This window comes from Girardinichthys multiradiatus, chromosome 20 (genome assembly GCF_021462225.1).
Source record: "Girardinichthys multiradiatus isolate DD_20200921_A chromosome 20, DD_fGirMul_XY1, whole genome shotgun sequence".
Lineage (NCBI taxonomy): Eukaryota > Metazoa > Chordata > Actinopteri > Cyprinodontiformes > Goodeidae > Girardinichthys > Girardinichthys multiradiatus.
Window position 1 is genome coordinate 49,219,702 of NC_061812.1, and position 69,536 is coordinate 49,289,237.

General features: G+C 41.1%; 1 protein-coding gene, 1 long non-coding RNA gene and 1 pseudogene across 4 annotated transcripts; 1 reads left to right on the top strand and 2 right to left on the bottom strand.

Annotated features, from left to right (window-relative positions):
* Nucleotides 1-28,998: 28,998 nt before the first annotated feature.
* LOC124856551 lies at nucleotides 28,999-35,425 on the bottom strand (annotated as a pseudogene).
* Nucleotides 35,426-41,100: 5,675 nt separating this feature from the next.
* LOC124856462 lies at nucleotides 41,101-50,724 on the top strand. Of its 3 annotated transcripts, XR_007035337.1 has the most exons (6): nucleotides 41,101-41,243; nucleotides 48,255-48,364; nucleotides 48,456-48,552; nucleotides 49,835-49,933; nucleotides 50,125-50,247; nucleotides 50,446-50,724. It is a non-coding gene; the product is annotated as an uncharacterized LOC124856462 (long non-coding RNA). The 3 variants fall into 3 exon arrangements; XR_007035336.1 differs by having other exon boundaries at nucleotides 41,101-41,293; nucleotides 48,456-49,933; XR_007035335.1 differs by having other exon boundaries at nucleotides 48,456-49,933.
* Nucleotides 50,725-53,763: 3,039 nt separating this feature from the next.
* barx1 (BARX homeobox 1) lies at nucleotides 53,764-57,679 on the bottom strand. Its single transcript, XM_047348263.1, has 4 exons — nucleotides 57,056-57,679; nucleotides 55,737-56,028; nucleotides 54,456-54,540; nucleotides 53,764-54,193 (listed from the first exon to the last, which is right to left on the bottom strand). The coding sequence occupies exons 1-4, from the start codon at nucleotides 57,255-57,257 to the stop codon at nucleotides 54,026-54,028; spliced, it is 747 nt and encodes a 248-aa protein (XP_047204219.1). The 5' UTR covers nucleotides 57,258-57,679; the 3' UTR covers nucleotides 53,764-54,025.
* Between the last annotated feature and the right edge of the window lie 11,857 nt (nucleotides 57,680-69,536).

Here is a 69,536-nt window from a genome sequence, read left to right on the forward strand (position 1 = left end):
AACATAAATCGTGAGATTTGGCTTGATTTGCATGAATATTGTCAAGAATTCAGTTTTAAAAGAATCTATTAAGAATGTTGCACAGGGTTAGGAATCAGTTAACAATATGCAAAATGTATTTAAGAATCAGGTACAATTAAAAGTTGAATTCATCACTAAAATTGATAATTGGTTGGATTTTCTATGCCTCATATCCTTACCTTACAAGCATGGAAGAATCTGCTTCTATACTTACGAGCCTTACCCAATACCACACAGAGTTACTGAAAGTATTCCAAGAACGACTTACGAGTTTTCTCAGGGTAGTATTACTTCTTAGGTTCCTTGTGTCTAAAGTTACGACTTGAAGCAGGCAAGAAGTCAAATTGTAGCAAAGATAAAAGACATGAAAGATAATAATAAAAAGACAGTTATTTAATGGTTTAACAAAGGGAGACTGTTGTATTTTCATATAAGGCCAGATTATTTTGGATAGCTTTTTTTCTCTAAATAAATGAAATAATAATTTCAAAACACCTTTCTGTATTTACCCGGGTTTTCTTTGTCAGATATTAAAATGAGTTTGATCTGAAACTAAGTAAATAAGTAGAAGTTTTTTAAAGGGACAGACAGTTGTTTGCAGCATTTTGGTCTGTGCTGTGAAAATTTTAAAAGAATGTCGTTGTGTATGAGGTTGCTTCTAAGTGCGCTAATAATAAAAAGAAGCAGCTAAACCTCACCATGAAAATGTCAAACTCAGGTCAGTTAAATCTGGGGTAGTTTTTAGAACATAACATCATAATTTTTCCATCTTCTCATTTCCTAAAATATTTGACATGTTAACATATTCATTATGTTGTGGGACCTCTGAAATGATTTGATGAGTGATCCTAATGATCAGTGTAATTATGGCGCTTCATAAAATTATTTCTGCCTGTAAATAAATCTCTGCCTGGATTTTAAAGCAAAGGTTACCACCACCTCTTCGCATCAAATAAATGTGTCCACGTTAGACTAGATAATACAATGGGAATCGGATACAAAGATGTTCCAGAACTTATTCTCAGTTTACAGATGCAGATGTTTACATAAACTCAGTATGAGAATGAATCTCAAATAGTGTATTTGATCTATTTTTCTAAAAAAAAAAAAGACCATTATTTTTAAAAGCCGTTATTGTTTCCAGTAACTTTATGCTCTCTCTGCATTTTCTATTCACTACGTTCGATTTTGTGTGCTCACCTTGCTTTTTTTCCCCATAGGTCTACTGTCTGTGATTCTCTCTTAAAGGCCATTAGCTGAGCTACTGCTGTAATTAAATCCATGTACTCAGATTTTGTTTTCCAAAGAAAGTACGCCTGGACCTGTGTTTTAATTTGTTTTTCTGTGTATGCTTTCTGTCTTCTCAAACCTTGCAGTTGATTGTTCATTCACACTGTGACTGATTATGTTGAAAGTTTCTTACTATTTTAAGTGAGTCATTCACTTCCACTGTCGCCTTATGCTTGCTCGGGATAATTAGGGTTATTGACTTCATGTAGTTGGCTGGTCCAAAAACTGAATTGGACTATTTTGTACTACAATGAGTATCGGATTGAACTGTGTCCTTAAATTTAATTGGTCCATATGATTGGATTGCATTGGTATGACTTTGATTTGTTTAATTGGGAATGAATTTGAGTCTTTTTTTCTGGCTTTTGTCCACAATGAGTGACTTGAGATATTTGTTGTGAACTTGCACTATATAAATCAACTAAATGGAAGTGAAGACCAGATAAGCAACAGTGTGATGAGGTATGAGGGACGTGTAACAACGATTTGAATAAAACTTTGACTTTTTAAGGTAGTAATCACAGAGAGAGCACAAGTTAGATGCTTATATGACCCCTAGTTCAATAACGATTCCAGGAGCAGATTTATGTGGGTTGCATACATAGGTGTGGTTTTACAAACAGATACACAAATAACACACAAATTACAAATCAATAATCACCATTTTGCATATCAGTAGGTTACATAATATAACACAGCCACATGCTGTCTTGTAAGCCTAACTGATAGGCCTGAAAGCCTTAACTGGTAGCCTAAACAATATTTAGTGACAAAAATAAAATATGCTGGTTTAGCATTCCTCCAGTCTTGTGTTTTAATCACTGATAATGTGAAGATTGAGTACAGTGAAAGGAACTGAATGTGATAAGAAAAAACATCAACTGAAGGGAAAACCACTTAGCTTGATTAGCTATCTCCTATCTAGCAAAAGGAGCTAACAGAAATGTCCAGGACTGCTAATCCACTAAACTAAGTATCCTTACTGAGCAGTATAATGGTGCATTCACACCAAACGCAGATTCTGCGAATATTTCGCCTAATTTGTGTGCTTTTTCCTGCTTGACATTCCGCGTGAACGTCGCGTTGGCATTTGGCAACAAGCGGCAACGCTTCGCCACGTCATCAAATAGGAGGAGCTTCCATCTGCTGCTTGCTGGTTTCAAATGAACATGCTGGACATGGATTTCATGTCAACGTCCCTGGGTTCACCAGATTCTTCAGGGATGGGAACAGTTCGGAGATTACCACCACCTACTCCAGGAGCTGCGTCTGGATGACAGTCGATTTCAGGGGTACTTCCATCTATCCAGGACCCAGTTCGAAGATCTGCTGCCCCGCGTTGGGAGACGAATCGGCCTCTGGGACACCAACTACCGGTGACCGCAGTGAAGCCAGCCCGAAGCCGGACACCGGACACTCAAGCTCCGTGGAGCCAGCGGCATCCAGCCCACGGCCGATCCGAGTCAGGCACCCAGATTTCGGCTAGCTGTTCTCTGTTGCTCCCTCTTCTGACGCGCGGTGGTTCACTAGGGACCGTCAATAAGTTTCCGAACCAAACAATCGTGGAAAATCTGAGTGCCTGAATCGGATCAACCGTGAGCTAGATGCCGCCAACTCCGCGGAGCTTGAACATCCAACTTCAAACTAACTTCACCGCGGTCTACCGGCGCTGTATCCCCGCTGCTGAACGCCTGTCCATCTGTCTTCGGTGAGTAAATAAATCTCAGCTCAATAAAAAAACAGCCGATTTTTAATGTCCACATCTCCTAAATATAAGATATTTGTGCTTAAACATAACCAGACCAGGTCCTTTCTGTACTTGTCTCGGTAAAAGTAATTAGTTCTGTGTCATACAACTCTGGCTTGCCGCACACCGCCACTATGATCTGGTCCTCCATCTTCACTGACAACCACTTCTTCTCCGCTTTGGTCCTTCACCAAACGTCACAGCCACATCCAGTCCCTGATTGGTTGACGCGATGCAAATTTAGGAAAAAGTTCAGATTTTTCAACTTGTCCATCGCTCTCGCTCCGCTCCCGCTTTGCTCCCACTTCGCTTGGCGCGCCTTCCACGCCACGCCCTCCGTGTCCTTCGCACCGCGCCGCTCTGCTCCTGAACACGCCTCTACATAGGGATAACATGTAAATTGGCCGCTCCATTCGCAGAGACCGCGTTCGGTGTGAACGCACCATTAAACTCACCAGTCTCATGGACGCACACTCTCAACAATAACACCACGTAAACCGCTTCAAAACTTAGCTTATGAGGTTTCTCAGTGCTTACAGAAACACCAGTTTTAACTCTTCTGAATATTACTTACAAAAAAAACGGTTGCGCCCCCAAGCGGTGAGTCCAGGAACTACACTACACTCCTGCCTTTAGAACAGGACGTCATACATGAAGAAGCTCAGAGAACTATAAACACTAAAAGAGTGTAGGATCTCTGCTCCTCCCCTTCTGGTTGGTTCTGGCAGCTCATTGTCTGCAGCTGCAACGCATTCTCCTAATGAGTTCATGGGCTTCTTAAGGTAGCTGCTGATACAGACCTTTGCTGGAACATAACCTCAGTTATGTGGACTCCTGTCTGTCTGCCTATCCGTCTGCCTGTCTGTCTGCCTGTCGACCTGCCTATCTGCCTACCTGCCTGCCAACATCTGGTAATACTCCCTCCTAAGGACTGCACTGTAAATATTCTCATCACCAGTACTCTCTCTCTCCTTGGATTCCTGAGTTTACCTCCTCCTCCTATGGCTTCTGGACAACTCCAACTCAAGATTCCTTAAACAAAGTCTACAGTAGAAATAAACCTCATTTACCGTCTTATCCTGTGTGCTGAGTCTGTTTCATCCTCTGGTTTTGTTCTAATTCGACTATCTAAGCAATTCATGATAGTATGTTCCAGCCATCTAACATGTCGAAGAACAATTCCGATGATGAACAGACTTCCTTAAAGGAACGCCTACAATCTACTGAAACCATGTTTCAACAGCTACTGCAACAACAAAGGACTACGGATTCTCATCTCACAGAACTTGGTGATATGGTTCATGCTTTAAGCGAAATCATAACCAAACTCTCACCTGCCTCTTCCAATCCTCCAGCTCGTTTAGAGAATCCTCAGCCACCCACAATTCTATCTTCTGGGATCCGAGGGCCTGACTTCCGTCCGTCTGAACTGTTTGATGGTAATCCTAATAACTTTGGTGGTTTTTCTCTCCAGTGTGAATTAGCATTTAGTCGTTCCCCCTCCCTTTTCCCTACTGCTGCCTCCAAGATTACTTATATTGTTACCTCGCTAAAGGGATCTGATCTGCGCTGGGTGCACGCCTATTTGGCATCTAACCCTGTTGAGTCTCTTAGTTATGCCATTTTTTTCAGTCACTTCAAGAGAGTCTTCGATCAACCACTCCAGCAGGAGGCAGCGGCTAAGAAGATACTTACCCTCAAACAGGGAAGGAGAGCGTTGGCTGATTTCACCATTGACTTCCGGGTGGCAGCGCAGGAGGTGGGTTGGGATGAAGCAGCACTCAAGGGTATTTTTGTTAATTCCCTTGCAGATCAAGTAAAGGACCAGTTGGTTTTGAGAGATGAACCCGAAAGACTGGATGAATTAATCAACCTATCGATCCGCATTGACAACCGTCTAAGAGAGAGACAAACAGAAAGGAACTACAATTCACAGTGGCAGCACTCTCTGGCGCCTCGAACCACTTTCCTCGATGCACCCACTTCCTCTTCAGAGGGATCTGCGGAACCGGAGCCGATGCAGATTGGTCACACTCGACTCTCCCCAGAGGAACGACAACGCTGCTTTGAGGGTGGTCTTTGCCTATATTGTGGACAAGGAGGACATTTTATCACAAGATGCCCCAAGAAGGGAAAAGAGAGGGCTCGTCAATAGGTCAGGGGACTTTGATGAGCATATCCCATTCTTCCCCTGTCTCTCGTCTGTGTTTTCCGGTCACTATTATTGTTGGCCAAGAGAAGTTACCTGTTGACGCTTTTATTGATTCTGGTGCTGAACAGAATGTTATTTCCTCGGATCTCTAAATATTCTCATCACCAGTACTCTCTCTCTCTCTCCTTGGATTCCTGGGTTTACCTCCTCCTCCTATGGCTTCTGGACAACTCCAACTCAAGATTCCTTAAACAAAGTCTACAGTAGAAATAAACCTCATTTACCGTTTTATCCTGTGTGCTGAGTCTGTTTCATCCTCTGGTTTTGTTCTAATTCGACTATCTAAGCAATTCATGATAAAGAGAATAGTGTGAACAAAAAAAAAACCGTCATCAATCCATCAAAAGTGGATGATTCTCTAAATTTCCCTACAATGTCTCTACAAACATTAACACCCTCCAACAGGCTTTCATGGTGGATAATTCTGTGGTTCAAACACAGAACTGTTCGTTTTTTTTTTTATCTTAAACTTGAACTTTATTTTGAGGACAGCATGCACAAGGGAATTTGATTTTGCATAATGGGTCATTGTTGTGCAATTAGGATGCTTTGTTATTTAATATTTAATTAAATAACTTTCGGCCTGTCAAATATTGTCCTGTGAATACTTGCCCAGTATGGCGGTGGTATAAGAACAATAGATGAAAGTGATTCAAGCACTGGCAATACTAAAAAGCAAACTCTGCACATTTATGGAATAAATTCACACTTCTCTCCAAAATATAAAAAAAAAATCAACTCCAAGATAAATTATTTTAATTGACAAACTCTTTACTAGACTAGAACAATTTAACTCAAGCAAAACGAAGGAATAAAGGAAACTAATAAACTATTTACAAATAAAAGAAGAAAAGAAACAATAAAAATTATGCAATATGACAGTTCAATGTAGATATTTATAATGAACCAAGGTTTGTCTTGAGAAATTTGAAAATGAGGTCAATTTAGTTTTAGAACTAATTACAAACAATAATTAATATATCTTCAAACAACCAAATGCACAATCAGAAGAATAAATAAAATATTATTTTCATGAAATAACATTTGATTTGCTGAATTAGAATTAAACCTTTTTGGGTCATTGATTATTACTCGTCGTCGTCTTCTTCCGCTTCATTAGAGCCCGGGTCGCAGGGGCGTCATACTCAGTAGAGACACCCTGATATCCGTCTCCCCAGACACCTCCTCCAGCTCCTCCGGGGGGAGCCCAAGGCGTTCCCAGGCCAGCTGTGAGACAGTCTCTGGACATAGTCTAGCATGTCCTTGGCTGTTCCCTGGGCCTCCTCCCTCTGGGACATGCCTGGAACACCTCCCAAGGAAGGTGTCCAGGAGGCTCCGGTGTAGATGCCCGAGCCACCTCAACTGGCTCCTCTCAATGTGGAGGGGCAGTGGCTCTACTTGGAGCCCCTCCTGGATGGCCGAATTCCTCACCCTCATCTCTAAGGGAGTGCCCGGTCAACCTACGGAAGAAGCTCATGTCAGCCGCTTGTATCCTGGATCTCGTTCTTTTGGTCATGACACAAAGTTCATGGCCATAGGTGAGGGTAGGAACGTAGAACGGTAAATCGAGAGCTTCGTTTTTCGGCTCAGCTCTCTCTTCACCACAACGGACCGGCACAGCGTCCTCTATTACTGTGGCAGCCGTACTGGTCTGTCGATCTCCTGCTCCATTCTTCTCTCACTTGTGAACAAGACCCCAAGATACTTGAACTCCTTCACTTGAGGCAGGAACTCCCCTCCAACCTGAAGAAGACAAGCCAACCTTTTCCGGTCGAGAACAAAGGCCTCGGATTTGAAGGAGCTAATTTTCATCCCAGCCGCTTTACACTCGGCCCACGTCATCTACAAAGAGAAGAAACAAAATCCACTGGTCCCCATACCAGAGCCCCTCCGGCCCTTGGCTATGCCTAGAAATCTTGTCCATAAAAGATTTGAACAGGACCAGTGACAAAGGGCAGCCCTGCCGTAGTCCAACATGCACCGGGAATAGCTCCAACTTAGTGCCGGCAATCCAAACCAAACTCTTGCTCCGCTTGTACAGAGACCAGATGGCCCCTAATAAAGGGCCCCCGACTCCATACTCCTGGAGCACCCCCCACAGGGCACCTAGAGAGACACAGTCAAATGCCTTCTCCAGGTCCACAAAACAAATGTGGACTGGTTGGGCAAACTCCCATGAACCCTCGAGTACCCTGCAGAGGGTGTAGAGCTGGTCCAGTGTTCCATGGCTGGGACGAAAACCACACTGCTCCTCCTGAAGCCGATGTTTGACTATCGGCCAGACTCTCCTCTCCAATATCCTGGCATAGGCCTTACCAGGGAGGCTGAGGAGTGCAATCCCCCTTTAGCTGGAACACACCCTCCAGTCAGGGGGGAGCACCACGCCAGTCTGCCAGTTCAGAGGCACTGTCCCCAACCGCCACGCAATGCTGAAGAGGCACATCAACCACGATAGCCCCACAACATCTTGAGACTTGAGGTAGTCGGGGCGGATCTCATCCATCCCCGAAGCCCTGCCAGTGTGGAGCTTTTTAACCACCTCAGTGACTTCAGCCTGGGTGACAACAAGTCCAACCCCGAGTCCCCAACCTCTGCTTCCACCAGGGAATGTGTGATGACAGGATTGAGGAGATCCTTGAAGTACTCCTTCCACCACCCGATAATGTCCCCAGTCGAGGCCAGCAGCTCCCCACCCACACTGTAAACAGTGTTGGCGAAGCACTGCTTCCCCCTCCTGAGGCGCCAGATGGTTTGCCAGAATTGCTTTGAGGACAACTGGTAGTCCTTCTCCGTGGCTTCACCGAACTCTTCCCAGGCCCGAGTTTTTGCCTCTGCCTCAGCCCGGGCCATGGCATGCTTGGCCTCACGGTACCTTTGAGCCGCCTAAGGAGTCCCACAAGCCAACCACAGTCGATAGGACTCCTTCTTCAGCTTGACAGCGTCCCTAACTGCCAGTGTCCACCACCGGGTATGGGGGTTGCCGCCGCGACAGGTACCACAGACCTTATTGCCACAGTTACGGGCAGCAGCATCGACAATGGATGAGAAGAACATGGTCCACTCAGACTATGTCTCCAACATCCCCCGGAATCTGGTCAAAGCTCTCCCAGAGGTGGGAGTTGAATACATCCCTGGCCGAGGGCTCTGCCAGACATTCACAGCACACTCTAACTATGTGCTTGGGCCTGCCAAGTCTGTCCGGCTTTCTCTTCTTCCAGTGGATCCAACTCACTACCAGGTGGTGATCAGTGGACAGCTCAGCCCCTCTCTTCACCTGAGTGTCCAAAACTTCCAGCCGAAGTTCTGACAACATGACAACAAAGTCGATCATCGACCTCCTGCCTAGGGTGTCCTGGTGCCAAATGCACTGATGAACACCCTTATGCTTGAACATGGTGTTCATTATGGACAATCCGTGACTAGCACAGAAGTCCAATAACAAATCAACGCTCGGATTCAGATCGGGGAGGCCATTCCTCCCGATCATGTCTCTCCAGGTGTCACTGTCGTTTCCCACGTAGGCTTTGAAGTCACCCAGCAGAATAATGGAGTCCCTGGGAGGGGCACTATCCAGCACCCCCAACAGGGAAGCCCGGGTACTCTGCACTATTGCTCGGCCTGTAGGCCCGGAACAACAGTCAGAGACTTGTGCCCAACCCGAAGGCGCAGGGATGCGACCCTCTCATCCACTGGAGTAAACCCCAACACGAGACGGCTGAGTTGGGGGGCAACAAGCAAACCCACCATAGCATCTCGTCTCTCCCCGTGGGCCACTCCAGAGTAGAAGAGACTCCAGCCTCTCTCAAGGAGATGGGTTCCAGAGCCCACGCTATGCGTGGAGGTGAGGCCAACTATTTCTAGTCAATATCTCTCGACCTCCCGCACAAGCTCAGGCTCTTTCCCCCCCAGCGAGGTGACATTCCACGTCCCTAGACCTAGCCTAAGCATCCGGAGATCAGACCGCCGAGGTCACCACCTTAATTTGCTGTCCAATCCTCTTTGCACCAGCCCCTCATGGTTCCCCAGGCAGGTGGTGGACCCACTGGGGGATGGCCTCGCGTCTCTCATTCAGGCTTGGCCCGGCCGGGTCCCGCAAGGAGCAACCCAGCCACCAGGCGCTCTTCGACAAGTCCTGACCCTGGGCCTGGCTCCAGGGTGGGAACCCCGGCTCCGCCGTACCGGGCTCTTTGTCTGACGCATCACCTAGGACCTGTTTGCCATTGGTGACACAACCAGGGGCATTTAAGCACCAGACAACATAGCCTCGAGAATCACTCGAGCACTCAAACCTCTCCACCACGTTAAGGTGGTGGTTCAAGGAGGAGTGGGATGGATATGATAATAATAAATGTAATCAAAATATTATTTTAGCATCAGTATCTGTTGCATTTCTGTTTATATTGTAAGTAATCCATTGGTATTTCTGTTTAAAATGTTTGTGTAAATCCTGGTATTTCTAATTATAGCTATACTTTAAGAATTTGAAGGTGCAGACACCACACCCAATGCCTTTGTGGCAAGACCTGGTGATTTAAATCATGCCTTACTCCTTCCAACGTTTTAACAGTTTTTCCTTGTCCTCGGTGGGTGCTGGGCTGGTGTGGGCACTGGCGGGACAAGAGGGGGCTAGTTGAGGACCTGGCCCCCAAAGGAGGATAGATGCTGGTGCCTGGGTGCCCACACCCTCTTCCTCCACATATGTAACACCACATAGCAGTGGGGTCTTGGGGTATGGGACAATGGGCCTTGTGGGCATGGGGGGAGCACCATGCAGCTTCTACTCTGCTATATTTGGCCCGGTTCTGCACCTCAATATTAACCAACTAGAGACAATTAGGACTTTGAGGTTGGGGTGGTGGAGACTCTGCTGTCAACAAGCAGTGGGGTCTAGTATACCCCAGCCACAACCCCAGTTTTAATGCACTTTAGACATACATATCTGCATTCATCACTTCACAACACTTCACATTGCCACAGATATAAACACACAAACACCCTCTGGCTCCCACCACGGCGTCTATGCTGGCTCAGCGGGGACCGGGGATGTGTGGATGGCCTGGGGGTCTCTGATGTTGTCACAGGAAAGCCGAGCAGTGGGCTTCCCACCTTGGTGGGGTGATGTCAGTGTGGGTGCTCGGGACACATTCCAAAGTGGTGGGCCACCGTCTGGGGGCCTATGGTTTCCGGAGATGTTAAGTTGAATGCTGCGGGGACTGGCTGGGTTCTGACTGGTGTCCCTCACTCTAGACCTCTTGGGGACTGGACCCACAAAATGAAATACAATGTGTCCCTCCTACCATGGTCCCTCCCTTCTGAATCCTGGTTTCAACTGCTGCAGTGAGCTGGTGGCTGCACGAGGTGTTTGGGACTCTGTGGGGCTCTTCCCTGCTTGTTGCTAGGCGGTCTTGCTGCCAAGGTTTGGTGTGGGCCCTGGGCAGCCAGGGGACCGGTTCCTGTGCTTGGCCTGCCAGGCTGGGGGTGGTGGTGGCGGTTGGGTGGGTGGGGAGTGGGGGGGGTGGATTGGTACTCTGCATCTCATGCTGTCCCTCTTTGACCTGGGGGCCGCTGCTCTTGTGGCTTGCTGGCAACCTACTGTGCTTGGCTTTCATACAAACACAGGTTACTATAACATCAATGTGACCTACCTACTCTGATGCTGAATTAAGAGAAATGTGAGAAGATGGACACAGGAATCTGAAGAGGCCCTACAATGTTGTTCTGGAGCTACAGACCGGTGTGCTGTGCCAGCCACAAGACAGAACTTAAAGGCCATGGCTGAGTGTGTGACCAACTACATAAACTCTTTTATGGATAACACCACCCTCACCAGAACAATGAGATGCTTCCCCAATAACAAACCCTGGATCACCAGTGACCTGAAAGAACTGCTTAACAAGAGAAACAGAGCCTTTAGGAAGGGAGATGGGGAATTATTGATTAATGTACAGAAGCAACTTAAAGTCAGGATTAGAGACAGCAAGGAGGCATACAGGAAGAAGCTGGAGAGCAAGCTGCAGCAGAACAATATAAAGAATATGTGGTCAGGGATGAAGTTCAAGTTTATTTATATACTGTAGCACATTTAAAAACAACTTCAACGTTGACCAAAGGAGATGATTGTCAATTTCAGAAGAATAAAACTTGCTCCTGGCTTTTCAAAGCTAGGAAGTGATTTTTAAACTCTTTTTATGAGACAAAATGAACCTTTGTAGCCACGCCTCTCTAAAACAAAAATGGACTACCATATATGGATGATCACTTCACATCTGGAGCTGCAGAGCACCACTGTCTGCTGTCCTGCTGTAAACCGAAAATTTATAATTTTCTTTCCAACAAATGCAGGCAGACCATTGGATGTTGTTTTTAAATAAAACGTTTGTAAGGTAAGAAAATCTCCTGTTTTACAATCTTTTTTTTTTACATTTTCCAACGTGTTTTTCCATAATATCTTTTAAAATATATTATATAATATTTGTTTTTTTTATTATTTATTATTATTTTTTTTTTTATCATTTTTTTTATCATTTTCTTTATCATTTAAAATTTTTATCTGTGAAAAATCCCATATAAAGAATTTACTTACAACTAAATTGTAAAGGTTTAAGGATGCACTTTTATTAAAGAGTTTTAAAATACCTTTGGGTGGGGCATCCAGGTTCCGGCCTCAACACTCCAAGTCCATACATAAAATCTCTTGAAGTGAGGAGTATCTCCACCCTATGAAAACCTCTAGTAGCATGCCAGAACATGTCAAGACAGTCTGTGGCCCAGGAACCCCTGGATGCATACTGAGTCGTGGATGGGCTGAAAAACAGCAGGCAGCAGTAGGTCACTGCATGCAATGACCTCAAATAGCTTGCAGGCGTTACCTCATAAATGAAAAACTGTGCTCATTAAATGTTGCTGCTGTGTTTGAATCTATGATATTTAGCTGAAGCAGAGGCTTATGTTTTATGTCTGAGAAAAATAATTGACTATGTCAGTATTTTAACTTCAGTTCCAAACACCAGATGTGTAGCATTAGCTTGAAGTGACTTTTTAGGGCCAAATATGTCGTTGTGAGAAACATAACTGTAGAATAACAACTTAACAGCAATATTTATTTTGTCCTGTAAAACAATGGACTGATTGGTAAAGGTTGTAAAGTACATAATCACAGGATGGCTCAATAATATAAATTTGGATTTTCTGATGACAGAAAAATGTGCTGGAATACAACCATGCACTTAAGGGGAATAATGCTGGGGCAAAAAGTATGATGCCAATCTCTATACTGTCAGAATGTTGGTGCTTTAAATTACAGTTTTTTTCCCAATTGTTTTTTACTAGTGGTGAATTACAGTAAAAGATGTTCACATGTCATTTTTCCAAGTCAAATCTCAAGTTAAGTCTGAAGTACTTTGTTTGTGACTTAAGTGCAACTATAGTCAGCATCTGATTACAGGCAGACTGTGCTCACCATGAGAGCTTTTACCAGTTTTAAATCTCCAACTTACTGCTCTTTGATATTTCTCCTGACCTTTATACTAGTTACTGAGCCATGTACATCTTCAACTAGCCATGTACATCCATGAACAAGGCCCGTTCAAGCTGGAGACTATGCCATCACTGCTTTCTGCTTGGGTGCACTTGACCATTTAAAATAGAGACTACTGAGAGCTGTAAATTGAAGAAGGGTTTATTGTCTTTACCAACTTTTCTTTTTTATTTGACATAATTACTACACAACGGATGGATGGAGTCAGTTGAATTATTTCTTATGACAAAAGGTTACACAGCTTGGCAATGGCAGCATAGAAGGGGAAGGTTGTAGTGATGGTCTAGAGGAAGTAAAATGGATAAAGTGTTTCTAAAGGAGAACGGCTGTTGTATTAGGACAGTTTATGGAACTGATTATTGAGCTTAAATCTAATTGAAGGTTTTTAAGCTCTCAGTTCAAGAGGAGTAGTTCAAGAGGAATCCAACAGGCTTTACATTCACAATTTATACATCCATTCAGATTTTTTTCCAGCTAATTGTCTCTAGTCACGGTTATATAATGACAACTATAACTGTCACTCCTCTCTACTCTCTGCATGGCTTTCATAGAATTACTTCCAGATCCTGTGCCAGGAGTTTCTGATTGTTTTTACTGAACTTCACATCAGGCCTAGGAGGAAACGTCTCGGTTAATTCCTGAGCCATGCAAGCTACATCTGGGAGATTTCTATGGTTGTGTGTTGCAGTCAACAACCTCCCAAGGGCCTCTGCTATTTAATCTATGTTGAATTATTCCAACTGGCTGCAAACAAATCTAATGGCAGTGGATTGGATCTACAACACAGGACTGAAAACCTCAAACAATTGCAGAAAATTTGGAAATATGAGTTGTCATGTTTAGTTTGAGAATGCTTCTAATGTTCAGCAATGGGTTCTTATGACATCTTGTAATGATGCTGTCTGAAACCTTTTAAAAATGATTACAGCCGCATCAGATCTATGTTTTCTTCCTAATGTTTTGTCTTTTATAACAAACAGTAGAGAAATTGATTGAAGTAATAGTACACAGCTGCTGTCAGGTTTTCATATGTTAAAAACATGAACAACTTTTCTTAGTTGTTCTAGGTGTTGGAAGAGTCAGCAGATGTGTTCTTCAGAGGTGTCCCTACTTACCACTATGCAAGACTGTACCCCAAGTAAGAATAGTTAGACCAACTGTCTCCTGTGCAGGACTGCACAGCCTCTCCAGTGGTTAGGACTGTTGCCCGACAGTTAGAAGGTCTCCATTTCCAATCTCCACCAGTGTAATCCTTCACATAGGATGCAAAATCCACGATGCTCCACAAAGGACTTACTCACAATAAAGATACCTATGCCAGAATTTTGTTAATTGTTTTTTGCTTGCTGTTTACCATAGTCAGTCTGCATTGGTCAAAACACCTCCAACTCCATCGCACTGAGCTCTGGCTCCCCTCAAGGTTGTGTTCTCAGTCCACTGCTGTTCACACAGCTAACTCACAGCAGTGGTCCATCAAAAAGGAAAAACTGATAAGATGATGCCACAGTTGTGGGACTCATTCAAATAAATGTTCAATTGATGTACAGGGAGAAAGTCAAACAGCTAAAGGGCTGATGCTGAGATAACAAACTGGTGCTAAATGTGGACAAATAAACAAGATGTTTGAATTTCAGAGGTTATGACCCAAATACACACTCCTTAGGATCAGCAACCATGTAGTAGAGAGCACGTCTGCTCTGAGAACCTCACCTGGTTTAGGAACAGGCTGGAATCATGAAATGGGCCCAGCAGAGACTGCACTTTTTCAGGAAACAAACCCTCCCTGCCCACCGTCATCCTAACAACAGTATGGAGCTGTGGTTCAGAAACTGTTGACATTCTGGATCTCTGTGTGGTACTCCAGCCGAACTTTGGCAGTCAAAACCTGTAAAGATAGTACAGGGGACTGAAAACATTTTCGGACAGGGTTCTGAACGTTGTCAAAAAGAACTCTGGCGGTAAGCTAGTAAGCAGTAAGGTGAAGACAAAGAAAATGGGGAATTTCACCATGAGGTTATTTTAACAGTCCAGTCTCACAGCGCACCTGCGCTTGCTCTCAGGTGTTCAATACCCCGCAAAACACACACAAAGCTGGGTAGCGCAGCGGCTTCCAGGCATCCAACACGGCACATCAAAGTTTCAATAAAAAGGTTACATGCACATATCATTCAGAACACATTAGATTAAATAGCGAATCTCATCGCACTAAAACCTCCTGTACCCTGCCCAGGCTTTCTAAGAAAGAAATAAAAATAAAGGATGGGTTTTACTTGTCGCTGTCTCCCTTCTGAGCAGGGTTGAGAGAGAGTGCGGTGGAAGTTGGAAGTTAATGTGCGTCCACAGTTAACTTCAGGAAAAGCGGCCAATCTTCGTCCTCTGGCCTCCTTGGCGAAAGGGAACATATGATCTGACCATCACAGTCGACTAGAACAAAATAAGGTGGCGATTCGTCTCCTTGAAATCCGTGGTTTTTTTAGTTACGTGTTAAACTCACGTCTTCGATCGGCAAAGTGAAATTTCTGGCCTTCTCATTCCAGAAACCTCTTTTATGAATTTTCGTTGGCCAACGAAGGAGAATAAATGAAATCCACTCGGGACTCTTCTCCAGGTGATGCTTCAGATGTTGGTAACCGTGTCACGGTCTCCAGCTGAAGGCAAATGGTGGGTCGTCTCATCCTCTGTTATATAGTTGACGGTGGCCTCAGGGCTGCGATGCCCCTGTCTTATCAGCCGCAGGGGCCGCTGGGTTTTGTAGGACAGACTATCCTGCAGTACAAAATGGCCGATGCCGTTGGAAAGGCATAGTGGCGCAAATGGTCCAATATTCAGCAAACAAGTGGTCCAACAAAATGCATAAACGTGGACGCCGCATTATGGCCAATCTCCTGTGTTTAAAATCACCATTTAAATAAAGTTTAAAAAACACAACACAAAGCACATCCTTAGCTGAGTGCTAGTCTAGTAGCACTTCCTGTAGCTGAGTATGTCCATAAACAAACATTATTTACATTATTTAACTCTAAACTAATGTTCTCTGCCCAAACACTACATCTTACGTGAACCGTGTTGAGTAGACGTTGTCCTGGGTGTTGAGGAAAACATCCACGTGTGGGTAAACAAAGGGTCAGCTTGCAGCTGACCTCCGTAGCTGTGGCGTCGGGCGGCTCTTGGCCAGCCGGGCTGAACTGCATGCAGAGGGCTTGGTGTGTTGTGGTAACCTTGTCCTTCCTTCAGACCGGGAAAACCGCTCCACTCAAAGCTGTAGAAACAGGGTCTCTGCTGGGAACTCTCTGGAACAAAGTTTGCTTCTGTAGACCTCAGAAAGAAAAGTCAAGCCATGCTTGCACCTTAATTACCCCCGTTCATGAATAAATACTGGATGCACAAGCAGCAATTCATTCCTACTTAACTTTGTGCATATGATCACTTGATCGTATGTCACTCTCGGATCTAGTTTGAAGAGTTATGTCTGCTTGCCAGCAAGGAGGCATATGTGCGTGTGCCTCTCCTATCTGGTTCCCATGGGTATCCGCATGGAAAGAGGTCTGTTTTTTGGAACGCAGGGTTTGTATTCAAACGGTGACGTTACGGGAAGTCCGCTCTTACTCCTTCTGTTCCTGGCAGAGCTGGAAGTAGGTTAATGTGATTTATTTAAAAGTTCCAGAAAAGTTCTTACTAAAGTTGTAACCCATGGCTGGGGTCCAGAATAGGTGGCAGGTAAGATGATCGAATATATATTGTGCAGAGACGAGGGAGGGATCCTTCTCCTGATGAAACTGTAATAAAGAGCCACTTACCCCCAGCTGAAGTCGGTCTTGTAAGATATCAACTGTGACGTGTAATGAGATGTCAATAAAAGTTTAGGAAACCAAGAAACTTTGGAAGTTGCCTTAACAAGATAAAAATTAAACTCTATTCCCCAACTTTGTCAGAGGAAGCAAAGTCACTGTTGTCACAGCCTTAATGTACAGTTGCCATAATGCTTACAAAGGATTTTGAAAGTCCCTGTTAAACTACCGTCACTTTTACCTCACAAACATGAAAATTAGGTCAGTTTCATTCTATGGGGACATCTTCCCCAGCGAAGAGTGTTGTGATTAATGCGACCTGGTAGTGCTTGTTGCATTTACCATTCAGAAAAAGATCTGATTTTTGAGTTTCTGACTGCCATCTTCAAAATTATAACATGACTTAATGTCTTCTCAATTTTATTGTGTCAGGAAATGAAAGTAATTAAAAAAAAATTTCTCTCTCACTTAAAAAAAAATCCTCGTCGGTGCATTCATCTGTTTCAGTCTATACCACTCTTTGCCAAATGTACATTTTAAAGGAACTTACTTATACACCAGTGTGCTTCAGTTTGCAATATGTGAGAATGCAAACACATCATTGGAACTAATGTGAAGAAAACACGTCCGCATCCCAAAACTTTAGTATTTTTATTGGAGAAGAAAGTTATGTAAAAGGATTCAGCAAGAAATTATCCATCAGTTAAGCTAGTTACTGCTGAAACATAATAAATGGCAAGTATACAAGGAAGAGAGGTTAAACATTTGGTCATGAAATCTATCTGAAAAGAAAGCTTTAAAACAGCAATCAAAATGCCTTAGTACTCTACTGTACACTTGTGAGTCCAAGTCTTTACCTAAGTTGTCAGGTCTTGATTGACTTCCAAAGTGGGATTGATTTTCAAAATAGATTTTGAGAAGGAAGCAGGAGTTTGTGCTGTAATTGTTATATAATGATCATTTCAATAACCTCCTGCCACATCTTGGCCATGTTTTTTTTATTTACCTGTCTCACTAAAGGCAATAACTTTTAAACAGATGGAGAAAAAAAAGGCCTCTCCAGCTCCCGCAGGGTTTTTGACTTTTTTCCAACAGCTGTCTCATTTTATACAAGCATGAAGTCAGAGAATTGCCCATTTTAAATCAATCAAACCAGCGTACATTTCCTGCAAACTGCTCACAGAACCAAGAGGGGGGAGACAGATATTTTACTGCAAGGAGAGCGTTATCATGGTGGAGGAGCTAACATGCTGACGTGCTCTTGTTTATGTCCTCTAATGGCTTCTCCCATTAGCTGCATTCAGACAGTTGTGATGGGAGCCACAGGAAATCACCTGCAGTAGGAAACTTACTTTAGCACAGCTCCATTACCTATGAAATTTACCGTGACTGCATGCGTTCATGTGGAGCAGTCCGAGTTTAAGCATGTTGTTCTTTAGGAGTAGATATCCTTGGTCACTTAACTACTTAATTTGATTGTGATGGGAAGCTAAGCTATGATGGTAAATCGACTATTGTCCCCTCCTTCCAAAAAACCCACCCATGGACACACGACCATAACCTTTTAGTTAGGCAAAAAACTGAAATTAAGGAACTCTCTGACAAAAAAATATATATGAACAGAAAACATTTAAGAAATTCATACCACCAGCTCTGAAAAAAAATGATTTTGACCTCTACACATTCCAAGCTAACCAACAACTGACCTCTTAAGTTTACTGTAACTAAAACTAACCCTTCCTACTGATCTTCAGTGCTCTCGATTGGTAAACCCAGCACATCAAGCCTCAGAAAATCCACAGTCATGGTGAGATAAGATGATGTGGTAACAGCTGAGCATGCATCACAGGTTAGACTTTGCTTGTGATGATGGCAGATCGTATGCAGTAACAGTTGTAATTAACTTTTGAATTAGATTTGGTTTACAGCAGCAGGTAAAATTAGCTGTTTTTCTTCCGTCTCTGAGTGGAACCATGTAATATGTTTCCTCATTTTTGTTGTGTTTTCAAACATTTCTATTTGGTTTAACACTGAGTTATTATGGTGTGGCACTTGTTCAAGTCATTTTCTCTTGGTTCAGAGGTTGCGGAATGCCGCGTGGCCTTCTGTGTTCACCATAAACTGTCCTGGTGCCAGTCTTTATCTCTTCAGAGTTCCATTATTGCATTCCTCAAAATTAGGTCAAAAATTGACATCAAGATAATCCAGTTTTAATGTTCGTTAACTGCAAAGCCCACCCAAGGCATAAGTGAACAAAGCCGATGCTTAGGATCCCCAAATCATCAGGGGACTTGCATAAATGCTTCAACACCTATAAGAGTGTCAAAATAGCTCTGGTGTTTGCCACAGCTGTTTGGTTGAGTTAAGAGGATGTTTATGCAAAGGTGTAGTAATTGTGATCTTGTCACACTGTTTTCTGTTTTGCGGGGTGTTCACTGCCAGGGTGTGCACCTTCTGATTATCAGGAATTAATAGCGAAGCAGCTCTCAGTCTCTGGCAGTTTGTTGAGAGCTGGTGGAGACAAACCCCTAAAGACCTGCAGCTGGAACTGCAGCCAACTTGGGTTCAACAGAATAATGACTAATTGGGCTGAATATAAATCCATAACACACTTTCAGATTTTTATTTACCGTGTATTAATTGTCCTCCACTTCCACACTGTATATTCTGTTCAGGACTTTTTGTAGTCTTTGCAAACTTTGAATCACAACTACATTGTGGACCTGCAGTATCACAGAACCATGTCTTTTTCCAAATGCATTGTGAGAATTGAGATTTGAAAGGAAATACCATAATGTACAAAAGTCTTAGGTCAGTCATTACACTAAGACACTTAGCTTTTACCTGGGAGTGACTTGGGGCTAAATAGGGTCCTGTACTCAAAAGAATACTCTTTTCATTATTGCTTGATTGCTGTTTTAAGGCCTGCTGTGTCTTTTGCCATTTCTGCTCAATTTTAGGGGTACTTTGCACACCATGGCATAATTGTCATGAACTGATCATAAGTAAATAAGCAGGTAAAGCTTGAAGGAAGCTTTTAAAAACTTTAGAAGATTTTGTTTTAGTAAAACGCAAAAAGAGAAGAAAGTAAAGGTGTCTCCAACACTATAAATAATGATCAATAAAGGTAAGAGTGTTTCCAATGGAGAGCTTCCTAATGAAACATGTTTGATCTCTTGAATGTAGCTGCTAAGATATCCCTGTTAGTGATTGTTAATTAGAAATTGTGACTCTGGCTACTGAGTGAATGTAAAAAATAGGATTTATTTGTCCTGCAACTGTGGCTCCGTCCTCTCAGACTGCTTGTTGTACAAAGTGGAACAGTAAGGACTTTATTCTCCTGTCACTTCAAACTGCTAACGCTGCCATGTGGTCTGCTTCAGCACCCCCACCTTCCTCAGAGCGCTGACAGCTCGGCCTTGTAATGAATTGGAGTCACACTGAACTTTTCTGTATAGCTGCGTGTCAGTGAACACATCATGTATTAATGTGAGCTGCAGCTCACTGCCAAAATTATAGATATGTGTTAAAGAGGAAATTAATCAACATTTTTGTGTTTTCTTTCTTATTTACAGCACATAAAACATTTACTACATGATTGATTAATCTGACTTGGTTGTGTTGCTGTGCAAAGTTGTATTAAATTGTACCTTCCTGTGACTTATGGGGAATTTAATTGGTTTCCCTCTAATCCACCATCTGAGAATCTTTCAGGATTTTCTGCTTGTTAGAATGAAAAGGCCCAATGTTCTCAAGCCATGTGAGGTTTTGATTTGGAGATCATTTTTTTTCATTGGAACAGCTTATGCTGACAACCTTATCCAGTTAATGTTCCTCCTGTGGGGTCAGTTTTTCCCAGAGGAAATGATGCTGTTTACATTTTTAAAGGAACAGTGTTTAGTTCCCAGCTTCCTCGTGGCTGGGGACTGTTGGGCTCCTTGCAGCATAACATCAGCATCTTTAATATTTGGAGCAAAATTATTCACAAAACTACAAACAAAAAATAAAACCTAAGCTACAGTGCATCGCAAAAATATTCATATCCCTTTAACCTTTTAAATGTTTTGTCATCTTACAATCTCAAACATTATAACATTTTACTGTTTTCTGTGATAAACCAACAAAAAGTAGTAAATGACTGTGAAGTAAATAAAAGGATACATGGTTTTTAACATTTTACAAACAGGAATCTAAGTGAGATGGCAGAGATGTCCAAAGCTTGGAATATAATTTCAGAACATAACCCTACTTTAAACTTTTCCACAACTTTCAGACCTGTCTGCTGTGCTCCTTGGTCTTCATGATGCTGTTTGTTCTTTGATGTTCACTAGCAAACCTCTGTGGCCAGAAATAGAACAACTGGATTTGGACTCAAATTAAAAATATCAGAGATGTGTGGTCGGGGCTGAAGAAGATCACAGGCTTCAAGCAGAACAACAATCGGACCGATGGATGTCTGGACAGAGCCAATGAACTAAACACATTCTTCAGTAGGTTCAGTTCAGAAACAACCTCAGCATCCTCCTCTCCTGCTCACAGCCAAACAGACATCCCACCCACCTGTGACCCACAGCTTTCCTTTCACACCTCAAATGTTTTACCTTCTACCTCAGCTATGGACCCTTCTGCTTCTACATCAGGGGTGCTCATTACGTCAATCCCGATCTACTGGTCGATCGCGGAGGCAGTACTGGTCGATTGCAGCGTGACGTTAAAAAAAATATTTGTCAGCCTATCAAACATCCCGTCACTTGATTGACATACAGAGCAACCATTCAGATGACAACTGAATTTTGACCTTTAGGTCACCGCTCATGTGTAAACGACGGCGCTATCGCAGCAAAACAAGCTAGTTAGAGAATTACCTTCAGATTTTAAGCCCTTGCTAAAACATATGCTGATCAAAATGAGTGAGAAAGCTGGACCAAGTAAGAAGGCAAAAACATATCACTTTCATACGGAATGGGAGGTCGACTTTTTTCACGATGTCATTTTTGAAGTGCGTTTGCCTCATCTGCCAGTCTACCATCGCAATACCAAAGAAGGGAAATGTGGAGCGGCATTTTCGGACTGTTCCGCCGACTTTTCCGCCGAACAGCCAGCTGAGAAAGAGAAAGGTGGAGGAACTAAAATCCCAGTTGTCCGGACAGCAGTCATTTTGCACTCAACAAACTTCAAAAGCGAAAGCCGCCACCGAAGCATCCTTCCGGGTGAGTCACGCCATCGTTAAAAACAATAAGTCCTTCCAAGACGGAGAGATGGTAAAAGAAGCATTCGTTGAAGCAGCTGACTCATTGTTCCGAGACTTTAAAAATAAGGCAGAGATATTATCTTCAATCAAAGCTCGTCAGCTGTCAAGACATACAGTTACACAGCGCTGTGAAGCCATGGCTGAGGATTTAACCCAGCAAATGTGGAAGGACATCAGAGATTGTGAGTTTTTCTCCCTGTAGTTGGACAAATCTACAGATGTGAGTGACACAGCCCAGATCTGCATTTTCATTTGAATGGTGTTTAGTGCAAAAGAGGAGCTATTGACAGCACTTCCCATGAAAGAACAGACGCGAGGAGAGGACATTTTTCAGATGTTTAAAAACTTTATAGAGGAAACTCAGCTCCCAGTGTACAAATTGGTGTCCATCACCACAGATGGAGCACCTGCAATGGTTGGACGTGTTAATGGATTTATTGCAAAGTGCAGGCAGGACGATGCGTTCCCAGACTTCTTGAATTACCATTGCATAATCCACCAACAAGCGTTATGCGCTAAAATGCTCAACATGAAAGAGATCATGGATGTGGCAACAAAGATCGCCTGTTCTATTCGAGCCAGATCTCTTCAAAGACGGTTATTCCGTGCACATCTGGAGAAGGCTGACTGCAACCACTCTGTGTTGTTGCTACATACTGATGTGAGATGGCTTAGCCGTGGGAAATTCCTCTAAAGATTTCGAGAACTCTGTCCGGAGATTAAAGAGTTTTTCCGTGTATCTGGACATGCAGGATACAAGCAACTAAATGATGGTCAATGGCTGGTGGACTTGGCATTTTTAACTGATCTGACAAACTTGTTGAATGACCTTAACCTTGAGCTGCAAGGAAAAGACAAAATGGTGACCAATATGATTTGCTCAGTTAACGCTTTCAAACAAAAGATGCAACATTTAGCCTCAAAGCTGCAGCGCCATGATTTGGAAAATTTCCAGAACCTGGCGTCAGAGCTGGAGACGCAAGGGAAGGCCCGTGAGCAGCTTGACAGTGCACGCTACTTGGAGCAGATGAACAATTGTCTGTCAGAGTTTGACAAACGCTTTCAAGACTTTTCTTTGCTCGAGCCAGTCGCTATATTCATGTGCTATCCTTTTCAGGGAAATGCTGAGGTTGATTCACTCGCATCAAACATTGCACCACTGTTTCACTTGAACTCTTTTGGAGTGGAAGATGAGATTTTGACTCTATAAACTGACATTGAACTGAAGTCGAGAGCTCATGGACAGTTCTGGAACTTACTCACAGAGGAAAAGTACCCCAACATGAGAAAATGTGCTACCTCCTTGACTGCATTATTTGGCTCCACTTATTTATGTGAGTCAGCCTTTTCCTACATGAAGATCATTAAGTCCAAATACCGTTCCACCATGACTGATGAACATTTGAAAATGTGCTTGAGGCTGGCTGTCAGCAGCTACTGTCCGGACTATGCATCCCTGGCTGATTCATTTCAGTGCAAGTCATCAAATAAACTCAGGTAATTACAAAATATTTTAATAATTATTTATCATGTGTGTTGTGCAATATTGGCTTATTCAGTAATGCAAGGTACATCAACATACATTGTACATACAAAGAATCCTTAATAAATTTGAAAATATTTATATGTTTTGCATTTTTGTGGTGGGTAGTTTGATCATTTTGACTTGGTTGTTTTATAAGTAGCTCGCATGCTGAAAAAGTGTGAGCACCCCTGTTCTACATGTTTGCCTTCAACCAAATCAGAAGATGCCTCCTCCTTCCACCTGTGTGTCTCAAGAAGTCAGGTGAAGAGACTACTGGAAAGACTGAACCAGAACAAGGTTTCAGGTCCAGATTGTGCCAGCCCTAACGTTCTGAAGGCCTGTGCAGAGCAGCTTTGTGGGATTCTGCAGTACCTCTTCAATCTTAGCCTGGCCCAGAAGAAGGTTCCGGTGTTGTGGAAGACCTCCTGTCTTGTTCCAGTACCAAAGAAAATTCACCCATCAGTCCTTAATGACTATAGACCTGTTGCCCTGACATTCTACATCATAAAGGTCCTAGAGAGACTCCTGTTGGCCCACCTGAGTAAGCAAACAATTTCCTGGATCAAAGACTACCTTACATACAGACCAAAGTTTGTGAGAGTGAAAGTTGTGTGTCTAACCAGGTAGTCAGCAGCACAGGAGCACCACAGGGGACTGTACTCTCAACATTTCTTTTCACTCTGTACACCTCAGACTTCCAGTACAAGACTGACTCCTGTCATCTGCAGAAATACTCAGACGATTTTGCAATTGTGGGGCGATCAGAGATGAGCAAGAAGCTGACTACATGGAGCTGGTGGACCGCTTTGTGGCATGGTGTAGAAATAATGATCTCATCTTGAACGTGAATAAAACAATGAACCCCCAATGAACCCTGCCATGAATCTCCCCGCAGGGCCACCCCCACAGCACACCCAAACGCCATGAATCACCCCCCCCCCCCCCCCCCCCCCCCCCCACAGCACATGGGCACACACCCATAGGTGGGCTTCATCTTTGAAAAGCTGACAAAGACCCACACCCACCCACCCACACAGCGCAAGCTCCACACACAGCCTCGCTCCAAGCATCCCTGTCGCGACCTGCCCCCACCGCACAGCACGCCGCAACAGCAAGGCAAGGGCCCCGTGCAATGCCACCCCAGCCCCCGCCCACAGGCACAACAGTGCAGACACAACAGTCGAAACACCGAGCTCACAACGGAACCATCGACTCCACACCAAGACACTACAGCCAGCAGAGCAGCAGACACTTATTTCCATCATGAGAGAAGAAGTGGTGGAGGACTATATAAATACCTCCATGTTCACCTGGACAACACTGTGTGGAGTGGAGATGCAACTGTGAAGCTGTCTACAAGAAGGGACAGAGCTGTTGGGACCCACAGCCATGGATTTCAACATTAAACTCCGGTACGAACTCTTCTGGAATTTTCAAAATAAAGAAATTAAGGTGTAAGAGTTGCTTACTTTTTCCTCTGAGGCCTGTGAAGCAAATTGTCCCAGAGAACTTCCCTAGAGAGACGCGCGGTCTCTATGAAGCCAAGCGGAGCGGTCTCCCAGTCTGGAAGGAAGACAACAGAGACTCCATCACCGTGCAGTGGCGTTGGCAGACAACGAGCCAGTCTTCATCCACAGCTGGAGGTTAGCGTGAAGCTAACCCTTTGTTCACTGTGGATACCTTCTTCAAACTTCATCGTCTTTTGGACAACATTTCTCACCACGGTTCATGAGGTTAGGTGTTTTGGGCAGAGACAGAATAAGAGTTAGGATGAAATTATCTAAACGTTTTTCATTTTATGAAGTTTTGTTTGTGTGAAACTCGGCTACCGTAGTGCTAGCAGGCTATCTGCAGCACACGTGCCGGTTTGTGTTCTTTGTATGTTTTTAAAGTTAAGACAAACTTTATTTAAAGGATGATTTTAAACAGAACATTGATCATAACGCGCCGTCCGCGCTTATGCATTTTAATCCTTATATTAACCGAGGTATTTTAAAGGTATGTGTTTGTTTCTGGTGCTAAGCTATCCGCTTCTTTGTTAGCTCAACTGCTAACCGGTAAGAACACGTGCTTGCTACTAAAGAGTATTTAACAGAAAGGTTGTTAGTTTTCAAGCTAGAGAATAATAGTCCCTGAACATCATTTACTAGATTTGATAACTAAGGAAACACCATTAAGCCCCATTTCTCCAGAAAGATTTGGCTCTTTTCCAAAATACTCCCTTAATAATATTTCTTTAAATAGTATTTCAATAAATAAAGGCAGCTAATTAGACACCGTTGAGAAATGGTCATCCAGAAGGTTGGTTTTATTCAGCATATCATTATTTAAACATTATTTTATTAAAATAATATCTTATCTGATCTTGCATTGTGAGCGGTTGTCTAAACGTTTGCTGATTATTGCTTAAGTTGGTTCCAAGACTAACTTAACTTCACTTCCAGATTCTTCAAGATAATCCTTGGTTCTCAAACATAAATATTACATGGTAATGTTGCATCACTCTTTTGGTCATGGTTTTCAATCATCTTTAATCAGCTTGTTTATATTGTACATAGCCCATTAATCTTCGTTATTCTTTAATTCTGCTTGGTGGTTTAGTTGGATTGTTTTAGCATAGTAAAGAGTTTGTTCATTGAAATATGTTTGACTTTGAGTTGACTTATTTTTGTTAATAAATTCTTGTATTTTAAGAAATTGTGTGAATTCATTCCACGTGTGTGCTGAGTTTATGCTGTTCAATAATGTCAGAGCTCGTCTCACACCTTTCTATTTTGTCCTAATACCATTGCCTTACTGGGCTGGTATACACAGGACATCCCTTAACAGACCGAAATATTATTTGATAAAATATTCAAATATTAAAATTAAATAATATTCTCAGATTAATAATCACAACAGAGCAGACTGTATTTCTTGAGGAAGCTTAGGAGCTTCGGTGATTGCAGCAAGATGCTGCATACGTTCTATAAGTCTGTTGTGGAGAGTGTGATCTATTCTGCCATCATCTGCTGGAGTAGCAGCATCATAGCCAGGGACTTAATAAAGCTCAACAAGCTAATAAAGAAGACTGGCTCTGTTCTGGGGACTCCTCTGGAGATCATTGTACAAAGAAGGATTCTTCATAAAATCAAGAACATTATGGAGAACCGTGAGCATCTTCTTCATGAGACTGTTGTACAACAACAGAGTGTCTTCAGTCAGAGGCTTCTTCAGATCTGCTGTAAGACAGACAGGAGATCCTTCCTCCCGACGGCCATTAGCATTTACAAGGCTGAACAATAATTGAACAATAAACGTTGTTTCTTAAACATAAATATGCACACTGAACTGTGATTCCAACCTAGAAAGACTCACATAATGGAGAAACAACAAGATGACGGTTGAAGTGTTTATTAATGAAAAATTATTTCTTTGGTGCTCGGACCCCGGACGAAGACGTAAACGCTGAGGATGAAGTGGCTTTGAATAATCATTTTAGGATTATGATTAGGTACGTCTTCCCCAAAAGGGTCGAGGCCAGGCTGAGGCTGAACTGAAGGAAAAGGAAATTAGTTATGAATGATCTGAGATGAGCGGGGAGTGAAAACTCAGACCAAAAATCTTTAATGTATTAGGCTTGAATGGGCTTACCTGAGTTATGTCTGAAGAGGCGTGGATGGGCGGTGACAGGTCAGACGAAGATGGGGCTGCACCTGACCGGGCGTCAAGGCGGCTAGATGAGTGGCTGACGAGACGTAGGATTGAGATGCCTGCCAAGGCATGTTCAGAAATGCCTGCCAATGGCGTGAATGAGCCTGACAAGGCTGAATGAAATGCTTGCCTAGGCATGTTTGTAAATGCCGGCCAATTGCGTGAGTGTGTCATGGAGTGACATTTTGGACTTGTTGGTTTATTTTGTAATTTTGATTCTCCTTATGGCTCTTTGTTTATTTCTTAAGTTATTGTTTCTATGTCCCCCTCTAGTTTCTCTGTTTACTTTAGTTCATAGTTATTCTAGTTCTTTATTTCCTCCTCTGATTTATTCTCTTGCTTAGTTTGTGTTTTCTGTTTCAGTCCTTTCACCCATCCTCAGCCTTTGTATTTTTCACCTGTTCCTTGTCACACCTGTTCCCTGTTTCTTTGATTACCTGCCTTTTGTACCCCTCCCTGTGCTCTGTGTATATTAGTTGTTCTGTTTGTTTAGTTCCTCGCTGGTTCCTTGTTTCTATGTCGGTGATGTCTATGCTTCGTTTATGCTACGTTTCTATGCTATGTTTCTATGTCTATGCTTTGTTCATGCTTCGTTTATGCTACGCTTTGGATACCTATGCTTTGTTTGGACTATGCTATGCCTTGCTATGAGTACCTGCAGGTTTGCGTAAGTTTTGATCTAGTCCTTGTTTCATCCCTGCAGTGTGTTTTGTTTCCTTTTGGACTTTTATGAATAAACAAGGAAGTAACTATGATGCGGCTACCGAGCTCTTGTCTGCGCTTTGGTCCGACCCACAGTCCTTCCCTGACAGAGTGAGCCTGACAAGGCAGAATAAAATGCCTGCCAATGGCGTGAGTGAGCTTGACGAGGCTGAATGAAGTGCCTGCCAATGGCGTAGATAGTGATGAGGGTGACGAGGCTGGATTGAGATGCCTGCCAAGGCATATTTCGATACGCTTGCCAATAGCGTAGATGGAGATGAGCCTGAAAAGGTTGAATGAGGAGCATGTCGAGGCTTGGTTGGATATGCCTGCCAGTGGCGAAGATCCAGCTGCGTCTGAAAGAAAGAAACCTGAGAAATGGAAACTGTCTAGAAAACCTGGTAATTAAATTGGAATGAGAGATTAAAACATTCAGGTTTAAGTGGTTAGATGTGAGAACCAGGAATAATGAAGAAAGGTTAATGATTAATCTAGATAGAGGAAAGGATTGGATATGGCCAACCACCACCAGTAAATTGAGTTGTTGGAGTGAAGCTGTCGAAACTCCTTGTGAGGCGGGGGTAGTGGCCGCCCCGATACAAAATGAGTGACCTGAGAACTGACTTGGGGGAAGATTGCATTGAACTAAAATTAGTTCTCAGATGGTTGAGGAACCAAGAAGCAGTCATGGGAACTCCTTCGGGAGTAAGGAAGAGGGGCAAGCAGGTTGGAAAGAGTTTGTGGCGGTTGATGGCGAATTTAAACATGGGCTGAAAAGGGCAGAATGGACCGTTTAAACGAGCAATGAAAATGAAGCAAGGACCTTTTACTTCGGAATGTTTAAGATAAATTTTAAAATGATCGGGATAGAACTTAAGATCAGAAATTGTTAAGTCTCTAGCAGGATCGAATGAGCTTGATGGGGTAGTAAATTCCCCTATTCTGAGGAAGCCATAAAAAGCTAAAAACCAGCCGATGGAGAGAATAAATTTTAGGTAGGATGAAAAGGGGCCTGAACAGAGCACTAAGAGGAAATCTTTTAAAATGGAAAGAGTAATAGGTCTCCTGGAATCTGGCTAAGGAATGCTATGATTTTTTAGATCTTTGAGTAAAAGTTTGATTGAATGATTTGAGAAAAGGCTTGGAGTGGGTTCAAAGAAATGGCCTTTTGAAAAGAAATGTATGCCGGCTAATAAACTCTTGATGCAAGGGAGTTTGAATTGCCAGACATCAAAGCAATAAGTAATACATGCTAAGACGGTAGGAATGCGGACGGGGTAAAGAGGAGTATTATGAGCGAGGCAAAATTTTGAAAAAGTTTGCCAAGAAAAGGAATAAGATCTGTTAGTGGAGGGAGCTAAGCCTGAATTACAAAAATAATTGGCTGACTGGAGTAAAGGAATGAGGGATGAGTTTAGTCGAGTATCAAGTCTTTGAGAGGTGGTATCTGTGTTGGATGAACATTGGCTGAAGGGCAGAGATGACGGAAGACCTGGAATTTTGAACGAGAAAGAGCATCAGTAAGTGAGTTATGATGACCGGGAATATGGCGGGCAGTAATGATAAAATTGTGAGTCATGGCTTGCCAGGTGATGCGGCGCATGAAGGGCATGATGGACTTAGAAAAGGAGCGGTCTATATTAATTACCTCGACTACGGCTGCATTGTCGCATAAAGCGGCTATGAGTTTTCTTTTCCATTGGTTGCCCCAGACGCAGCAAGCAATAGTGATGGGGATTATATCGTAAAAGGCTGATGATTCGGATTGGGTAAAATAAGGTGGCCAGATGCACCTTGAAGAAATCCCCCAAAACCCACGGACGGAGCTGCGTCTGTGAAAAACTGAATGGAATCTGCTGAGGTGACGACGTCATCGTAAAAGAAAGAGATACCGTTCCAGTTCTGCAGGAGAGAGGACCAGAAAGACAGGTCAGAGCGGCAACCTTCATCTAAAGAAACAGAGCAGAGAGGTGATGGAAGTAGCTAGATCCAGAAGGCGAGAAATAAAAGAGCGACCTTGGGTAATTATGCGTATTGCGAAATTCACATGACCCAGGAGGGACAGGAGTTGACGCTTGGAGATGACTGGGGAGGAGAGAAAGGACTGAGAAACTTTCGAATGCGGGACAGGTTATCTTCTGGCAGAGAAGCCATGGCGTTTGAATCTAGGGAGATGCCTAGGAACTCGAGCTTCTTGGCTAGACCTGCTGTTTTCTCTTCAGACAGGGAAACACCGACTTGTTGAAATAACTGACTCAGCTTAGGGTCAGAGGGGCTGGGGTGAGGGGAGGGGGGATCATTAAGAAGAAAGTCATCTAGCAGATGGAGAACGAAAGGGAGTTTGCAAACATTTAGGAGAATCCAACAGAGAGCCTCAGACAGCTTGTTGAAGAGGCAGGGGCTACTCCTGCAGCCGAAAGTGAGCCTGACTGCAAAAAAGATACAGCTGTCCCATTTGTCGCCGAGGAGATGCCATTGAGAAGGGTGCACCGGCATGATTTTGAACGCGTCGGTAATGTCTGCTTTAGCAAGCCAGGCTCCACGCCCCGCAGTTTTGATAAGCGATATGGCGTGATCTACTGTAGCATTATACAAGGAAAATGGGGGCTCTGAAATAATGGAATTAATACTGAAATGAGGACCGGAGTGAGGAGCTGAAAGATCGTAAATAAGGCACTTTTTTCCAGAATACTTTCTGGTAGCTACTCCTTAGGGGCTAATACGGAAGAAAGGGAAAGGAGGGGATTTAAAAAGACCTATCAAATAGCCTTTGGAAATCTCCTTTTTAAGAAGCTGAGCTCCAACTTCTGGCTCACAGAGAGCTGACTGCAGGTTTGCGCAAATGAATGAGGAAGTGGGGAGGAGAGGGACGCCAATGAAAAAGCCTTAAGAGAGACCAGTGATGAGGAAATTGACAAAAGGACGGTCTGGGTGGGACTGAAGAAGGGCACCTAGTTCGGAAATAATGACAGGAGTGGAAAGGTAACAAAAAATTAATGCCTGGAACCATGACAAGTCCTGCTGAGGGATGAACGGCGGGGGCAAATGGACTTCGGGTTGGCATCTTTGCAGAAGCTGCAAATCTGAAGAAAAGAGCATGATTGGAACGAACAAACACCTTCATTGAAGTTATTACAAATAGGAGAATTATTTAAAAACCTGGATATTTCTCCCTTTGCAATCATGGCCTTGAAAGGATGAGGAAGGGAAAGGAAGAGGATGAGTAGCTGAGCCGGAGGAGAACAGGGGGGTAGGGCAGAGAGAGCTTTGATGGCCGATTGCACCCCAGGAGAAGCATGAGGAAGCTTGTGTGAGCATGATTAGGATGTCTATGTCGAGCACGGACCAGTCTAAGCGAGTTCCTGACTGAGCCAGGATGGAAGTGGCTTTAGCGGAAAAGGTTTTATGGTATTGATAGAAGTAAGTAAGTAAAATTTTATTTATATAGCACCTCTCAAGACACAGATCACAAAGTGCTTCACAACACTAAAACAAATTACAGTTGGAATAATATATTTGTATATGTAAAATAAAAGAAGATAAGATCAAATCAAAAATAAACTAACCAAACGCAAGCCTAGATAGATGAGTTTTTAGCTGTTTTTTAAAAGACACCACCAAATCCGCAGTCCGCAGCTACTGTTGCAAAAGCTCTGTCACCCTTAGTTTTCAGCCTTGTGTGATGTACAGCCAGTAGGACTTTATCGCATGACCTCAGAGACCTGGGGGGAATGTACGGATACAAGAGTTCACTGATATAAGTTGGGGCTTGACTGTGAAGACCTCTATAAGTCGGGACCAGAATCTTAAACTGAGCTCTGAAATTAATGGGGAGCCAGTGCAGCTGTGTGAAGTGGAAATACTTTTTTTGTCAGACGTCTAGCAGCAGGATTCTGAACAACCTGGAGATGTTCCAGAATTGAGACATCTGTATTTAAGGTGCAGATCTGTGATGAGGGCCAAGTATGTGTCCAGCTCTATTCTTCTATCTGGGAATACAGAACAAATAACGTCCCTAAAAATGCTGAAAGCTGCCACAAATTCTCCAAAGGCGAGATCTTTGGAGAGGCGGGGGTCGGAGGATTTACAGACTGCTGTGACGTCTTCTGAGGTTGCGGTGGTCTAGTTCAGGAGAAGGTAGAATGAGAGAGACTAAATTAATCGGTTGACCCTGGAGGATTTTTGAACAAAGTCTCGGTGATATGTTGGGAATGGGGACATAAGGTCTGCCTGAACGTAAGAAGGGGTGGGAGAAAAAATTTAGAAAGAATACAGAAGAATACAGAAAAGGGGAATAAATGTGATAAATACATCTCACCTAACAATGAGTCCAGCCGGGCATTAGCCAGTGTGAAAGCTGAGGGGAGGGGCCGAGCAGCAGGGGCCGAGCAGCAGGCTGAGCGGCAGACTACATGGAGTTTTTTGTTTAAACTCCATCTAACTGTATTGTTATTATATTAGCTGTTAGTGTTTCAGTGTTATTTTTATTTGTTCCTATGATCATTAATATTTTTTAGTTTATTGGTTTTCTTTTTTTCTTTTTTTTACTTAGTTGAGTGTTTTTTTTACATCACTGTTAGACAACGCCATGCATGAAGCTGTTGCAGAAATGGAGAGCTCCTTCAGTGAGAGACTGCTGCATCCAGGATAGAGTTGGGCACCGTTTCATTTTGAACTATTCCGGTTTCTTTAAGAGTTAAGGTCAAAAACGTTTACATGGTTTAGATGAGCTAGCTATCCATATTTCTATCTGGATAAAATAGCCTGAACTTTTCTAGGACTTTTATTTCTATTAACTTTTTACTTTTTATTAAGTTTAATATGAATTTCTTTCAGGGGTATTTTCAGCCAGTATAAAAAACAAACCATGCATCCATCCATCCACTGTCTTCCACTTATCCGGGGTCAGGTCGCAGGGGCAGCAGCCTAAGCAGAGAGACCCAGACTTCCCTCTCCCAGTCACTTGGGCCAGCTTGTCCAGGGCAATCCCAAGGCATTCCCAGGCCAGCCGAGAAACATTGTCCCTCCAGCGTGTCCTGAGTAGGGTAGGAACGTAGATCGACCGGTAAATTGAGAGCTTCGCTTTTTGACTCAGTTCTCTCTTCACCACGACAGACTGGTACAGCGCCCACATCACTGCTGACACAACAACAATCCATCTATCTATCTCCCGCACCATTTTTTCTTTATTGGTGAACAGGACCCCAAGATACACAAACTCTTTCACTTGAGGCAGGACCTCCCCCCTGACCCAGAGAAGGCACTTTATCCTTTTCCGGCTCAAGACCATGGCTTTGGACTTGGAGGCACTGATTCTCATCCTGACTGCTTTACACTCGGGTGCGTACTGCTCCAGTGAGAGCTGTAGATCATGAGCTGATGATAGGACCAGATCATCCGCAAAAAGCAGAGACACAATCCTACGGCCACCAAAACGGACCCCTCAACAACTTGGCTGCGCCTAGAAGTTCTGTCCATAAAAGTTATGAACAGAATCGTTGACAAAGGGCAACCTTGGTGGAGTCCAACCCTCACCAGAAACGAGTCCGACATACTGCCGGCAACACGGACCACGCTCTGACACTGGTCATACAGGGACCTAACAGCCCGTATCAAAGGGCCTGGTACCCCATACTCTCGGAGTACCCCCCCACAGAATTCCTTGAGGGACACGGTCGAATGCCTTCTCCAAGTCCACAAAGCACATGTAGTGAACTCCCACGCACCTTCCTGGACCCTGCTGAGGGTGTAGAGCTGGTCCAGTGTTCCACCGCCAGGACGAAAACCACACTGCGGACCCTCTTCTCTCGAACCCCCAAATAGACTTACCAGGGAGACTTAAGATTGTGACTCCACTATAGTTGGTGGAACACACTCTACGGTCCCCCTTTTTGAATAGAGGGACCACCTCCCCGGTCTGCCAATCCAGTGGAACTGCCCCCGATGTCCATGTGATCCTGCAGAGTTGCATCAATCAACATAACCCTACAACATCCAGAGCCTTAAGGAACTCCGGGTAAATCTCATCCACCCCCGGGGCCTTACCACCGAGGAGCTTTTTAATCACCTCGGTGAACTCAGCACCAGAGATTGGAGAGCAAAACCCAAGGTCCCCAGGCTCCACTTCTTCAGTCTAAGACGTGCCGGTTGGATTGAGGAGGTTTTCGAAGAACTCTGCCCTCCAACCCAAAACGTCCTGAGTTGAGGTCAACAGCACACTCTAAACTGTGTTGGCGGTGTTTTCCATGGCCTCTCCCAACTCCTCCCACACTTAGGTTTTTGTCTCAGCAACCACCCTAGCCGCATGCCGCTTGGACTGCCGGTACCCATCAGCTGCTTCTGGAGTCCAACAGGCCAAAAAGACCCGATAGGACTCCTTCTTCAACCTGACAGCATCCCTCACCACCAGTGTCCACCAGCAGGTTCGAGGATTGTCGCCGAGACAGACACCAACAACCTTGCGACCACAGCTTCGGTAAGCCACCTCGGCAATGGAGGTGCAAAACATGGCCCACTTGGACTCAATGTCCCCCAGCTCCCCTGGAACGTATTTGAAGCTCTCACAGAGGTGGGAGTTGAAGCTCCACCTCACGGGAGACTCAACCAGGCATTCTTAGCAGACCCTCAAGATTCGTTTGGGTCTGCCAGGTCTGACCGCCATTCTCCCTACCATCAGAGCCAGCTCACTATCAGGTAGTGGTCCGTGGAAAGCTCCACTCCCCTCTTCACCCAAGTGTCCAAGACATGAGGCCGCAGATCAGATGACACGACAACAAATTCAATCATCAAACTGAGGCCTAGGGTGTCTTGGTGCCAAGAGCTCATAAGGACACTCTTATGCTTGAACATGGTGTTAGTTATGGACAATCCATGATGAGCACAGAAGTCCAAGAACAAAACACCACTTGGGTTCAAAATCAGAGGACTATTCCTCCCAACCACACCCCTCCAGGTCTCATTGTCATTGCCAACTTGAGCGTTGAAGTCCCCCAGCAGAACAAATGAGTCCACCGGAGGGGCGCTCTCCTACACCCCCACCAAGGACTCCAAAAAGGGTGGGTAGGCTGAACTGCTGTTTGGTGCAAAGGCACAAATAACCTGGACCAGAACCCGCACCCCCACCGTAGGCGGAGGGAGGCTACCCTCTCGTTCACTGGGGCGAACCCCAACGTACAGGCGCTGAGATGGGGGGCAACAAGCATGCCCACCCCACCTCAGCGCCTCTCACCAAGGGCAGCTCCAGAGTGGAAAAGTGTCCAACCCCTCTCAAGGAGACTGGTTCCAGAGCCAGAGCCGTGTGTCGAGGTGAGCCCCTCTATTTCTAGCCGGAACCTCTCTACCTCGCATACCAACTCAGGCTCCTTCCCCACCAGAGTTGACATTCCATATCCCAAGAGCCAGCTTCTGCAGCCGAGGATCAAACCCCCAAGGTCCTTCGCCTTCGGCCGCCACCCATACCACATTGCACCCGACCCCTTTGTCCCCTCCCATGGGTGGTGAACCCATAGGAAGGGGGACCCACATTTCTTCTTTGGGCTGTGCGCGGCTGGGCTCCATGGGTGAAATCCCGCCCACCAGGCGCTTGTCAGCGTACCCCACCTCCAGGCCTGGAGTTGAGCCCTGGTGACCTGCGTCCGGGTGAGGGAACACTGCTTCCATTTATGGTAATCATCATAAGGGGTCTGTGGGCTGCCTTGGGTGACCCTACCAGGGGCCATCCCCTCCACCATGGTAAGGTGGCAGCCCAGGGAGGGGTAAAAAAAAAAAAAAGGTAAATATAAATGTAATGAATCTTCTTTTCAGAGGTGTACACTTTCACAAAAGATATGTATTTTTGAAAACCTAATGAAAACACATTTACACAGACCCAGTGTCTGATGCTGCAAGTAGGCTTACATGTTACTGAGCTCCCACTGATGGGCTACCCTTGTGCAAAATACCAAACAAACAATAAAGAACAATTTGTACAACCCAGTCCAGATTAGCAGCAAATACAGTAAATCAGAAAGAGTTCTTGTTGATGAAAATGATGATATCGGCCTTCTTAGACAGTATGTGTGAGCGTACTGGACAGCTAGTGTCTCCTGCAGTGAGGAACACGTTTGCTGGGTTTAGAAGAAGCTTGAATGCATAAATATGGGAATGCAAGATCTGATAGGAAAGGATAAGTTGGTTATCACCACCATGCAGCAGGATCCTCAGATATAATGGAGTAGCACATTGCACAGTCTGGTCAACTGCCTGGCTAATGTTAGCAATTTCCGGGTGTTTGTCTATGAAAAAATACACGGGCCAACGTTAACTGGGTATTTGCGGAATGTTAGTCCCGGTTTTAATTGATTCTCAAGATTTGATGCCCGACACTAATACATGTGGCACAAAGAAGTGTTATCACAAATCCTTCCTCTCAGCAGCCCTTACTTTATCACCATCACTGCTCCAAAAAAAATTTATGAGTGTTTCCATTTCTGCTGTTATTTGCACAGTTTTTCCATTTTATTACATTCTTGTATTTCCAAGAGAAGTTTGTTCTTGTTGTGCCCCAGCCATAGGATGAAACATGAACTGAACTGTACACAGAGAACTACAGACTGGTAAAAATAAAACTAAAAAAAAAACTCTGAGTCCCATACTGCTCAGGGTTAACCTGTGCAGTAAAGGCCAGCCCCAGGAAGGAGGAGTCACAGATGGAATCCCCATGATATGTGGAATCCCAGTCGCCCCTCTTTTTTTGTGACTGGTTGTTTGAAGACATACCAATTGTTGTCAATTAGTTTAAAATTATTTTGACCTCCTTTCCAAATTCCTCAAGATACCCCTTGGTTCTAAAAACTAAATATCCACATTGAACTGTCATATTATTGCATCAATTTTATTGGTTCCCTTGTTCCTTTAGTTGTTCATAGTTTATTAGTTTTCTCTATTCTTTCAGGCTTACTTGGTAGTTTTACTTAAATTGTTCTAGCCTAGTAAAGAGTTTGTTAAATAAAAAATGTTTTACTTGGAGGTAAATTGTGTTTGTTAATAAATTATTATACTTTGAGGAGCAGTTGTTGTGATTTTTTTCCATATGTGTGCAGAGTTGCTGTTTTGAGAATGCCAGAGCTAAAATCACTCTTTCATCTATTGTTTTAAAACCGGCGCTGGTATTCACAGTGCAATTCTTGACAGACCAAATGGTTATTTAATTAAACATGAAATAACTTGTATTATTTCAAAACATTCTATATATGTGTACTGCGCAAATCCAACTCCATCTACTGTTCTTTATTACCACACCTCACCAGTCATTTTTTTCATAAACCAATAACTGACAGAGACCCAGAGCTGTTTGGCAAATAATTCCTGATAATCAGGTGGTGCCCAGACTTGGTCATTTTAAATAAAATGATCAATTGTATTAATAATTTTCTTTGGCACTAATAAATAGTTATTTATAGCCAAAGAAAACTTATTGTTGCACAACAAAAGTCAAAATTAATTTTCACACCTATCTTTTATTTGGTCCTTAGTTGAACTGATCTAATGATGAACTGCTACAAAGAATCCAAGCTGGTCTCACATTAGATCCATTGTTAAATTTGTCTGAAGTGATTTTGAAGTGTCACGTTTAAAAGCCAATGGAACTTTTAATAATTTTATATACACAGAATACTGTGATGATGTTTGCTGTGAGAGGTTGGGGTCAAAGGTAAATGAGGGTTGCTGTCTGCCAATGACATCATCTAAGGTTTTTTTGCCATCTCAAACTGTATCCTGCTAAGGATAAAGTGTGAAATATGTTTTTTTCGCCCTCCTATTACTTAATGTGGTCTTTTTTCTTATCATCTTTCTAAAACTGTTTTATACCAGTGACCCAGCTTCTCTACTTAAGACTTCAGTGAGTTCCCATGACTTTTATTATTTGAATGATGGGACCACAGGATGAATTCCTTACCACAGAGGACTTAATGAGCTAATTACCTCTATTAGAAAGATTGGATTAGAACCAGCTCTTACCAGTAAACTCCCAAGGATTATTAATGTCTTTTGATTTGTTTTTCTGTTTAATTTTCTGTATCATTGTAATGTTTTTCCTCATGTACAGCACATTGAGTGCCTTGTTGCTGTAAAAGCGATATACAAATAAACTTGACTTCACTTCACTTGACTTAAACAATATGACAAGGCTTTTATAAAGTACAAAAAATTTTTAATCATTTATCCATTTAATTCCAATTTCTTCCAATGAAGTGGGGACGTTGTGTAAAATGTAAATAAAACACAATACAGTGATTTTCAAATCTTGTTCAACCTATATGCAGTTGAATCCACTACAAAGACAAAATATTTAGGTTCTGTTCTTCAAAGGTTTGCTTGTACAAAACCACCTGCAAACAGGTTTGAGTGGGCAGAGCTGATCTACAAACCAGATGCAAATCGAATTCCATGTGTAAAATCCGCTGAACAGCAGTCACAAACTTTTTAGCCCTTCATCAATATGCAAAACATAAGATAATGACCCATGCGCAAATTTATGGGAGGAGGATATGCAAATGTAACACTTTACCACCCGCAACAAGATTTATCAAGCCTAAAACGGATTGCGGGTGCTGTTTCTGTCACTATATTTAGCACATTTGAAATGCAGGTAACTGAGTTTGTGAATGAGTTGGCAGAGGTTAAAAAAGCTGTTTACAGCTGTATTTCGATGTTAGTCTGACAGTGGCTGTCAGCTTTTATAAGTTTTCATAATTTAGTTTTCATGGTTTAACTGTAGCTTTTAACATTTCTATATTTCTAAATGTTTGTACTGTTTTTTTTTGTAGCACATTGAGATACTTATGGAATTATAAATAATTAAGACACAAAATGCATAAAATAAAACTATGTACAAGTACTTACAATGGCGACAGCAGGATCAACTTGAGTGACTGGTTCCTGGAAAAACCTCTTCAACAGAACAAAAAGGCAGATGTCTTTCTGAACAGAAAGTCTCTGGCGATGTGGCTAAATCTCTCACAAGGTCAGAGACATGGATGGGATGCTGCAACTGAGACCTGTGGTTAGTCTATTCTGGATGGTGAGTGAAGCATCACACAGGTGGTCTGCAGATGTTTGTGATGCCTCGTTCCGCTGTCTACGGTATCGTCCATCAAGTGTGTTTTATGGCTGGCTGAATTGACGGCTGCCACATCACTAAGAGGTAATCGGAAAAATGCAGAATTAGAAGATGGTGCTTACAAAATATTACAATTAGTTATACCCCTCAAAAATTAATCACATCTATAATATTATACTTGGCTGACACAGTAGTCATGTTCTGGTGGTACCTCCTCCAGGGCAGACACCTCAGCTGAAAGCTGGTCCCGCCAGAGAGCAACGCTGACTGCCTCAGTCCAAACCTCACCCTCATCCTCTTCTACAGCCTCCTCTGGGTCATCCTCTGGGGTCATGACATCCACAGCACCAAGGCAGATGTTGTGGAGGATGGCGCATGCTGTTATGAACTGAAAACAATTTAAAAGAGGGTGCATATATGTTTATGTGTATATATTATGTATAATGTATATATAAAATGGATCTAGGTCAAAACTTACGTGAGGTACAAAGGTGTCGTGCACCTCCAGCGCTTGCAGGAAGATGGCCCTGAATCTGGTTTTCATCATTCCAAAAACACGCTCTATTATAGAGCGTGTTTTTGGAATGATGGCTATTAAAGCGCTGGGCTCCCACACCTTGTCTTGTCCTCTTGTAGTGAGTGATGAGGGGGAGTGGATATTGGAGGCATGGGTACCCTCCATCAGCAAGGATAAAATGCCCTGGAGGAGGATCAACTGTACAGTGGGCTGTGGTGGAGCACCCTAGAGTCATGTACTGACCCAGGCCAGCCGACATATGTGTCAATAAAATGGCCCCGATGGTCAGAATATGCTTGCATGATTATGGAAGGGAAGAGTTTCCTGTTCCTGTAGCACTGACCATCAGGGCTCCTTGGACACCTGAAGCGGATATGGCAGCTGTCAATTGCACCCACAGCTTTAAGAAAAGCTCTGTGGCGTGCCAGCCCTGCAAACCCACGGGACACTGCCTTAAGTCCTCAGGGGTCTTTAGAAGGTAGACAAATGGCCACCACCTCCTCTGTAACTCTGTGGACAATGCGATGGACAGTAGAGCAAGGCATCCCAAATACACTTCTGATACTCTAAGGCCCTGTCCCAATACCCACACTACACCCTACGCCCCTCTATGAAGTGTTTACTTTGTACAAGTGCATGTAGGGGTTGAAGTGCGCAGGTTACAAGCGTGCAAAATTGGAGAATTGGGACAGTAGGGGTTACGTCATCGACTTGCAGCTCTGCACCATAACTGCAACATCAAAAAGGGCGGGAACCAGCGCTGTTTTCACAGTCTTACTGCTAAAAAAACTATTTAAAACTGCAACAAGCAATTGTTTTGAGGAGAATAAAGTGCAGGAAGCGACACCAGACTCTCGCCGCGCCAGTGTTTGTTTGAAAGGTAACTTCAGTGTTATGGCCTACTGACTGCCCAGACTCACTCTGAACCCACTGGTATCTTACAATGTTGAGCCTGGAAAACCAGTAAAAAAAATTTTTGCCGGCTTGTTGTCTAAAGTTTACGCAGTTCTTATTATTCTGATTTGATGGCTGGTTACGTTTACGGTTGTGATTTGTTTTTGCTCAGAACGTCACCTGCTTAGATGCAGGCTTCGCCGAAGGACAGATTGAGGGCACAAAGGGGGCGGGGCTAAGGACCACTCTGGAGAATTGGGATACACTACGCACTCGAACCCATCAACGGGATCGCGCAATTCAGGGACACAAGGGTGGAAGTGCGAGTACTGGGACAGGGCCCGGGTCCTTCGAAGGATGCAGCCCCTGAAGCTGATTTCCGGGTCAGCCTCGGCGTTGGTACATTCCCTTTCCGGTTGATTTTGTCAAATATAAATTTGCTTCAGTACTTGTAAAAGTGTTCTGCATCTTGTTAAATTGTTTTCTGAAATATTAATTTGTTTTCTGAAATATAAATTTGTTTCAGTACTTGTAAAATGTTTCGCATCTTGTTAAATTGTTTTCTGAAATGTAAATTTGTCTTTAGGTTTGTAAAATGTTTTAGATTTTGTAATGTTGGTTTGCACCCCACGGCCACCGTAACAAGTTACTAAACACAACTACAAATTATAAAACACAACAACATTTCAAAAAACACAACGACATTAACTAAGCACAAAAACATTTCAAAAAACGGAACAACATTTCAAAAAAACACAACATTTCAAAAAACAACATTTCAAAAAACACAACATTTCAAAAAACACAACATTTCAAAAAACACGATAACAGTAACCTACCGGAAAAGATTGGTGCCAGTGGAAGACATGAGACATCGCTGATTGGTTGACTGTGCTGTTGGACGGACCACAGTTCTTGTTCCACCCATATCGAGGATGCATTGAGGCATCCTTCTGCGAACTTGGGTAAGCTAGGTTTCCCATAATGCACTCACCAGCAGCAGTCAATGGAGAAGGTGAGTGCAGACATTTATCGTTTTTATACCACTATTATTTTCTGACAAAATGTAGTTTTAAGGCGAGAAAGTCGACCTCAAAACTTCATCCATGCAGTCAGTTTAACAAGAGTGAGCCTAGTTTGAAATGTGCTCCGGTATTTTCGGAGCAGCAGAGCTCCGCAGACAGGTCGCAGTGGCTGCAGGCTCAGCGGGCGGCTGGAGGGGTTTTTCCCCACTAACTGACTGACCTCAACCAGTCACTCTGTGATTTTCTGCTACTTGTTATTTGTTTGCAGCAGCTGAAAGTAGATATAAAGCATTTTATAATATGTGGTGGATAACTGCAAGTACCAGAATGTAAAATATAATATTTTCTCTTTTGAAAATGTTAACATTTGTCTGAGCTACCGCACCCTGCTGGCGGTCAGACGCCTCGGAGTCCCTCCGGTCCTTGGTCCCCAGAAGGGATCACACTCTAAATAACACTTGCTCCTAAAGGAACGACTCTCAAACTGATTCTAACGTTTAGCTGTTTAATCTAAATAAGGCAGAGGAATGTTTACAGAGATCAGCGCTGAGGCTTTTGTCTCGGACTGTCGCCGTCTGTACATGAGGGCCATAGCTAGTGATCAAACAGAGCTCTTTCACTTTTGTCTTGGAAGTGGTGGCCTAGTGGTTAGAGTAGGGGATTTGCGTTATAGGCCACAAGTACCCGGGTTCGAAATATAGCCTGCCACTCTGGGTCCCTGAGCAAGTTTTTTGAAATATTGCGTTTTTTGATTTGTAGTTGTGTTTTTTGAAATGTAGTTGTGTTTTTCAATTTGTTGTTGTGCTTAGTTAATGTCGTTGCGTTTTTTGAAATGTGTTTTGTGAAATGTTGTGTTTTCTGATTTGTAGTAGTTTTTTGAAATGTTGTGTTTTCTGATTTGTAGTTGTGTTTTTTGAAATATAGTTGTGTTTTTTGAAATGTTGTTGCGTTTTTTTAATTTGTAGTTGTGTTTTTTTTTTATGTAGTTGTGTTTTTCAATTTGTTGTGCTTAGTTAATGTCGTTGCGTTTTTTGAAATGTTGTGTTTTGTGAAATGTTGTGTTTTCTGATTTGTAGTTGTGTTTTTTGAAATGTTACATTTTTTTATTTGTAGTTGTGTCTTTTGAAATGTTGTCTTTTTTGAAATGTTGCGTTTTTTATTTGTAGTTGTGTTTTTTTAAATATAGTTGTTTTTTAATTTGTTGTGCTTAGTTAATGTCGTTGTGTTTTTTGAAATGTTATGTTTTTTTAAATGTGTTTTTTGATTTGTAGTTGTGTTTTTTTAAACGTTGTTGCATTTTTTGATTTGTAGTTGTGTTTTTTTAAATATAGTTGTGTTTTTTTAAATGTAGTTGTTTTTTAATTTGTTGTGCTTAGTTAATGTTGTGTTTTTTGAAATGTTGTGTTTTTTGAAATGTTGTTGCGATTTTTGAAAAGTTGTGTTTTTTGAAATGTTGCGATTTTTGAATGTAGTTGTGTTTTTTAATTTGTTCTTGTGCTTAGTTAATGTTGTGTTTTTTGAAATGTTGTGTTTTTTGAAATGTTGTGTTTTTTGATTTGTAGTTGTGTTTTTTAATTTGTTGTTGTGCTTAGTTAATGTTGTTGCATTTTTTGAAGTGTTGTGTTTTTTGAAATGTTGGTTTTTTGAAATGTTGTGTTTTTTTAAATGTTATTGCGATTTTTGAATGTAGTTGTGTTTTTTTATTTGTTGTTGTGCTTAGTTAATGTTGTGTTTTTTGAAATGTGTTTTTGAAATTTGTTTTTTGAAATGTTGTGGTTTTTGATTTGTAGTTGTGTTTTTTCATTTGTTGTTGTGCTTAGTTAATGTTGTGTTTTTTGAAATATTCTGTTTTTTGAAATATTGTTGCGATTTTTGAATGTAGTTGTGTTTTTTTATTTGTTGTTGTGCTTAGTTAATGTTGTGTTTTTTGAAATGTGTTTTTTGAAATGTTGTGTTTTTTGATTTGTAGTTGTGTTTTTTAATTTGTTGTTGTGCTTAGTTAATGTTGTGTTTTTTGAAATGTTGTGGTTTTTGAAATGTTGTGTTTTTTGATTTGTAGTTGTGTTTTTTTATTTGTTGTGCTTAGTTAATGTTGTTGCATTTTCTGAAATGTTGCGTTTTTTGAAATGTCTTTTTTGAAATGTAATTGTGTTTTTTAATTTGTTGTTGTGCTTAGTAAACGTCGTTGCGTTTTTTGAAATGTTATGTTTTTTTAAATGTTGTGTTTTTTGATTTGTAGTTGTGTTTTTTTAAATATAGTTGTGTTTTTTGAAATGTAGTTGTTTTTTAATTTGTTGTGCTTAGTTAATGTTGTGTTTTTTGAAATTTTGTGTTTTTTGAAATTTTGTGTTTTTTTATTTGTAGTTGTGTTTTTTTAAATGTTGTTGCGTTTTTTGATTTGTAGTTGTGTTTTTTGAAATATAGTTGTGTTTTTTAATTTGTAGTTGTGTTATTTTAAATGTAGTTGCGTTTTTTGATTTGTAGTTGTGTTTTTTGAAACATAGTTGTGTTTTTTGAAATGTAGTTGTGTTTTTTAATTTGTTGTTGTGCTTAGTTAATGTGTTTTTTGAAATGTTGTGTTTTTTGAAATGTTGTGTTTTTTGAAATGTTGTGTTTTTTGAATATAGTTGTGTTTTTTAATTTGTTGTTGTTTTTAGTGAATGTGTTTTTTGAAATGTTGCGTTTTTTGAAATGTTGTGTTTTTTTATATGTAGTTGTGTTTTTGAATTTGTTGTTGTGCTTAGTTAATGTTGTTGCATTTTTTGAAATGTTGTTTTTTGAAATGTTGTGTTTTTGAAATGTTGTGTTTTTTGAAATATTGTTGTGTTTTATAATTTGTAGTTGTGTTTAGTAACTTGTTGATGTGGTTTGCTCTACAGGGCCACCGTAGCATTCCTTGTTATTGTAGCTCCGCAGGCTCTTCTTTTACCCTTTGCTGAGGTGCATCTGAGAGCAATTTGTTTTGGTGCCGTCTCTTTAAATGCTATTTAGGCCGTTCACACCCCGCCCCCCTCCAGATCAGAGAGAGTTCCACTCCCCCTGATTCAGCCATTTTTGTAGTTTGATACCAGAGATACAATTGTCTTGTGCATCAGAACCAAGGCAAAAATGGCAAAAACAATGCAAACCTGTGTATATAATATTACTATTCAAAACATGCATTACAGTTCATTCCTCAAGGAACTAAAAGCAGCACACAGCACTGACATAAGCAGAAGACACGATGCTACTGCTATCAGAACAATGGCCAGGACAACATATCAACACAATGATTCATGTCTAAAATAAAGTTTGTTGTCATTTTAGTGTTATTTGCAGCTTACTGCTTTGCTGTGTTCATCAGAAGGAATTGAACCCTTAATCAGATGAAGTCTTTTAGCAAATCCTTCTTGATGCTGGTCTAGGTTGCTGAAGGCACTCATCCTTGAAATGCGGAAATATGAGTATTCTCCAAGTTGGAAGATTCTGATTTGAAGACAAATTTTCATCCATGGCTTAGTGGTGAAGTAATCATCTTCCAGATGAAAGGTTTGGGGTTTGATCCAGAACCCCGCCACATGTCAAAGTGTACTTTGTAAAGATACTGTTTACTTCAAATCACTTGAGATGATAGTTCAGAGTTAAATTATAAATGATTTAAATAAAATGTATCAGTGATAGTGGAATTATCTTTATTGAATGTTCTAACAATTGACACAACACATTTTTTGTGGAAATCCAGAGTATTTGCGTTCCACTCCATTCAAGTAAAAATATATTAATGAATTTATTGTTATTTAGCAACAATGACAGACCTCTGAGTTCTAATTAAGACCTGTACCAAACAGCAGGTCGTTCTGGACCTAGTTCACACTTTGATTTTAAGAAACGCCCAGCTTAAGCTAAATTGATAGTTGTGTGGGAGAGACCAGAGCACAGCCTGCCTACTGCTGCAGCACTAGTCATGGATAATTACACTGTACAAAGCTTAGTGTATAACACAGGACAACAACACTTTCTCTAAGTTTCATCCACACACCATTACCCAGAACCGCAAAACAACATGTTCAGAGTTGAATGAGTCAGTTCAAAACTGAGTGGAAGTAAACTAACGTTAGCCCAGCACCTCAGCAGACATCTTCTGTGCAAAGAACCTAAGCAGAATATGATGCACACTTACAGAAGATATTTTGAAGCCATATGTACCTGCAAATATAAACACATAGGTGTTACGTTGACTACCGCTTTTCACTGGACAATGCATCAATACAGCCACCATCTTGGTACGGGGACCTTGCAAGCCTAAAGCATGGCAGCCTATTGTAGCAAAAGACTGTCTCCAACTACAATCACTTAAAGCTTTCACCCAACCTTTAAGCAGTTCGATTTATTACAATGTAAAGCATGTTTCATGTAGTACACTAATAAAAAACTAAAGATATAAGAAAAATATGTAGCCAGTTATGTCTGGCCTATTTAAAATGACCTCATCAAAATGTTCTCCATAGGGTTAAACTATTTTCTTACTCCATGATGTGGTCTCGTTGATGTGCTTCACACAAAAGCTAAGTTATTCTAAAGGGATCATATGTTGAACATTCTGATAAACATGTTTGTTTTATAGAAGTATAGAAGTTGAAGAATTAATGATGAAAACCTACATAGTTTTCATCACAGTTTATGGAATAAAATATCACGTTCTGGTCATCAATTTCTTTTAAAATCAGCAAAATGATCAGATCTATAACCCAGTGGAACATTGGTTTACATATATTGAAATGAAGTCACATAGTGTACAATTTGAACAGAACAGCTGCCATTAACTCTTTTTTTGCCTTTTAAGTTCTACCGGCCCAAAGCATCTGTTTAACTGTGTTTCTCTCCTGGAAGAAGCCACAGAGGGAGCTGTTGCTACTAGAACATTTGAAGAAATTATTATTTTCTTTTATAGAATTGTTTATTCCACATGGGAAGTTATTTAGTAGAAGAAGTAAGCTGGTGACAAGTTATAAAATGAGTCCGGGAAGAAAAACAAAGGGTGTGTACTCCAGGCTGTATCTACGGATTGAACTTGTTGGATTTTTTTGTCAGTCCTGCTGCCGAGTAATAAAGTTGAACTATACCGCTGTTGCTTGTGTGGTGTAACCCTCCCATTATCTATCTTCAGTGCTTCTGTCTACATTCTGTCCTCTCAGCCTTCAGTCAGTCTCAGCAGATGACCACTCATCCTGAGGCTGGTTCTGGTTCTGCTGGAGGGTTCTTCCAGTTCAAATGGAGTAGTTCCATTTCGATTACATTTCTACGCAGGGTTCTAGTGAGATCACTTTGACCGGACGTGAGATTGAACTTATTAAACCTGCATTGTTGCTGACAGGTGCATTTCAGTCAATTAGAAAATGAATGAAAAGTTCATTCATTTTTCTTAATGTTAAACGTACATAGTCAATAGATTTACTACACAGAAAATGACATATTTCAAATATTCACGTTGTAAATGTTAAAGATTCTAACTCACAGTTGAAACTGAGATGTGTCCTCCGACACACGATGGTGACGGTTCTGACATTCAACATCTACGTCTTTATTTCTGTAATATGTTTTGAGCCAGCTTTCTCAAGCCTAGGTAACTCATGTTGGAGCAGAGAAAACTGTCCTCAAGCTTCAGGAGAAGACATTTCATTAAAAGAAAAAAAATGTAAATATTGTTTTATTTTTCTATTGAAATAGCGAAATGTTGGCCATGTATAATATTAAATGATGCTCCCAACTGGGTACAAAATCAAATAAAATCTGTCAGACTCAGAGACCTTCTTCAGGAAAGCACCCTGTTACTATGGAAACAATTGTGTTACGTTAAGGCTAGATTTTGCCTTAACCCTTGTGTGGTGTTCGGGTCTGTGGGGCCCATTTTCATTATTTACTGAAGGACAAATTATACAATTAATGTAAATTAATTGTAAATTTGTTTCCACTCATATCATGATTTTAATTAAGTGTTTGATTGTGAGGCATTAAAAATTACAAAATGCAACGGGTCCACGGGACCCAGAAACATTGGATGAGTAAAAACAATATGAACACCACACAAGGGTTAAATATAGGTATTAAAATTGTTTTATAGCATATTTCTTTGTTTTCTGTCTGAAATCACAGTAAAACTGTAATTTTGAGTCTTGGTCTTGTGTTATAACACTTCCACTGTGTCAGGTGAGTGAAACATCTTTGCTAATTATTATAAATCAAACTCTAAGCATGGTGAAGTAAAAACATAAATCTGTTTTTGGACATGCAAAATACATTGAACAAAAATATAAAGGCAACACTTTGTCTGTTGCTCCCAATTTTTATGTGCAGAACCCAGAAATCTAAGACTTTTTCTATGGACACAAAAGGCCTGTTTCTCTTGGAGATTGGTCATGAATCTGTCTAAATCTGTGTTAGTGAGCACTTCTCCTTTGAAAGAAACAAACCTTTTGTGTCCATAGAAAAAGTCTTTAATCTTTGGGTTCAGCTAATGAAGTGTTGCGTTTATATTTTTTCAATGCATGATGTTTACAGTAGATCACAGTAAATGTTTTTTGTGTGTTTCTAGACTGCAAAGACATTTGCTCTTCTCACATTTTAGCTAATGATAAGCTGCAGGTCTATAACAATAATAAGTCATGTTGGTTGATTTGGAAATGTTTCTCCTTCGTTGTGTACCAGTCCATCAAAGGCACACTGAACAGTGACAACATGTCCTCCCTTTATAATCAGTATCATTCACTTATGAATATGTGTGCAGACCTAATGTGTAGCAGGCCTGTTGTCACACAGCACACAGTGAGAAGATTGGCAGACCTAATGTGGAGCTGGGCCTACACAGAGTTGGGTTTCAGGCTAATTGGGATCATACGCCGCATGTGCAGTTTTGGCACATGTGCTAAATTAATCAGGGACTCTTTAATGGTGGAAAAATTCTCCTGTGTGTAGTTGGAGAAGTGGCTTGACATCCACCCACCCACCCCAAGACCCCCCAAGCCTGGGCTGTGTCTAAGCATGGACCTTTTGACTCGATAAACACCCGCTCTCTAAAAATTGGGGTTTGTATCTCATGCTCACACCAAAGCACTCTCAGGCCACCACAAAGGCTCCTCTTAATGATTAAATTGAATGATTGTTTCAAATCTGCAGATTCCTGGCAACTGACGCTTCCTCCTGATTGTAATTTATGTCGGAAGTCATTGCTGTCCTACACTCTGCCACATCCAAAGCCCAGGAGAGGGACTGGGTACGGGGATTGGGCTTATAGTATCCTGTCTGCTGTAGATCATGGGCTCACCTTGCAGCATTTCTTAAATCTGCTCCACTTTTTCCTTTTCATTTGTCGAGCCCTTTTTGCCAACCTGAGCTCTGCTGTTTAGGTTGACCTGTCATTAAGCTGCATATGATTTAGCCTTAACAAAATTTGACATCCTATAGGCAAGGACTGATTAGGCACTCTTAATGTATGCAGTTTGTGTGTGTGTGTGTGTGTGTGTGTGTGTGTGTGTGTGTGTATGTGTGTGTGTGTGTGTGTGTGGGTGGGTGTGTGTGGGTGTGTGTGTTTGTGGGGTGGGGGTTGCAAATATCCATGTCAGCCATGGATTGTACCTGATGCTGAGAGCGTTTCTGCCGGGCCACAGAATAAAGGAAAATGACTGATAAATAAAAAAATAAAAAACAATGAACATGATTAAGAGGAATCTGGAATTTCATCCCTTCTGTCTGAGATATTTGAAATATTAATCCATAAATGTTCCTCAAGCTCAGAAGCATCTTTCCACTGGTACACCTGAGACTGTGATTGAAACACTTACAGCTTTTAACTTTTTGGTTATTTAGCATGTTGACATTAATCTTTCATAAACATGGGTTTCATCTTGTATTGCAGACAGGATATATTATAATGATTGGCTGATTCAAACATAATACATTCATAAAGACAGTTTAAGATTAACCTAATGAAGGTCACAAACTCTGGACAGGTTAGCACTTTTGACAGTAACTCAGTTCTTCATCATGGTGCTTCACAGTATAATTTAATACTTTTAAAATGCAAAACATCATGAATACAATAAAATATAAAAAACATTTTAGCTGTCCAGGCGTTTCCCAAAGTCATTGTTTTCCTGCTCAAAAAGGTTTTGGGTTCGGGATGCTAAAGCTGAATAAATTAGAATCTAAACACTAATAAGGCTCATTTTGTCAGATTAAAAGTACTCTCTGAAAATAGCAAATTTTAAGCAGGCATTAAACATACTTTTCATTAAGCCCACTTTTATGTATATATTTTTTATTGGTCTGATGTAATATTGTAATATATATATATATATATATATATACACAGACTACTGGTCACACGTTTTAGACACTCTTTCTCGTTTAATGTTAATGGTATAATAATAATAGACATAATAATAATATTAATAGATGACATTTACATAATAAACATTTATTACATTACACATTTGTAGTAAACAAAAATTTGTAAAAGAACATTAAACATGTTTTATATTTGTGATTCCTCACAGTAACCCTTCTTTGCTTTGATGACTTAAATATTCACCTTTAGCCTGCTCCTAATGCACCTCTGTGAAGTTCTTTCAAGACTATTTGGAAAACCATTTCAGGTGACCATTTCATGAAGGCAGTAATCAAATGCGTGGAGTTATTTCACGCTTTTTTATTCAGTGAGATTCTACTTACAATGTAAACATTGTAAGTAGAATCATTTATTTGTTACTTTATTTATTTTTCATCATTTATTTATTACGTAAATATCATTTCTTCTTATTATTATTATTATTTCATGGTGTGACAGGGATATTCTGACAGGTCTAATCCCAACCAATCCCATGTGGCAGTCAGATTTTCTTTCAGCAGTCTTACTACAATCAGTGACAGGCTGAGTGTTTCCGTGGAGGAGGACCACCATGTTGGAAAGGTTTGTGTGCTGACTCAGTCTGAAATTTAGGGACTTTTGAAACAAGCTTTTGTTGTTTTTCTCCCTTTTTTCTTTTCTTTTTTTAAACTTAGAAAAAAGGAATTAAAACCTTTTATTTTTATACACATGCTGTTTGCAACAAATGTTTCCTTTAAAGTAAATGATCTTGGCACTCCGGCGCTGTTCTGTTGTTTACAGGACCAAGCACTGGTGTTTGCCCCACCATGACCCAGCATCCTGCTGATCCAACACACTTCCATGACGCCGTCTGGGAGTGTGCTTTAAAGGCCCTCAGGAAAGCTTTGGGGAAAGGGATTCAAACAGTTACAGAAAGAAAAAAGGTTCAAATCTTTTCAAAAATTGGATTTATGTTCAACATTTATGTAATATTTGTGATTTACTGAGCTGCTGACTGCTTTGTATAAATTTAACAAAGACTTTAATCTGATGTTAGAATAAACATGTGGCTCTATTTCATTTAACTCTTCAGTTGGTTGTGTTGGTCAAATTATATATATATATATATATATATATATATATATATATATATATATATATATATTCACTGCTTTGTTCTCATCATAACTTTGTATTATTAATATAATGTTTGACAACTGCTGTGTAAATAAGGCTTAGCCGAGTTGTGTTGAAAATTGTGAAAGAGCAGATATTCATCTAATCCACTGATTTCCTCATCTGTTAAAACAAACATTCATATTTATTCTTCATCTTGTGTTCAATGCACAGTAAAATAAACTGACCGGCTGATGACAAGCATTTTAATGCTGTGTCAGAACAAGTGCTGCCGACGGAAAAGAAAAACGTACATTTCTCACAACAATAACTGACTCCATCTTTAGTGAATTAAATGTCTTTGACGACATTCTGAAGCGTGCAGAGACTGGAGTCACTAAGAGGCAGCAGAGGCCCAGTTGCTTTGAAACCCACAGTGGATTCTCCGTTTGTTTATTAAGTCTTACAGCTCAATAAAAAGCTAAATTATTGGCTCAGAAAATTCATAATAAACATAAACTAATATTCCATCTGAATCATGCACCCAGTTTTTAAGGCAGGTTTTTAGATATTTTAAAACCCACAAGAAATATTGTTAATTTAAAAAAAGACAGAAAAAAATTTTTGGGAAAATGTTTGTTTGGAAAAATATGTTTCCAGGCAAATAAATTATTACTAATAAACTAACTCATAACTAAGTTATTTACTGTCCTGAAACAATGTTAATACAATGATGTGCAGCGATCAAGCTGTAAGTTCACTTTTTATGAGCTGCTTGAAAGCTTGGATTGCTGTAAAATAAATAAATAAATAAAAAAGCTGTTACAGTAATAAACTCAGTCATTTTAATAAACAGTGGTCTGCAGGAGTATTCTTCCATTCGGCCCCAAACTGTGCTGCTGTTTCCAGGACAGGTGATCAGACATGCACTGTTAAAAGGTTGGGTGTTCCTGCAGTACCCAAGCAACCACACAGTCAGGACCTTAGCCAATTTATTAATCTTCCTGCTCCTCTGTAATCAGTTTGGACTAAATGCTTGTATTTCCTGATTTTACATCCACCCAGGTAATGATGCTGCGGTTTAGCTAATGCTTATTTATACTAATATATGACAGAATAAGAAACTGTAGAGGAATTTGACGGATAATACATCTCACAATTATTTAATTTTTATTCAAGAATATTAGTTTGTTAACACAATGTTCAACTGCTGCTAAAATCGAACATTATTTTTTTGGAACAAGGTTGATAGGTTATAAGTATAAATATATCAGTTTAATTAAATTCATTTAGCTAAATAAGTACATTTTACAAACTGGATAGAATTCATTTAAATGTGTTTTAATTGTTAAACTTACATCACTTTAATCCTGAAAGGTTAATTCATTGTTTAATTCTTCAAACAGTGAGAGGCTGTTTTATCAGTGTTTAGACGAGCGGTGTCGGTCCGGCCCGGTAGTTCTTGCTCCTCTGAACCGGGCTTTATTATTTAATCATCCTCCATCCACTCATGATTCGGACCAGTCGGGAACGCGGACCCACGAATAATAAAATTAGAAGGTTTTTCATTTAAAAGCACTTTCTTCATTACGTTACAGATTTACTAGAAGAAGCAAAAAAAGTGCGTTTCCAAAATGTGTCCTCCAAAGCGAAGCATCCTGAATGATGAGTCAGGTTTGGGGTTTTCTTGAGGCTGAAGTTGAAATCAGTTTATTCCTGTTCTTTGTATTATTTCTGCTTATTGAGTTGTTGCTCATTACGCTGCAGCTGATGTTTTTGTCGGAGTACAGTTCGGTTCCATCATGAGGCCCACACTAGCATTAGGCTACTGAGTTTTTTTCCCAAACAACTTCAGAAACTCGTCTGCGCAGGTGAAGATTTGTTGCGTTCATTTCCTGACAAATGTGACGCAGTTCAGGCAACCTAACATGCGCAGAAAGCAAGAACTTCCTCCGTGTGCTTCTGCAGTCAAGGTCTATATTATTGACTTCCTTGGAATAAGAACAGCTCCTGGAAGAGGAAAACCTTAAAGATGACCTTGGTGATGGTGAAGCTGCCTGAAAGCACCCTGCGTTATGTCCAATCTCAGGAAAAAATGGACACATGAATACATTTTTGTAAAATGTTTTGGTCTGCATTACTTTGTGTATTTGGTCTAATCTTAAATATTGTGTGCAATAATTGACATAATATGTTTTACTTTGTGAATTGAGTTACAAAAATTTTCTTTTTAGTAATATTCAAATTTCTCAATATATATACACACACACACACACACAAACATTTTCAGAAAGTTAGGCAACAAAGTATACCCACCACTTAGGAACATGAAAAAATATCCTGTAACGTTTTTTTTTTTTTTTATTAAATAATCTCTGTTCTATTAGTTCTTTCTCCATTATTAAACTTTAGTTAACACAATGTAACCTACTGAGTCATATAAACACATTGATTTTAGTTTTAAAAAGCCACAGCTTCAGTATTGTGTCTTACTATATTTTTCCAGTTGCTGAGGTTAATAAAGAAATATTAGATACAATGAGGACTCATTAGGTCCCCACTACAGAAAATATCCTCCAACATTTGCTTTTCTTGGAACGTACTCTGGGCCCTTTATGTATGATATATGTATTATGTTTTATATAAGCTGAAACAGATATATTATCCTATGCTGTAAGGTGCTAGTTTATTTTCCACCATCGCAGTCACCTCCTTTCTTCCACACATTTTATTTAAATATTGTCTGTATAAAAGTAGAATGCTTGTTTGGTTCCCCTCTTGCTCCTGCTGAGAGATGTTTGATGCTGAGGGGATTGGTCGGCTGTTATCAATATGTCATCCTGAGTGAAACAGCAGATATTTTTGATTTTAATCTTTAAAAATACCTGACATTGTTTTGGCCACATAAGCGTGACTGTGCTCCACAGCTGCTTGCACTGAACCCACAAGACTTTGAAAGCTGATATGAACACATGTATTGTTTAGAATGAAAGAAAGAGAGTGTTACTGAAAATATATTTAATAATTAAACAAAGCACAGTTACATAAAAGGAATGCAAAACAGATGAGTAAGAGTGGATCATAGAAGTTGAAAATAGACCTACTGCAAAGGTTTGAGTTCCTTCCTGAGCAGCAGCAAGTTCATCATGAAGGAATGTGACAAAAAACACACGGCTGCTTCATGGAGCAGATCCGGTCTCTGGAAGCATCCTCCTCCAGGTGCACTTAAGGGTCCCAGCGGTTCTGCAAGTCCAGCTGAATTACATCACTCCTCCTGTGTGTTCTCGAAGTGAGAGCTTGACCCGTCAGACTGACGATCGGCATCAGCAGCAGATCGTTCCTGCTCAGAGAGCTGCTCGCTGCTGGGGATGGAGTTCTTCTTTGGTCGGCCTTTTGGCTTGGTGGGGGACTCCAGTCCTCCTCCCTGGAGAACCTGCTCGTAGAAAATCTCGTTCAGGTCCATGTAATGTTCATAAGCAAATTCAGCACATCAAGATAATTGGGAAATGCTGCCATTTCAGACATGTAGACTCATTTATTTTGTAATCTATCCCCAAAAAGAGCAGGCACTCTCTGGTACTTCTCAACCACAAAGCACCGCTGCTGCCACCAATATTTGAGTTTAATATTTCAAGATAAAATAGACTCATCAGCCCTACACTGCACCATAGTTTCATCAGCAGTGCACAACTTACAATTTTCTTCCATTTCATCCTCCGGTTCTGGTACCAGGTTTTGACTTGCAGTTGACTGAGGCCCAAAGACTCGGCCAAATCTATCCTGCAGGGATCAAACACACATCCACACATTTCAGTATTTCCAATATTAGCACTGAAGTGGTTTAAAAAACAAAACAAGTAACAATTCCAATGTTTTAAACCGTTCTTTAGTATTTTAGTGAGGAGGATAAATGCTAAACCATAGCTCCAGCGTTGCCAAGCAGCAGCAGCTCCAACACTGAGTCCTTTGTATTTTTCTTTGACTTGGTGGTTTTAGAGTTTACATTTTGCAACTAAAAATAACACATGTGGTCCGACAGTGTAGGGCTAACTAGCTGCTACAGGACATGTTAGACAAAAACACTTAAACCAGCATAGCTTAATTAAACAAATCTGTATGCTAACATAGAAGCAACTTCAATGTTTCACCCTGGAATCGATGTAAAATATATTGAAAAATATTATTAAAAAATAACAAATCCTGATTCCATAAAGAGTGAAATAAAGATAATAATGAACCCTCTCATGCTACAAACACCCTGGACTTCTCCTGTGGCTTAATCCGAGTCTACAGTTAAAATCAGGGCTGTTCAGATGTTGGTTCAAATCTGTGAAATAAGTTCTAAAGGATTTTTTTTATTTGATCTGCTCTTTACAAAAAAAATTTTTAAAACGAATTATATGACAAGGTTCTATTTATTTGTATTACATGTCCATACAGTGTAATTTTCTTTCTTTTTTAGGACTATTTTTGGTTGTTTTCTAATTAAGGTGCCCAGTTGTACGCCAGTGATTTATTCAAATAAATAATTATATAAAGGAACCTGAACCCGATCCTCAGATTTAATTAGTTCCTTTCTTTTGAGGATGAACGAATATGTGTAAACTACAGCGTAGATTTAACACATTACTTAGGAGGAAAAATATGAATCTACACAAGGGTGAGCACTAAATATTACATGTAAGTTATTTGTTTCTATATAAACTCAAAACGACTTTATCAAATTGAGATTGAACTAAATGTAAACTTACAATTGGCGATTTTTCCCTTGTTTTCTACTAATAACTACTGGATCAGTTAAGAACAGAAAGGCAAAAGCACGCCGCTCCAACCGACATGGTCCAACTTATACTACCGCTGCCAGGAGAACTACTGGACTGTTTCATTCCTCGGTTCGTCTGAAGCTGAAATGGTGGAGGTCTGATTTTAACTGATATTAACATGCCTAAACTAAAATGTCTGAGTTACAGACGCACCTGTCTGGGGTAGAGAGGTACTTCTGCTTCTCGAAGCGCTTCTCCAGGCCCATGAGCTGCAGCTCGGTGAATACGGTGCGGCTCCGGCGCCCTTTCTTGCTCTTTCCGCCGCCGTCGGCTCCGTGCTCCAGCTTCCCGCGCAGGTGCAGGTCCAGCGGCAGGTGGTGGCTGGCGGGGCCGACCTGCAGGCCCGGAGCCGCGGACAGAAGCGGGGAGGCGAGCGGGGAGCCCAGCGAGCAGGACAGCGGGGACAGGGGGAACTTGAGGAGGCTCGCATGGTCGGCTTTTAACACTGCGGCGGGGTGGAAAAGGAAACATGGCGGTTCAGTTTAAAAAGTTGCTTCTTGGAGGTAAGTTTAGGTTAACGGACGAGCTTCAGTGACACAATGACCTCCGGGAAACTGTCTTCCTCATTTGAATCTTTTACACTAAATAATTCTTAATTTATGAATAACTGCGATTAACTATTAGGCCGTGTTTTTTTTTTTTTTGTTTTTGTTTTTTTTTATCGAAAGAATAAGAATTTATTTAACCTTACATTGCTCATTTAAATTGGGTCTAAGAGAGATTAATAAAAGTAGTAGAGCCTCAAAAACATGGCGGATAAATAAAAACCTGTTTTATATAGTTTTTACTGCACTTATTCATAGCATTGGTGTTTGACAGAAAACAAAGTCAGGGATAAATAAAGTCAGTTCATAATAAAATCGAGCCTCTAGTTAGGCATTCAACGGATCTGAGCTGGAACATTACGGAGACTAGAACCAAAACCATGTTGGATCAAAAACAAAACCTAACAAACCAAAAAAATCACCTGGACTAAATAGGCTCTAGAAGTCATTAGTATATATGTAAAAAACTGGGGGAAAAACAAAAGTTATTTGAAAAAAAAAAATTACTTAACTATTTAGTTTGAACAATCATAACAAAACAGGAGGCGATTCTTAAATGCATTCAACATAATCAATATTTTACTAAACTGAAAAATAAAAATGAATTATCTTTGCATTTTTGCTCATTAAAGTCTTTTGGATTTATTAAATTTATTTATTTTTATATCAAAGTAGTTTGTGGAAATCAGATCTCTTCCCTTCTGTTTTTTTCTTTCTTGATATTTTGCAACTTGATTATATTGATACAGATGCTGGATTAAAGACAGGAATAACTACATTTCTTTTTGAATAGCACGATTTAATGTGATCATGCTAGAATATTGATTAAAAATCCATAGGCCTAAGTAGGATACGTTTGGTTTTAAACAATCAACTGTGACAACTATTGCTCTAATATTAAGTCTGAGCCTAAGATGCAGAACTCACCCAGTTGACTGTGGAAAGGTCGGGCTGACAGAAGAGCCTGGACCCCGAACTTGAGCAGGTCTCCGGCCGGTGCTGATGTCTTGTGCTCCGGGTGATCCGTCAGGATTTCCTCTATCATGAAACTCCTGTAGCGGTGAGTCCTGTGGTCCGGCTGGACGTCAGGGGGGTAGTAATGCGCGCCCATGTCCAGCGGGTGCTGCATCCTTCGGGCCGTGGGATCGACACCAGGCGCGTACACGGAAGATCGCTCCTTCAGATCCCCGACTCACAAGTCATGTTTTCTCCGCAGCATCAAGTCTGCAGCTCAGAGTTGTCCTAAGGCTCTCGAGCAACCCGATTACAGGTAGGCTGATCTCCAAAGTCCTCTGATAGAGATTTGAGCTCTTTTTTTGTCCATATGCTTTTCCTTTGGCGGAGGAACCTTACAGCCGATGGTTATCACTTGCCCAGAGTCCGAGCATGTGCATGGCCTGTTGGTGTTCCTGCGGACCGAGAAGCCCGGCACCTTGGCAGTGAGATGAGGAATAAGCCTTTTGGTGTTAAGAGTTCCGTCGTGGCTCCACCCCTCCTCCCGAGATTTGCCCGTGCAGCTCTCTGTCTTTGTTGCAGCTAAATCTCCATGCAAAGGCGCGCTTGTCATGCACGGACTTATGCAAAACAGAACTAAAGATGTTTGGGAGCAAGGGCACTTCAAGCAGCTTCAAGAAAAATATTAGCCTAATGGTGGCGGTGAAAAGGCTGGAAATGAAACGAGGAAAATATAAAAACTGCTTGCAATAACTCCTGTTGATGCTTGCAATGCAGCATTTTCTAGATGCATATGTAGATTTATTTCGCATGCAACAGTCAGACTTAGTTTTGCAGTGTAACTAGATTGTTTTGATTTCTAATGTACTTCCTCAACTGCTCCTTTGCAGTTTTTGACTATAGCCCAAGTACCACAGGGGTGTTTTAGAAGAGCTTTACCTTTGAATCATGACCCCAAAACCTTCCTTCGGATGACTTGTAAATGATTTCCAGTTGAGGATCAATGATGTAGCTTTATAAAATATCGCTCTTTCTCCTTAGAAGCCTTGATCTAAAAGTTAGATCAAAGCTTCTAAGCAGAATAAAATACAGGCTATACTGACTGGAACATTGAAGAATAAAGGCACACTACCCAAAAAAGAAAGGTTAACAAGAACCATCACAGAAATCACTGAAAGCACATTTCCTTAAAAAGACTTGTGTCACTGAATAAAAGCGTTGTTGTGGCATCTGATAACAACACAGATCGGACTGGAAATTTTCTTAGAAATAAAACAAAACAAGAATAAAATGAGAAACACTTCTTTTTCCTTTGTAGGAGTGTGTAAGCAAAACAAAACGTGCTTTCCTGTCTTGTCCAGAATATATCTTCCTCTGGTGGTTGGTCTTTGGACTGCAAGGTAATGTCCTGGGAATGTAGTCTAATGCAGCCCTGTTAAACATAGAAAAAAGATCTTTTCAACTAATGCTGATGGTCCACAGATTACACACACACCCATATACACACACACACACACATATATATATGTGTATGTATATATATATATATATATATATATACACATTACGGAAAGTATTCCCAGCGCTGCACTTTTTCCACATTTAATGTTCTGTCCTTATTCCAAATGGTATCAAATTAATCTCTTTCATCAAAATTCTACACACAATACCCCATTTTGACAATGGGAAGAGATTTGTTTGAGATTGTTGCAAATTTATTATAAATAGAAAACTAAGAAATCACATTTACATAAGTATTCAAAGCCTTAGCTCATTACCTTGTTGATCCACCTTTGGCAGCAATTACAGCCTCAAGTCTATTTGAATCTGACGCCACAAGCTGAACACACCTATCTTTAGGCAGTTTGGCCCATTCTTCTTTGCAGAACGTTTCAAGCCCCAACAGGTTGGATGAGAGACCTCTATGCTCAGCCATTTTCAGATCTCTCCAAAGATATTCAATCGGATTCAAATCTGGACTCTGCCTTGGCCACTTCAGGACATTCACAGAGTGGTTCTGAAGCCACTCTTTTGAGATCTTGGCTGTGTGCTTTGAGATGTTTCTGTACATTCTCTGTACGTTGCTGCATTCATCTTTTCCTCTAGCTTGACTAGTCTGCCAGTTCCTGCTGCTAAAGAACATCCCCATAGCATGATACTGTCACCACCATGCTTCACTGTAGGGATTGTGTTGGGCTGGTGATGAGCGGTGCCTGGTTTCCTCCAAATAGGATGCCTTGCATTCACACCAAAGAGTTCAATCTTGTTTCATCAGACCAGAGAACTTTGTTTCTCATGGTCTGAGAGTCCTTTAGATGCCTGTGGCAAACTCCAGTCGGGCTGCCATGTGCCATTTATTAAGGAGTGGCTTTCATCTGGCCACTCCAGAGCAAGCAGACCCACTTTGACTTTACCTGATTATATAGTGCTATATACACCACAGCCCAAAAAATTGGAAAGAACTTCAACTTTCTGTTTATAATGCATATCTTAAAAACCAGTATGAGTTCTATAGGTATAGCAAGACTTTTACTTTATTAAGATTTGCAATTTTCTTAATTTCACCTTTTTGTACAAATTTGATCTTGCTTCCAAACATTTACCCTGTATGATATCATATATTTAGTCTACCTTTCATGTTTATAGCCTATTATTGATAGCATCACATAAAAAAGTACTTATGCAAAGAAAATCTAAACTGATATGAAGGTAGTCTTACCTTTACACTTACCAATGTTAATTAATTAATCCTTTTGTTCATTTTACTTACTTTCTAAAAATTGACTGCATTATTTTGCAAACCTGGTAACCCTGAATGAAATATGGATCAATTCAGGCCTGAATTGATTTAACACAAGGGTCTGCTTAAACATACGAGGTTAGGTTTTCAACCCAAAATTGAGTTAAAGTAATTAATATCTAATGTTGTAGCTATCAAAGAGTGAAATGAAAAGAATCATATACCAGAAGCCAGTTGGTAGGAGGTGGGATACATCCTGGACAAGTTGCCAGTTCATCAAGAGGCAACAGAAGACAAATAAACAGCACAACCCATCCTTATGGGCAATTTAGAGGGGCAAGTTAACCAAAAATGCATGTTTTTGAATGGAATCAAATTCCTTAAAAGAGACCAACTATGCACAGGGAGAACATGAAACCTCCACACAGAAAGTCCTTGGGCCATGATTGAAACCTGGAAAATTCCTGCTGCTCGGCAACTTTCAAACCTGCACCACTGTGCAACATTATATTGTCTAATAAAACATTTAATAAAAAACTGTTAAATATTTGTCATTAAATGAATTTAAATGTGGATAAATTTATGCTCAGTATATAAGTCTATTGTCATGGTTTTTGGTAGATATGCTACCCAAAAATAGGAACAATCTCAAGAAACGGTGAGGATGTTTTAAATGGATTTGTTGAATGAGGAGAAATCAGGAAACAAATATATATTCTGGTCTGGTGATGCACTTTTAATATCATCTGGAAAAAATCTGCAAGCAAGAGGACAGGTGAGCATTTAATTTGGCAGGCAAGCAGAGGAGAAAGGACATGTAGCAAAGAAGATTTTACTGTTTGGTTGTTGGAGATTTGGCATGGAGAGGAGTGAGATGAGTCGAGGCGCTGTTGGTCTGCGTGGTGAGTTTGTATACAAGAGAGTGGTCTGAGGGGTGTTCCCCATTCAGCGTTTGAGGGAGGACAGGTAGGAGCTTGAGAACGCCAGAGGAAGAAGCTGCTAACTACTGGTCGGAAAGTTAAATAGTCCAGATAAGTTTACAACAAGGAGATATCTTTTTATTTGTTTTTCTGTGTCTGTATCTGTGTTTATTTTCTTTGTAATTGTATTGTAATTGTTCTTCCTCATGTACAGTGCTTTGAATGTCTTGTTACTGAAAAGCGCTATATAAATAAACTTACCTTACCTTGCCTTTAGGGTTTTCTGGGAGATTGGACAGAGTCACCAGGAGAGTTACACAGAGTAGTTCCTTCAGATCCCTGGTGATCCAGGGCTTATTTTTCAGGAAGTATGGTAGGGATGTTGTTGTCCACATAGAAGTTTATCTAGTCGGTCACAAATTCAGTCATGGCATTGATGTCCTCTATATGTGGCTGGCAAAGTGGATTACATTCTGTAGCCTCAAAACAACTCTGCAGGTATTCTTCAGCTCCTTGTGACCATCTTCTCATATTTTGCTTTATTCCGAGTTACCTATGAACATGGGTTTTATCATCCAAACAGAAATACTATCAATTATGATCTTATTTACCAAGAAGGTTTGCTTTGAAGATGTGTACATTTACATAAAACAAATCAATTAGATTTTTTCTTGAAGAGCAGCTGAAAAAGCATTGAAATATTGAAAGTGTGGTAAACAGTGAGATGTGATTAAAATCACAAGACATTGCCACAAACATATTGTGATGTTATGTCTGTAGCTTAGCAACAACTGAGCTGATTATATCACATGCAGTGTATGTAACAGCTGATGGTAGAATGTACAGGGCTGCCAAACAAACACTGGCAAACTCTATTGGTAAATAATATGGACAAAAACGTACTGCTGATAGTTCAATTTCCAGGCTCCAGAGATGATATTTCATAGTAGCATGTCCTGGATTACACAAACTGTTCATGACAAGTACTGCTGATCCAACTCATTTGCTTATGCAACTCCTCTTTAAATCTTTTGTTGCTTAGACAGTCAGAAGGCTAGCAGAGAGAGGTTGGTCAGGGATATGATCCTGCAGCCATGTCTATGTTTTTCTCGCTTGGTCCTTGTTATGGCATGAAGTTCATCGACTTTGCTTGCCAAAGATCTCACATTTTCCAAGGCGGTGCCATGGGTGGCAGCGTCATTACTTCACTATCTTGTACTTTGCGTGTTTTTCTGCTCTCTGCCACAATTCTGTGATCACCTTTACTACAGAGGAAATCCTAAACATCAGACAGTCTTCTCTAGGCATTTTTTCCCATTTTTCAATAACCCCAACTTCACTGATATCTTGATTGGCAGTGCAGTGGCTCTCTATGGGATTTACCAGAGATGAAGATGAGTTAAATGGGCAGGCACCCTCGTGAAGCTTTGGCACCGGGGCCACCACACCCCCTTGCCCTCAATCCACCTGGCTAACAAAATGGATCTCATCTCTAAAAACTCAGACTTCTGTTGATCTGCCACACTCTGCTATACTAAAACCTGGCTTAGTGAATGTATCCCGGACTGGGCACTTCTGATGCCAGGCTTCCAGCTGTTTCCATCGGACAGCAACACAGAGGTCTCGGAAAAAGAGAGAAGGTGAAATCTGCTTCTTCAAAAATAAACGTTGTGTAATGATGTCACTATAACAGAAGACATGTAGTCCTGACCTGGATTCATTTTTTCATAAACGATAAACCCTTTCATTCACCGTGGGAGTTCTCCTTGTTTGTTCTGGCCGGTGTTTACATCCCAACACAAGCCTGCACATCAGTGGCTGAAAAACAGCTTGCTAAACTGTTAACAAACATTGAGAAAAAACACCTAGACTCTCTGACCATTGTTCTTGGGGTTTTTAACAGTGCAAAGCTCTCAAATGAAATTTAAAAATAATGACAGCATATTAACCGTCCCACTAGGGATAAAAAAAAAAAAAAAACGCACTGGATCACTGCTACACACCTTTAAAAGATGCATATCGCAGAGTTCCCGTGCAGTTTTTTGACTCTCTGTTCACTGTCTGCTTCATCTCATTCCAACTTACAGGCAAAAACTTAAAAACCTCAAAGCCTGGGGTTTGGACTGCTTTGACTGGACAGATTGGAGTCCTTTTAAAGCTTCAGCCTCAGACTTAAATTGATTTACTTATGCTGTGACATCATACCTTAGTTTTGAGAGGACATCTGTGTGCATGCCAAGACCTTTTGCACATACAACAACTAAAAATCAAATAAATTCAAAAAAAGAAAAGCCTGATATAAGCAATGAAATACAACATCTATAGAAAAGCCAATGAAAATAGTATTTAAATAGTAAAAACAATAAAAGATAAGAAAATGAAAAACTATTACTAAAACCGGCCCGGTACTTGGCCATCTTTAGTCTAAGGTGCAAAGTCTTTAGGTGACGTGCGTCTCGGGGCATCGAGAGGTCCTGCTGCGCGTTTCACACATCTGGCGCGACACGTTTGAATGCTTTTCGCGCGTCGAGTGCTGTGCGTTTGTCTGACGCGCTTTTCTTGCGTCCAAAGCGGCAGACGCTAAATAATATTCTAAACCAGCTGATCACACATAAAATCAGCTGTTCAGACGCACATAAAGTACTGTGCAAAAGTTTTAGGCAGGTGTGAAAAAATGCTGTAAACTAAGAATGCTTTCAGAAATATAAATAATTAATAATTGTTTATTTTTATCAATTTACAAAACGCTAAGTGAGCGAACCCAAACATACAACAAAAGTCATTAAAAACTAAGACTTACTGGAAGTGATGGTATGGCCCCCACAGAGCCCTGATCCCAACATCATGGAGTGTGTCTGAGATTACATGAAGAGACAGAAGGATGTGAGAAAGCCTACATCTACAGAAGATCTGTGGTTAGTTCTCCAAGATGTTTGGAACAACCTACCAGCCACATTCTTTCAAAACTGTGTGCAAATGTATGTAGAAGAGTTGATGTTGTTTTGAAGGCAAATGGTGGTCACACCAAATATTGATTTGATTTAGATTTCTCTTTTGTTCATTCACAATGTTTTTTTGATAGATAAAAATAAATGATTAACATTTCCATTTACGAAAGGATTCTTTGTTTACAGCATTTTTTCACACCTGCACTGGTTCCCGAACCCGACCCCCTCTGGTCCTTGGCTGCACCTAGAAATTCTGTCAATAAAAGTTATGAACAAGGCCAGTGACAAAGGGCAGCTCTACCAGAGTCCAACATGCACCGGGAACAGGTCTGACTTAGTACCGGCAATACAAACCAAACTTCTGCTCTGCTTGTACAGAGACCGGATAGCCTCTAATAAAGGGCCCCCGATTCCGTACTCCCCTAGCATCCCCCACAGGGTGCACCTCGAGGGACACAGTCCCATGAACCCTCGAGGACCCTGCAGAGGGTGTGGAGCTGCTCCAGTGTTCCACAGCCGGGGAAAAAACCACACTGCTCCACCTGAAGCCGAGGTTTGACTATCAGCCAGACTTTCCTCTCCAATACCCTGGTATAGCCCTTACCAGTTAGGCTCAGGAGTGTGATCCCCATATAGCTGGGACCACCAACCTAGTCTGCCAGGCTTTCCTGAAATAAAAGAAAAAAATTCGTTATTCAGCTGTTTTCATTCATCCAGACACTGGCCTCAGGTTGATGCCTCAGATATCGGGGTCGGTGCAATTCTATCAGAAAGATCCTCTTCAATTGGGAAATGTTCCCTATGCATTCTTTTCTCTAAATGTTTTTCTCCATCTAAAAATAATTATAACATCAGTGATCAAGAACTTCTAGCTATTAACTTGGCCTTAAAAGAGTGGAAACATTGGCAAGAGGGCACAGTTGAAGCCATTATTATTTAGACTGACCACAAAAACCTCTCATTTCTCCAGACAGCCTGACATCTCAGAAGCCCTACCTGCTGGTCTCTCTTCTTTAGGTTTAGCATCAACATCACACATCGCCCTGGATCCTGTAGTATGAAACCTGACAATCTCCCTCCTGACGAGGACAACTGCTGCAGCTCATCCATGATGCTGCTGCCAGAGTCCTGTCCAAATTGATCATATTACAAAAGTTTTGAAATCACTGTGCAGACTCCTTGTTTGTCAAAGGTTAGAAGTGAAAAATCTTGTTGATGGTCTAAAGGCTATAGGATGATGTTGGGTTGAAATACATTTCAGAGCTGCTGGTAAGGTTTGAACCATGGAGATCCCTCAGGTCTTCAGAGACTTCTTCACTATGTTTCCATATCCAGAACTGAAGAAGGGGATGCAGCATTTAGTCTCTATGCTTCTATGCTATGTTTAAATAAAATAGCAGAGTGTCTGAGAGTGTTGCTAATCTTAGTAACTTGTTCCTTAGGTTGGAGTTGAGCTAAATAATTTAGCAGGTGGGGTCTGTTGCTCCAAACCTACGTTAGCATATAATCTGTACCCTCTGACCGATCTGTTTTACTGTTTGTTTTCTTTCACCTGAAACAGCTGTGATCTGTTGTTAGAACAGTTTTATACAAATTTACCTGCACAATGGTTGTTAGGCAGTATTTCCTCTGATTAGATCAAGGAGAGGTCATATTAGGTCGAAAATAAATGAATAATTGTTATTTTTAAAACTTTGAAATATTTTTTTACATCATATCAGGCCCATTAGTATATATACTTTAACACACTTTGCTGCTCAAAAAGCCAACTTTTAATTTATGTGGACTTTTTCAGTGTAATGTGAGTGGTCTTTTACATATAAATAAGTGCTACTGGAAAAATGGGAACGCTGTATCCCTGTTTGAAATGACTGGACACGATGAAACACTCAATATTAAGCTTTTCAGCTCTCGTCTGCTCTCTGTTATCCTAAATATATTTCAAAAAATAATGTTATTTTTTATTTTTCACATTCTTAGTCACAACAGAATAGGATAACAAAGGGTTGAATAATGCATTAAAGAACATAGGGGGTTTTTGCCCCAATTTGAATATTCTTCAGAAAATAGTTTCAGATGAAATTATTAGACTGTGTTTTTATTGCTGTTGAAGAACAGAGTTACTCAGAATGTTGTTTGATAGGCTATTTGTGCTGATGCAGCTCTGCTCTTGTTGGTTCTGATTTTCTTAGGCCAGCTTAATTAAAATAGAGGAAACAGTAATTGTGAAAAAAAATAGATTTGATGGTAAAGGTAGTTTACACAGGGAACACAGACTGCAAATATCAGCATTTATTTAAGTTTTCTAACATATTAAAGCTCAAATAGCTTGACTGCATAAATAAACCTTTAATGCATGCAGCTGTTACCAACCTCACCATCACAGCCCATCCAAATTTGGGGCTGTAGGTGGGGGTGGGGTTAAACAATGAACTCCCTTATGGTACCAAAATGGCTTGAGACGGCTCCGCTTTGTGTTTTTAATATTTTGCACTTTGAGTTAGCCTGTGGATGACTGGTGCTTTACGAATGATATTGCATTGCCTTTATAGATGGTTGGAAGACCAGTAGGGTGGTCTTAAGGTAATATCCCATGTCTAGCTCCGAAACTGTCCTCAAAGTAACATTATTTTAGTAATAACAATGTGAGAAGTGCCACATGAAGGGACCTCAAATAATACATTTTTCATTGTTATCTTTGATTAGATTTTAGTTTTATTTCTTTAATTTTTCAATCAATGTGACTAATGGTCCTAATATACAAGTTCTAGCATTTACTTCAATTGATCAAACGTATCATCATTAGTTTAAGCAGACATAAAATAACTCCAAATTACTTGCTGTAAATCACTTTAGATTATTTTCTTTAAGTACAAAAGCAAGATTGCATAAAAAAGATTCAGAGCATTCTTAGTTTTTATATTATCATATACATTTGGAAACATAATTCAAACAGTCAGATCTGAAACGTCACTTAAAAATAAAGATGTTTAAAATTCCTTCATAAAATATGCCACAACGGCCCTTTTTCTGCTTCTGTATGTCTGGTAATAGGGAAACCTTCCACCAGATGGCAGTAAAGGCCCTGCTATTTACTGGGTTACTTGTAATGCAGAGGTCTGTTTCGCTGTGATAAGTGTTATTTTCTCTCCAGTATTTTGCTCTAACATTGCCATCTCAGAAAAGGACACACGCCTATAGGATCAAAAAAGATAGCTTTGTTGCTGGGAGCGGTTTGGATTTCTCTTTTTATCTTTGATCTGAAGTATGTAGAGTTGAAATACCAATTTGTCTCAACAGCATACTAATTACAACTGTACAATCTGTCCAAATGCCTCTGAGCAAGTATTTCTTATCCAAAAGCTGAGAAGAAGAAAATGAAACAAAAATCAATGGTTCACACTGTCTATATTAAATTATACCTCACATAGGCTGCTGGAAAAAAAATAAATCCATTCTGCAAACAGATTACAGGTGCACTGTTGAAGTGGTCATTAGTCCACTGGCCCTATAAAATGGAAAAAGGCTCATAGTGTATTAAACAGCCATTAACCTCATGTTGTGTCCCTGAACAGAATCTGTTTCACCATGAGATATGATTTTCATTTTTTTACATTTTCTATCCGCTAATAAAAAAAAGATTTATATCCAGCTCTCAGGCATTCTCAGGCATTCTTTGCCAGCGGGAATGTCTGAATAATACATTTATGAAAAAAGTAGACCCTCTTTTATACATATGAATTCATGTTACACATGTTCTGGGCTTTACCAGGTTGTAAAATAATTTGTAACCAACCTCGTGAAAGTAAGTAAATCCCCTCTGCCTCTACAGGTTTGTATTAATTCAACCTGGAAAGACTCAGAAAGAGAAGACAGGGATGCAATTAGAAAAGTTTATTAGGGAATGTTTATTTCTTTGGCGCTCAGACCCCGGTGGAAGACGTGAATTCTGAGAATGACATGCTCTTGAATGAACATCTTCGGGTTAGAATTAAAGATGTCTTCCCCCCTTGGATTCGATCCTGGTGGTGGAGTGGAGGCTTGAGGAGATTTGGAAGGAGTTTGGAAGCCAGATGGTGGAGATGGGGTGGAAGAGGGTCAAAGTTCAGCAGAAGAACAGAGTGTTCCATGGATGAAGATCTTTTAAAGCGGAGCCTTGAAGGATGATTGGCTGGGGAGAAATGCGGATTTGACGCCGATTGGTGGAGCAGAGCCGCGTGGAGGAGTAATTAGACGAAGCTGGAGGTGAGTCTTCCATGTTGAATTTTCGTTTCAACTCCATCACAGTGCCAATAACTTAGAAGACATTGGCAATAATCTTAGAGAAGCAGTCGTTGGTGCTCATCAGTCAGTTGCAAGGTCATTTTCAGACAATTTAATGTCCATCATTCTACAGAAAGAAAAAATAAAAGCTGCATGTTAAAGGTAAAGTTCATTAGAAAAGACTGTCAAGTCAGTTTATTAATAAAGCACATTTTAAACAAACAAGAGCTGACCAAAGTGCTGTATGACTTGTAGATTATGAAAAGACAAAGGAATTAAATTTCAGACATAAAGAACAATTTAGAAGAATTTAAAGCCAGGGAATAAAACTGAGTTTGTGGTCAGCTACAACATAGACTGAACATGTTTGAAAGTGTTACTTTGAGAAAGCCTTTCTCTTCAAAATAACGCGACAGCTTGATTTACATTTGTAAAGTGGCATCTGAATGAACCACAAGACTTCTGGAATTATGACCTTTAGACAAATGAGACCAAAATAGCAATGTTTGACACAATACACAACATCATACTGAGCAAATCTAACAATATATCAGCCCAAACACATCACAACAACAATTAATGCATAGTGGTGGAGGGTTGATGAATTGGCCTTATTTAGCAGTCACAGAATTTGGGCACCTGGTATTCATAGAGTTGACCATGAACTCATCTGGAAACCAAAGTGTTATAGGCTCAGAATGGTAGAGTGGAAGAACAGGATCAATGTGTTGAAAATGGTCCAGTAAAAGTTCAGACCTCGACCTGCTATGGTGATACATTAGGAGAGCTGTGAATAGATGCAAGCATCTTTGACCTGAACCAGTGTTGTAAAGCAAAGTGGACCACAGGTTATGAGGGGCCGTTAGGAATATTATTCTGAATTTGCTCTCACACACACTACTGAAACACTACATGCTCTTACACACACTACTGAAATACTATCATACTACTGAAATGCTTTTACACACACTACTGAAATACTCTCATACTACTGAAATACTCTCATACACACTACTGAAGTGCTCTCACACACACTACTGAAATACTCTCATACTACTGCAATGCTCTCATACACACTACTAATTATTTCAGTGGAAACAGAAAGTGCTCAAATAGAAACAGAAGGACGTTGCGTCCTAAACCTAACCCTAAATAAATAATACATTTTATAGTTTTACATTTTAATAATGATATTAAAATGTATCGTAATCGTACTCGTCGTCTTCCGCTTTATCCGGGACCGGGTCGCAGGGGCAGCAGACTCAGCAGAGACGCCCAGATGTCCCTCTCCCTAGACACCTCCTCCAGCTCCTCCAGGGGGAGCCCAAGGTGTTCCCAGGCCAGCCGAGAAACATAGTCCCTCCAGCGTGTCCTGGGCCGTCCCATGGGCCTACTCCTGGTGGGACGTGCCTGGAACACCTCCCGAGGAAGGCGTCCAGGAGGCATCCGGTATAGATGCCCGAGCCACCTCAACTGGCTCCTCTCGGTATGGAGGAGTAGCGGCTCTACTCCGAGCCCCTCCCGGATGGCCGAGCTCCTCACCCTATCTCTAAGGGAGTGCCCGGCCACCCTACGGAGGAAGC

What these genes read in the sequence shown, in the direction of transcription:
- barx1 (XM_047348263.1), bottom strand. Translation starts at nt 57,257, where the DNA reads ATGCAGCACCCGCTGGACATGGGCGCGCATTACTACCCCCCTGACGTC. An exon ending in ACCTTTCCACAGTCAACTGG is followed by an intron (nt 56,029 to 57,055) that starts GTGAGTTCTGCA and finishes ACCCCGCCGCAG; the next exon opens with TGTTAAAAGCCGACCATGCG. An exon ending in GGATGAAATGGAAGAAAATT is followed by an intron (nt 54,194 to 54,455) that starts GTAAGTTGTGCA and finishes TTCTACGAGCAG; the next exon opens with GTTCTCCAGGGAGGAGGACT.